We start from the raw sequence: 72,089 nt of genomic DNA on the forward strand, positions 1-72,089 counted from the left end.
AGTTCACCTTTGGTTCTGGCCGCCCTAAGGAGGGCATCACGATCACAAAAGTTGAAGATCCTAGCTATGATGGGACGTGAAGGCGCCCCAGGTCTAGATCTTGCTGTTGGGGATCGATGGGCATGCTCCACTGCAAACTGAGGGGAGAGTTTACGGGAGTCGAGCAGTGTCAGCAGTGTGCGCTCGACAAAGTCTTCCATGGGTTCATTAATGACACCCTCGGGCACCCAATTATGCAGAGGTTGTTCTGTCTCAAACGTGATTCGAGGTCTTCATTCTTTTTCTCAACTTCCCGTACCCGGTTAGATAGAGAAGAGACTTCCGCTCATAAGGAACCCAGATCGTCCTCAGTGGCACCCACCCTGGTCTCAATCTCAGCCACCCGGCCGTCAGTTTTCTCAATATGGGCTTTAATAGAGGAAATAGTGGCATTCATATCGTCCAGTTTGGTGTGAAGCGTGGTAAACCCTTCGAGTATGTATTCCAGCATCTTCTGTGAGTCCTCAGCGGCCGGAGGGGCCGACGCGACGGGTTCAGGTTCCGGGGTCTCCCCAGCTGATCTAGCAGGGGTCTTTGAAAACATATTGATAGAACTCTGCTTTTTTCCACCCGCTCCCTTAGTCATGTTGTCTGGTAGAGGAGATCTCAGAGGTTGTAGTTGGGAGAGGGAGGGATGAAGTGCACCGGACAGAGGGCGGGCCGCAGCCAGCAGTGAGATTAATGGCAAAATTAGGCCCAGCACTTATCAGAGCGCCAGTGGAACTATATGGATGGACTGTTCCCTCCCACATAGCCAAAGGCCCCAGGGTGTGGTTAAAAGGGAACAGCGCTTTACGGAGTGCGCCTGCAGCTGAACTTTATCGGTGTGCAGTACGGGCCAGTCAGGGTGTGCTGCCAAAGGGCAGGCACCCGTGTGTCCCCCAGGGCCACTCTCAGGATTCTGGTGAGCCAGCTAGGTGCATTGCAGGGCCAGCAGCCCACAGCTCCATCTGGAGGAGACCCAGTGCACCCCCACACCGGAACCCCAAATGGCCAGTCCAATGTGCCCTCAGCCGGCCCAATGGAGACTGGAATCTTGTCACTGGAAGCTAGTGTGTGGTACCGGCCAAGCTCCAGGCTGCAGGGTGATTTCTCCCTGGTAGGTGCTAATTCTGGGTGGCACTATCACTTTTTCTAGCCATAAAGCAGGGTTAGGCGCAGTCCAAGGTCTCCAGGGGCAGCAGCTCACGTTAATTAAGTTCAGGTTGCCCACCCCTCTGCCCCCGGCGGACAGGACCGCCGGGAGATCAAGTTCCGCAGTATAGGTGAGGTGGTGGAAGGGCTAGAGCCAGACAAACAGTCCCGTATGGGGGTGGTGATCTGCAGCAGGGTCCCCCAACCTCCCTAAGTCAGGTACCAGTGCCCAAACAGGGGAGTCCATGTAGTGGAGTGAGAGGCGGGGGCACCCCCTGGAGTGGCGTGTGCAGACCCCTCTCTCTGGTGGTGCTGAGGCAGGGCCGCCGATATCACTGTCCTGCACCCATATGATCGCTGCTTGAACAGGGAGTCTCGTACCTGTTGTCGGACATAAAGGATTTCTCGTCGGTCCTCACAGCCGCTGCGTCATGGAACTGGTGTGATACGCGGAGTCTACTCTGTGGATGGCCAGATTGAGTTGCGGCGTTCCGCGTGTCAGCGGCGGGGGTGTCCCACAGGGTGAGATGCGTTTGGGACAGGTCACCCCTGCAGTTCCGTGCCTCTGCTTCGGTCCAGAGGAGCCACATCTGAGGGTCCCACAGGGGCTCCGGATCCCAGGGTCAAGATGCCAGTATGGCGAAGAGTGCTAGGAATACCGCCGTGGGGCTCAGAGGTCCAGGCGGCATCTGTAGTGCCAGCACGGAGTCGCCGCTGGCCAAGTCGTATGGCTGTGGCTAGTGGAGGCTCCTCCCCCTATTATGCCTCAGCAGCCTTGATCCTCATGCCGGCAGAGGCCCAAGCACCATGGAAGCGCAATGCGGGGCGCAGCACCAGTCACAGCCAGCGGGTCTACAATGGCGGATTGCTCGGTAACTGCTGCAGCCCGGTGAGTGATATCCCGGCAGCCCCCGCACCGCACAGTAAGGCCTCCGTTCTGCTGGTATTTCGGGTAAAACGCGGCACCAGGAAGGATACTCAAAACTGTAATGGATGTCCCACCATGGAGCAGCACGATCAGACGGCCATTACGAGATTGGGCAACAGCACCCCCCCACCAAGGTGTTTTGATGAAGACAGTTCAAGAAAGGAGAAGAAGCGGAGAAAGTACCTTTCTCCCGGAGCTGGGCTCCGTTCAAGATCGGGAGCTGGCGTTTCCCAAACGCCTGGGAGGAGCTATAGGACAATTTCTTACTAGATGTTTATCAGAGGCACAATACATACAGAGTCCAGTATTGATCGTACGAATCCTTTCTTGTGGAGATATCGGACCCCGCAAGGAGCCCAGTTGCATTGGTTCATGATCAGGGGAGTGCGGAGTGGTTGTTTCCTTAGGGCTAGGATAATCCACGGAAACCTTTGGTGGGACTGCTCGTGTCTTTCTTTTCTCTGCCTTTCTCTCTTGGATTCGAAAGTCGATTTGCAGAGACAAATCGATCAAAGCCTGGATGGAACCTGGACGGGCTACTCTAGCCAGTTCATCCTTGATTTCATTGTTTAATCCGGTACGAAACAAGGTAAAACTTGCCTCCTGAGACCAATCAGCCTCTTTAGCCAATTGCTTGAAGCGTGTTACATAAGACAGCATGTCTTGATTTCCTTGTTGGAACAGCTTTTCCTGAGCACTGTACACTTGTTCAGGGTGGTCAAACATGGTTTTGAAGGCCTGCACAAATCTGTCATAATTGTCCAGTAGCGGGTCACCCGCAGTCACCAAGGGAATTGCCCAGGCTACCAGGCTAAAGCATTTCCGGAGAGGTGTGAGATTATACATCCCACTTTGGCCCTAGGTGTGGAAAAATAGTAGGGTTTAAATGTGAAATGCACCAGACAAGAATCAAGGAAAGAACGCAGTGTCTTAGAGGAACCGTTGTATTTGTCCACTATGCCCCCTACCAAGGCACTTTCCTGGAATTCTGAGTCTCTAGATAGCACGAGTTGTTTTACTGCTGAATTTTTGCTTTTGAGGTTCTGGACCTCTGTTTTTAATTCTTGCATTCCTCTCATGAGGTACTGGACGGCAGCCTCCATGTTGAATTCCATATCAAATCTTTGGCATCTCAAACTGTCACACTCTGCCCCTTGTCTCAACTGTTTGTCCTTCATTGTCTTCTTTCTTGGAGGTCTTCCTTTGTTATTGGATGTTTGGGACTTATACAGGTATGGGCGGGTATCCTCCGCCTCCAGTGTGTAGACCGGACACCAGCCTCGGAGAGATGGTAACGTTCAGAATTCCAGGAAGGTGAGAAGAGCAACGGTCAATTTCCAGGATGGAGCTAGGAACCAGGAAGGAGTTGCAATGATCGCAGATTGCAGAAGGCTGAGAGCGAGCACGAGCTGGACAAAGGCCCAAGAAGGGAGAGGAATGAGCTGACCCTCAGGCGGGAGCGCAAGGGGCAACACAAATGCACACCAGGAAGGAATTTGGAGCCGATAACTATCGGAGGAGTAGCACGGGAAAAGGAAGGAAGTTAGGGACACATTTGCAGAGTACTCGGAAGGGTAGCGTTGAGACGCACGTAGCCGCGGGGCATGCCTGTTTTCTAGGAAGCAACAAGTCCTGCATAAACACTATACAGTGGCATTTCTGTGGTGTCGGCCATGTTGGTAGGATAGCAGGTAGGATTTTGGGGTGCACAATAGACCATGAAGTCCAAAAGGGGCGTAAATGGTGAATTATGACAGCCACTGCAGAAATGTAATTGCCAACATCCCGAAAGGTGAATTTATCAGAGCGAAAAGGAACTGCAGCACAAAGAAGGCTTTTGAAGGAGAACGCAACCTCTTATCTAACAGATTCTTCCAAATGGGGCTACACTGAAGGTATAAGAGCAGCTATCAATCTCACATGGAACAGAGCCCGCAAGACACTATTGACCACCAAAACCTGAGCAGCACCGGAGGAAGATACAATCCGATATGCGTCGAGATTTCACTGAGACAGTCATCAGGTGCAGAAAGTTCTAAGCAAACATTGGCATCTTCTCAGTATTGACACAGATATTGTCAACAAGTGCGGGAAATTCCTCACCTGAATCTTCTGTAGAGGGGAATTCCTCTTCGTCCAAATCTTCTTGTGTTGTCATCTTCTTGGAGGACTTGTGCTTCTTGAAGAGTTAAGGTCTTCCGCCGGGCGGTAGCCACGATGCCCGCCGATGGTACAGCAAGGGGAAGGGGCTCTCACCCCAGGAATCCCAAGTATGTCTTTAGATACTTCAGATACTGATTTGTTATTAGGGAAATCCTTTGGTCCTGTCAGGGTGGCTATCCGTATGTACTGAAGCAGAAGTGGAGAGACTCTGTGGAGGCTTCACAAGGTAAGAAGTAACTTCCATGAATGTCGCACTCACCTGTGTCTCTGCAGGAGAGATGGACGAGCCTCCCTTGACCCTGAGTCTTCACTTCCCCCGTTTCACCCGGAGGAATACCTTGATCTTTAGTAGGGTGTGCACTCCATCCTGCATTTGCAGGGGAGCGATTCACTCATGTGATTGGTGCCAATGTCTGTAGGCTGAGTTCAGGTGCCAAACGCTGTTTTATGCCTTCACAGTGAGGCCGAGAGCTCAAGGCGCCAGTTTCTTCACTGGCTAGAAACTCCTTCACACAAGTGAACGTTGCTAAGAGAATGTTGAGTGTCCTTCAATTCTAGCACGCCTGGTAATGTCTCTCCCTTTCCCTTGCAGGAGAAATTATGTGGTATTAGCGCCTCAAGTCCGGGTTCAGCGCTACTGGAGACTTGGTGGTTAGGTAAGTTTGCATGGAGGCTTTTGGTAAGTATGCACCGCCTAGAGAGAGAGCGCAGTGAAATAAGTGTCCGCGTTATTGGAGCTAGCGCAATGAATAATGACTCTTCTTTCTTACAGGGATTTGTGCACTTGTGCAACTAACTTGGATTCCAGCGTCGTGGGAAGATTCAGTGAGTATGCGCAGCGTTACTGATGTGCACGTGTTAACGCTGTTCTTCTTTATTCCTACAGGTGCCGGTGTAGAAGTCCCCTCTTCAATGGAGATAGCTGCGGCATGGAGTAAGAACCAGGTAAGCTGAAGCTGAATGATCCAGAGCGGGTAAGCAGAAGTAGGATGATCCAGAGCAGGTAAGCAGAAGCAGGATGATCCGGAGCTGGTAAGCAGAAACAGGATGATCCGGAGCAGATAAGCAGATGCTGGCTGATCCAGAGCACGGCAAGGGTGTTGCTGATACACTCACAGTAAGCAACACGAAGCACTGGCAGACTCTTGGGTGTGGCTTATATAGCCAGCCACACCCAAACACTAGAGAGATCATGAGTTATCATGCACTTCCTGTTTGGCACCAGGAAGTTACTACAAACACTAGGAAGGAATGAAAGGAGGGATTTGTTATGGGTTCTTTGTGTGCCTATGCCAGGCCAGCCAAGCCTCCACCCAGCTTGCCCCAACTACCTGCCTGATACCCATGACAATGAAAGGAGGAGGAGAAGGCTACAAATGTGCAAAGGCAGCCGAGTAAAAAGCTGTGTGTAGCTCAAGAATAGTACGTTCAAATGTGAAAAAGTAAAATGGAGCGGAAATGCAGCGAGAAAAATCAAGAGAGCAACAGGCGAAATCCAGCAAGGCGAGAGAATCACCAGGAGGGAATAGGTCTGGCACGGAGAAAGAGGGAGAAGGAAAGCTCAGAGCGGGAGAACACAGAGAGGAGGAGGTGGAGTCTGCAGGAGCCAGCAAGCGAGTCCGCGGGAGTCAGCGAGCGGGAGAACTTGCCTGAAAAGCAGAGGAGTGGGGAAAAGAATGCAAAAGACAGCAGAGGAGCTGAAACCAGGACAGAGAGAGCAGGGAGCCAAACTAGCACCTTACACCAAAGCGCGAAGAGCAAGTGGTTGCAGCGCGCAGCGGTGAAGATGGAATGGAAGGATATGGAAGGGAGGGGAGGAGCCAGGAAAGACTAGACTGCTCCGAGAAGTGAACAAAGCAAACATGCTGGCCCATTAATGGAGAACTTCCATCTCCTCCAGAGTCCCCAGGGTCACCGACCAGTGACAGATATACAACAATGGATACCTATTAAATTAAACCCAGCCTAGCATACACCAAAGAACCCACCCTACGCACCATGTTAAGTCCTTCCTACATGGCACCAGTTGAGAAAAGTAGACTAAACTGGCTACCTTTGACACAAGCAGCCAGTTTCCACAAATGTGGATCTTGCTCCATCTGCCCACATGCTATAAATGCCAACGCAATACATTTCTTTGGCACACATAATCACAAAATCACACAGTTCATGAACTGTAAATCAAAATTTGTCATATATGTTATCATTTGCACTTGCAATTTCAAATAAATTGGCAGCACAATTAGAGAACAAGGATCACAGAACACCTCGGCCTAATAAATTCACAGAAGGCTAGGTATCCTGTGGCACTCCACTAGAGGCATAAACACCAAATGGACAATAAAGAGGACATCCGATTCATGGGCTTGGAAGTCATCAGACTTCCCAGAGGCGGAGACAGAGAATTGTCTCTCCTAGAATTGGCATGGAACACGTGGTGTGATGATATCGTCATACTGGACCATACGTTCATCGGCCTACAGCGCTCATTGAATGAACTGGGTTGTTATGCTAGTGAAAACCACCTACAAGGGAATTTTAATAAGAGCAGACACATGTGCTTTAGCTGGAGGAAATCCTGACCTAGACCTGTACACATTGTATTATGGGTATTATTGATCAGGTTGACAATTACTGTGGGCCTCATTACGAGCATGGAGGTAATGAAAAAAGGAAGGAGGAATGGTATTACCGGCATCAATTACTGGTCTGGGCCATTACGAGCCGACGACCCGTTAATGCCGCCCCCGCCCGTAGCGTGCCACTTCTTACCAGCATGCGTGCGTACACGTGCCCCTTCGCGGCGGCAATACCGGGATGCCGCTAACAGGAGGACATCACAAGTCACGCGGGCATGCACTTACCGGCATCCTGAAGGCGATAAATAAGGCCTGCATGATGGCGGTATCACATGCATCGCAGACCACCCGTAAATAGCAACCTGCAGTGTAGCCAACTGCCACAGGTGCACACAATCACCACAGGTGGAGCCAATGGAGCCTGTCCCAGCACAAAAGGAGCACACCCACACACCACACCCCTTCCAACACCAAAATGATAACACTTGCTGTAGCAATCATTGGGCTGGAGGACATGCCTGCACTGCTACACCAGCAACAACTACAACAACAACAGGCAGCACAGAGGAGACGCAGGAGGAGAAGGAGGGAGAGACAGGCCCAGCATGTCCCACCAGTGCAGCCAGTGGTACCACGTAGGAAGCCACCAATACCTCACCTCAGAGCCAGTCCATTCAACCTAACCCCCATGCAGATCCACACCCTGTACCATTTGGACCCGACACCATCACCACCATAGTGGACATGATACACGACACAATCGTCAGTCTGATGGAAATCTGCACTATCATCCCCCCTCTACTGAAGGTGATGTCTGTGCTCCACTTCCTGGCCACAGGCTCCTACCAGCACACAGTCGGCCAGCTGCATGGCATATCACAACCACTCTTTTCTCGCCATGCTGACCCAAGTGCTTGATGCCCTCCTGAAGCATGCAAGCATCCACATATCCCTACCACGGACTGGCCAGGAGCTCGCTGACACTAAAGTAGGCTTCCATGCACTGGCAGGCATGCCCAATTGTGTCGGTGCCCTGGACTGCACCCATGTAGAATTGGTGGCCTGCATGCCAATGAGGTGGTGTACCGCAATCGCAAGCAATACCACTCCATCAATGTGCAGATGGTATGTGACTCCAGCAAGATGATCGCACATTGTTGCGCCCAATATCCCGGATCTACACATGATGCCATGGTGCTGCCTAACTCCACGTTACCCCGCTACATGGAGCAACATGCTGGACGATGTGCCTGGCTGCTTGGTAAGTTGCCTGACTGGGCCATGGCAGTGCAGTGGGGTTGTGAGATGGGGGGATGCATACTCCACCTGGGTGAGATTGGGGGGATGCATACTCCACCTGGGTGAGATTGGGGGGGATGCATACTCCACCTGGGTTAGATTGGGGGGGGTGCATACTCCACCTGGGTTAGATTGGGGGGGGTGCATACTCCACCTGGGTGAGATGGGGGGGTGCACACTCCACCTGGGTGAGATTGGGCGGTGAGTGGACAATGGACTTACAGCTATACACTGTGGCCCTGAACATCCCAACCTGAGCATGACACATCAATGCCATACATAAGACCAATGCTGCACAGCAATGACAACATGCCAGACGCACAAGCAGGCCACCATGTGCATGTCAATACCAAATAGCTGCAGCCATGGCAGTGATTCCTAAAGGTGTCAGGTTACATATTGACTCACACATACCTCATTGTGCTCCCATGCAGGTGATGGTGGCTATCCTTTGGAGCCGCGGCTACTTACCCCTGTACGGAACCCGCAGAACAGGCACGAAGAGAAGTACAATCGGGTTCATACCCGTACCCGTGTTGTGATTGAGCAGACCTTTGGCCTGTTGAAGGCACGGTTCTGCTGTCTCAGCAGGTCTGGTGGAGCACTCCTTTATGGGCCTGAGAAGGTGGCAAAGATCAGCATGGTCTGTGTCATGCTGCACAACATGTGCATCCGGAGAAACGTACCACTGCCACCTGACATTGACCTGCATGCACCTGATGAGGATGATGATGGAGGAGAAGCAGCACCCCTGGCAGTTTGTGATGCACAAGATGGCCGTGCTGTGCGCCAATCACTGATTGACGATTACTTCTGAACCACAGGGACGTTGATGGTTATATGTTAGTACTACACTTGGCACTGGGATTGTGTGGACATGGACACAGGGTGTGTTGGGAGTTGGGCATTGTGCGCTGTCATGAATTGAATAAAAACACATGAAATTAACAATGTCCAGTCATGAAATTATTTTGAACACAACGGGTGTATTTTGAAAAATAACAACATAGTGCTTCATCCCTCCACCTCTCACACACCCTCTGCCCTCCCCCCAAAACCCCCAAACACCCCATACCCCCCAAACACCCCATACCCCCAAACACCCCATACCCCCAAACACCCCATACCCCCAAACACTCCATACCCCTCAAACACCCCATACCCCAATAAACACCCCCAAGACCCCCCAAACACCACCAACACCACCTCCCCCTCACCCATTGTCATCCCACACACGAAGTGGGTGGACCGGCTATTTCCGGCCTCTTTTCGAGTCTGGGGCAGCATGTTCGTGCGCTTTGCGCTGCGCCTCATCATCCACACAGGGCTTGAGGGAGTTGAGCTGGCAGGTGTGGTTGATGGGGTGTAGGTGGATGGATGTAGCGCCGCCGGTGCAGGTTGTTGCTGCTGCATATGGTCCAGCATCCTGCTAAGGACCTGTGTCACCGCCCCTAAACTGTCACAAATGACTATGGCGCTCGTGTTGATGGCATTTACGGTTGCAGCATTTGCCTCCTGTATTTCACGGCGTGTCTGTTCACCCCCGGCCACATACTGGGGGACCAGTTCTATCATGGAGTCCTGGCGCCCCTCTACCCTGGTCAGGTGTGCCTCCATGTCAGTGGGAGTTGTGGAGGTGGATGGTGCTGTGGCTGGGTGGACCATTGCAGGCTGCCCTCTGATGTGCTGGACAGAGGCGGACTCCCCAGTAGAACCGCTGGTACCTGCATGGGGCATGATGGTGTGCCCTGTGTGAAGTGGTGGGGGTGGACTGGGGGCGTGGAGTATGGTGACATTCGACATGGATGGTGTCGTCCATGACCTGGTATTCCTCGGCGTGCACATCCACGTCGCTGAGGGGGGCTGTGGCTGCTGCCTCACCTACAGAACTGGTGGCAGCGGACTGTGTACCATCAGCCTCTCCCTCTGCAATTGTTGCCAACTCTGTATTGGCAGTCGCATCAGCTGCTGTATTCTCCTCCTCTGCCGGCCTGGCCTGTACTGGTGCTCTGGGTTTCATTCTGCCCGTCAGTGCTGCCCCGGAGGTGGAGGGCCAGTGCCCTCTGGTCTGGCCCTGGATGACTTGGAGTGTGTTGTAGCCCTTGGGGCAGGGTCCTGCCCTTCACTTTCTGCGTCAGTGCCTGTGGGGGAACAAGAGATACAGGCCATCAGTGACGGTGTTACATGCAAGATGCATGATTTGGTGCTGTACAGTATTTCATTTTTCGTGCATTGCATTCTTGTAGATATGACACACAGGGTACTTTGAAGGGGGGGGCATATTGGCATAATCCGTGGCCTGTACGTTCTGTACTGATGTGTACCAGGTGGCATACCATTGTATTGCGGTTTGCGTGATGTGTGACATGTGAATGATCCCTGTGTGTTGGGTGTCTGTTGGTAATGGGATTGGCACGCAGCATGCATTTCATTGTGCCAGGGTTTGGGCCTCCATCTGGACATGGATCAGTATGTGTGTGTATGATGGCCCATGCACTGGCTTGGTTCACTTTCACATCTCTTGTACTACGTCATGCTTTGGTTTAGTGGGGTTTGCGGGGTCACTCACCTCCATCTCCCAATGTCGCCGCACCCGTCTCCATTTCACCAAAGCCCACAATGGACTCTCCATATTTATGGTGGTGCTGCAGGTCTCCTCCTATCGCAGGGCCTCCATCTGGACATGGATCAGTATGTGTGTGTATGATGGCCCATGCACTGGCTTGGTTCACTTTCACATCTCTTGTACTACGTCATGCTTTGGTTTAGTGGGGTTTGCGGGGTCACTCACCTCCATCTCCCAATGTCGCCGCACCCGTCTCCATTTCACCGAAGCCCTCAATGGACTCTCCATATTTATGGTGGTGCTGCAGGTCTCCTCCTATTGCATCAATTTGATGGGTGAGTGGGCCCCCCCGCCTGTAGCCATGGCCTCCCGGCAATTTGATTACAGGATGTTTCGCACCCGGAGCCGTCGGTCATCCCATCTCTTCTTACAATCTTTCACCGTGCGAGGGGTGGTGCCAACCGCTGTCACCTTCCATGCAACCTCCTCCCATATTTGTTTTTTTTCGGAGTTATTAGCAAACACCTCATCCGCATGTGCTGTCAGCGTATCGGCAAGCATGTTGAGCTCCTCATCGGTGAAGCACTTCTTGCGCAAGCAGGGGGTGGTCTTGCGAGTTGCCTTAGACATGATAGATACTATGGCCCTGCTCTCCACTCAGTAGCACTGCTGGGTTGAGAGGATTGCAATTGATTGTATTTTTTAAGGTGGCCGCCGGCGCATTTCTCATTCCGGCGCGATGACGTTACTTCCGGGTCCGGTATTACGAGCCCAGTATTTGCATGATGGTATTACCGGGTTACTATTAAGGGGTTGCTCCTTGGCGGAGGCGGTATCGGCGGGTCCCGTGATGGCGGTATCGGGGGGTTGGAGGGACTTTAGCAGCATAGCGGTGCAGTCATTACCGGCATGGGGGTTCGCACATGCTCGCACACTCGTAATCAGCCGCTATTAGCGGCATCAAGGGTGCACGGACGCGCCGTAACCACCATGCCAGTAATGACTGCATTTTTAGCGGGATTCTCATAATGCGGCCCTGTTACTTGGGGGTGCCTATAAGCACCAAAAAAACGAATGAAAACCTGAGAGCTTTGAAAAAGCTCAAGGCAACGGTAATTTTATACATGGCACAGAAAATTGCTCAGAGTACTGCTGGGTATAGTATAAAGGGCTCATGATGGTATACGAACAGTGCTATTGTGCTGCCTTATTGTACGCTTGGAGGCACATCCCTTTGATGAGAATCCCTTCCAGTGGCTGATGTTTTAGAGGGGAAGTAATGGAAAAGAATACTTGGGATGCCAAGCTGTATACCGATGGCCACCGTAAGACTGGAACTAGGTATACTGTCCCTGGTTGGTAGAGTCCGGAAAAGGCAAGGCTTAATTGTACTTTAAAATCATGAATGATCCCTTATGCCTGTTGTTAAAATTGCTGGGCTTGATGCTAAGCAATACTAGTGTGGTATTAAATAGGACATACTTAGATTCTATTGGAAAGCTGTTTGAAGAAGTTGGCTGTGAGCCTGATTGGACAATGGATGCACACAGCCTTAAACAAAGCTTCACCAAGAAAGTGAGAGGAGTAACTAAGGAGAAGCTCACCTGCAGTATATGTAAGATCAATGGGATGATAGAAAAAAACAGGCATGTGCTAACTCTGTGTAGAGAACTAGGAGATGCCTATAACAGAAACCTTGGTACCGTAAGACTATCTGAATGGTTAGTACTTTATAGAATATGTAAGCATTTTGAGTATCTCACTAATATGTTGGATACATTTGACAAATAGAAGGATTGTGCCACTTGGGACTTGGCACCTTTTAGGGAAAGGCACCTTTTAGGTGGTGGAATTAACACCCATTGTGGTGATCTTTTGGCTTTATTTCGCCTTATAAATCAGTGGGATTACCATTTTTGTGTCTGGTGCTAATAGCTCTGGGGAAATAAGTGCTGCAGGAAATACTGCCAGTTTTAATATTAATTCCACCAGTGCTAATTCCCTAAGGGCTAATTCCGCTAGAGAAATTAGCACCCATTTCAGTGACCGTGAATTTGGCAGAGTGACAACAACTGCAGTAATTCTCTTACTGACAGTTTTTTTCACTTACTGACAAACTCAAAATGAGGCCCATTTTGGGAATTACTGCCAAAGTAATTTACTGTTATTACCACTCAGTTGATGATTTTGGAGGTAATGTGAAGGATTTAGCATCGGCTACATGCTGGATGTAAATTCTCCCCTTTACTTCCAATCTCAGAGTTCGGCTCTATGGTAAAATTCATGTTGCTGCTTAAAAAAAGTAACAGTAAATGAATTACCGCTTACACCTACTGCAGAACCAAACAGGTAACAATGCCCATTGGTTGAGTGGCCAATGCTAAATACTATCTCTGTGACAAAGTTATACCAAGGAAAGTAAACAGCCCTGTATTTGTCAAAAGAAACAGCTCTAGATGGTGTCTGCCGGTATCAGCCGGAGAAGCAGGAAGCAGGCAACCGTCAACCGGCAGCGACAGACATAGTAAGTGGGGTGTGGACAGGGGGCACAGCAATCATTGTGCCCCACTAAACTGGCCTACCTCTCCCATATCCTATCTAATCCACCAACCACTAGCTTATGGCATGCATGTTCCCATTTCCATTTGGCAACTCTCCCCACCTAACACACCCACCGAGTTGTGTACTGTTTTGCATGCCATGTACAGCATCTAGAAGAAATGTTGATTGGCGACACCGCAAATCTATGTGGATGGCACTCTAACTGCACTGGCCACTCCAGTCAAATTTGTGATTGTTGGCTTGTGTCATCTAGACAGATTTGTAATTATTAGCCTGCGTCACATCCGGACAGAATTGTAATTATTAGCTCCTGTAACATCTAGACAAAATTATAATTATTAGCTTCTGTCACATCTAGCCAGCATTGTAATTATTAGCCTGCATCACATCTAAACAGATTTGTAATTATTAGCTTTTGTTACATCTATACAGAATTATAATTATTAGCCTGCGTCAAATCTAGACAGAATTGTATTTATTAGCTTCTGTCACTTCTAGACAGAATTGTAATGATTAGCTTGCGTCACATCTAGACAGAATTGGAATTATTAGCCTGCGTCAAATCTAGACAGAATTGTATTTATTAGCTTCTGTCACTTCTAGACAGAATTGTAATGATTAGCTTGCGTCACATCTAGACAGAATTGGAATTATTAGCCTGCGTCAAATCTAGACAGAATTGGAATTATTAGCCTGCATCAGATCTATACAGATTTGTAATTATTAGCTTTTGTCACATCTAGACAGAATTATAATTATTAGCCTGCGTCAAATCTAGACAGAATTGTATTTATTAGCTTCTGTCACTTCTAGACAGAATTGTAATGATTGGCTTGCGTCACATCTAGACAGAATTGTAATTATTAGCCTGCGTAAAATCTAGACAGAATTGGAATTATTAGCCTGCTTCACATCTAGACAGAATTGTAATTATTAGCTTGCGTCACATCTAGACAGAATTGTGAATATTACCCTGTGTCTCATCTAGACAGAATTGTAAGTATTAGCCTGCATCACATCTAGACAGAATTGTGGTTACTGGCCTGTGTCAAATCTGGACGGAATTGCAACTATTGCCCTGTGTCACATCGGGACAGGAGTATGAATGTTAGCTTGCATCACATCTAGATAGAAATGTGGACATCTAACTTGCAGCAGACCTATATAGTAATGTCAACAACCAACCCCACTAATAAAGAAACTCATCCCTCTGCATACACCTCTCAAACTCCAAACTAACTACAACCATATCTTCAAACTGCACACACTTCACTACAGCACAATCAATTAAACAAACCACACATAGCCTTGCACAACAGCACAGGAAGGCTACCAACCAAGACAATACACCTAAACTCAGCGAACGGTGAAAACCGAACTGAAGCTGCCAACAGCACATCACAGCTCTCTTGCTCTTTCTCCCGCTATGTCCTACAAATGTACTCTACCACCTTGCCTTTCAGAGCGCTAGGGGACCACTCCGGTGGTGATAGTGCGCAGTATAAATACACTTTTACATGAACTTTAACAATTATAATAATAATTTAATATAGTATGGTCAGATTTAGGCTTCTTCACAAAGTGCAGTGTTTGTGCAACAGGTCTTCCTATCACTCACCTTACTTGTACTAATGTTTTAGTACTTGAGAGTTAATGCCTTGAGATTTGGACAGTGTTTTTTTTACAGATTTGAGGGATGTTTGCATCTGGTGGATTAACCACACAAGCTGGCTTACCAACTGGCCCCTCTGTGAGAAAAGCTAATGCCGAAAATAATGTATACCTTAAAAATTCAGTAATACATATATTTTCTCTGCTTTTATTCATGGTTTAACCTTACTCATTTCTTGCTTCGAGCTGTCTGTTGTGCAGGAAGCAGTTCTTATGAGGATGGCACAGTAGCACTCATTTTATCAACGGTCTAACGTGAGCCCTCAGTTATAGAAATGCAGATCCGAGTTGACCTTTCCTTCCGAACTCGTGAGGTCGGACTCCTGCTTTGGAAGAGTAGGAATGCAGCTGGTCATTGTTTAATTAAAACTAAAATAAACGTTAGGGTTCATTTACACCGATAAGTTAAATATATATATTTTTTAATCTTTATTTCATTGAGAGTCATATCGGTAGCAAGCAGTACAGTTAAATCAACTTCATTGTAGTACAAATGCAACATTATACACGAGGTAACAGCAAATGGATTATGGGGTAGAGTTCGGTGATGAGTCACTGTCGGATCGCATGTCACATAGATAGCCCTTAAATGATGCCCAAATGTCCTTAGGGCGGTTTGTCACTGGTACAGTTGAAACGTATTGTTGTTTGCATTCATTAACAAATGTAAGTTCACTGAGAAAATCAACAGTTTGTGGTGCATGTGTGGCTTTGTAACATTTCAATATGCAACGTTTCGCAACAACACAAGCCACATTGAACAAACGTCTGGTGGTTTCGCCCACCTTGGCAATGTCACAGAATACATATTTCAAGGGGGACAACGCTGCTGGGATTGATATTATTTTCTCGAGGATCTCTGCACCCTGACTCCAAAGAGATTAGAGGGCATGCCCAGTACATATGGAAGGCGTTTGCATTAGGTTCACCACACTTCAGGCGCATGCTGGCATTTAAAGACACAGATTTCATCAATCAGCAGTACTTGAGCCATTATTCCTCGCCCAGTGTTACACCCAAATCTGCCTCCCATTTTGATTTTACGGTATTCAGGGACTTAGAATGTGCTTGTACCAAAGTATACAGATGGGAGACCCCTTTCCTTACCCCTGGTTCAGCTGTTATTGCACATATAAATTCATGCGTAGGGGGCTTGCTGCGAACGCGGCCATCATACGATAATATTGGAAGAGTTTAAGCTGACCATCCCCAACAGTATTTACAAAATCTACAGAGCTCAAATATGTACCCTCCGGAAACATATCTTTCATCTTTAGTTGCTTGTCTGGGTCCCATGTCCTGTTGTATGTGGGGGTGATACCAGGGACATGCCATAGCGGGTCTTCAGGGTTGTAGGGAGTCTCTACCCCCATTCCTTTGTATATTTTGGACCATGCGTGGACTGTGGTGCTAACAGGGTCGAACTTGAAGGCATCTTTGTGGCAGGGACTAAAAATAACTGATCTCAGGTCAGTTGGAGCCGCTGCATATCACTCCACAGGGATAAGAGTGGCAGTATCGTTTCGGTTATACCAGTGTCTGGCAAATTGGGCCTGAGCCGCCAGGTAGTAAAACTCGAAGTCCGGCACGGCGATGCCACTGCTCGAATATGGTTCCACGAGCTTGTCCCATTACATTCTTGCCGTCACCTGCCCAATACGAACGATGTGGCTAGGCAACGTGATTTCGTTAAAAAACTCTTCCAGGCCAAAGAGGGATGTTTCCAAAATAGTACAGTAGCTTAGGAAGGATTACCATTTTAAGGAGCGATACCCAGACATATAGGGAGTTTAGTCCACAACTGTAATTTGACCGTTAGCACCTGTAGAAATGCTTCATGATTGTCTGCGTATAGCGTGTGTTTTTCTCTGGACACTAGTATGCCTAGGTAACGGATTCGTATTGTGGAGCCCATTTAAAGCCACTAATATCATAGGGGCAATTGGTGCTTGGAGTAAGTGGAAGCAATTAAGATTTGGTTTTGTTAATTTTATACCCAGAGTAGCACGCGAAGTCGTGTATATCCTGCATGATAGGTACCAGGTTAGTTTCAGGGTCCCGGATATAGAGGAGAATGTCATCTGCCTAGAGGGATATTACCTGGGACTGGCCGGTCATCCCGAGACCCCTGGGTGCATGCTTCTGCCAAACAAATTCTGCCATGGGATAAAACCCGACTGGTCTAGGCATATTAGGAAGGAGTCTGGTGGAGAGGATCTTAGAAAAGATTTTCGCGTCGGTGTTGATCAGAGAGAGAGGTCTGTATGAAAACATCTCATGGGAGGGACGTCAGGGCTTCATCAATACCGTTATTATAGCTTTGCGCATGGAATCTGGGAGTTGCCTCAGTCCATGGTTTCCTCCCACACGTTCAGCAGACGGGTCCAATTTCCTGTGACACACCTTGAATAGTTCCACACCAAAACCATCCGAACCGGGGGCTTTCCCGGAGGTCAAAGCCTTAATGACATTCGTTATCTCCTCAAGGGAAATTGGCAGGTCTAGGGCGGCAGTGGCCACGGGTGGGAGAGTGAGTCCCTAAAGGTATTTGGACGTTTCCTCAGCTGTTCTCATGTCATGATTCGAGTATAATGCTGCGTAATAGCGTGCAAATGTGGCATTTATTTATTCTTCTTGGTTCACCACCTCCCCTGTGATGATTGATTACTGCCTATAGGGTTATGCTGGCCTTCGGCTTTCAGCATATTTGCTAGGGATTTGCCCGCTGTGTTGCCCTCCCCATATCAACGGGCTCTGACATGGGTAGCCATATACTGTATTTCACGGTCAGCCAGTTTACGGAATTCACTCAGTAATACATGGATATCCGCAAGAGTGTCTTTGTTGTGTGTAGCACTGTAGCTCTGTTCGAGTTTCAAAAGTTGACACTCTGTCTGGCCCAGTTCTTCCCTCAGAGACTTGAGAAGCACAGTGGTCTTGGACATGAAGATACCACTGAGCCACACCTTAAATGTATCTCATAGTGTTGCGTAGGACCCATCCGAGCCCTCGTTATTTTATAAACTCTATCTCAACATGTAGGCATTCGCACACAGTGGGATCATACAGAATAGCCGGGGAAATTCTCCAGTGTTTGGCTCGTGCCTTACGAAGTGTAAGGCATATCGAAAGAGGGGAGTGGTCAGAGAGCGTATGCGGGAGGTTGTCACATGCCGACACTGTGTTTGAGAACGGGGTAGAGAGAAGCCAGTAGTCAATCCGAGATTCAGAATCATGGACTGTCCAATAGTATGTATATTGCTTGCTCGTCAGGTGTAGCATGCTCCAAGCATCTATTAGAGGAGTCTGTAGCAGTACCTGTTGCAGGGTGGCAGTGGCCTTAGTGAGGGTGCAAGGGCTAGTGGATGACCAGTCCAGTGTTGTGTTGAGTATTGTATTGAAATCGCCACCCCAGATTACTAGAGTCTCGTCCAAAGGGACTATCACGTCCAACACAGCCCTGTGGAACTCCGCATCATCAATATTCGCGCTGTATGTATTGATCAGTACCAGTGTGCCCAGCTAATTCCCCCCAAACCAGCACATATCGACCCATAGGGTCTATTTTACTGCTCAAGTATCGTAAGCCTAGCAAAGGATGTATAAGGGTAAGGACCCCTCTAGACTGCTTCAAATATTCTGTATAATATCGTAGAGATCCCCATTGTGCATTAAAGCCTTTATTTATTTTCTTCAATGCATGCATTTTTGGAGCATCAATATCTGTGGTTATGTCTTCACATGTACGCAGCTACACTTCTGGCCTTGCCAGGGTTATTGAGACCCCTCACATACCAAGAGAGCAGCTTGATTGTCAACCCCTGTGTGTGTTGCGTGCCATATGTAATCACGGTGCCCATCATGAGAGCTATATGAAAGATTCAATTCAATAATGTACTCAGCGACATGACTCTCAAATATCAAACATTTAACATTTAACATTCCCAACATAGCCATGTCCACTGTCAAGGGCTAAACATTGTGAACTCCTCCCCCCTCCCCCACACGCACCATCAACCCCAACATGATAATGACATCCCCCCTTGAACTTGTGGAACCTTGTAAGGGTGCAAAAGCTGTCGTTCGCACTTGCCTCAGCCGGACGCTCCGATCTGGTAAAACCTTACAATTTCATTCGGTGCCACCCAGCAATTAAACCTCTCGGTGTATACAAAGGATATTGCAATGGGTCACATTCAGTCTGCCAGGCCTCTTCTATCTACTTCAGGTCGAGGGGATCTGTTCTGGTCCGCTCCATGATCACGTGGCGGTAGTGGGATTGAAGTTTCGATGTAATCCATTGCTGCTGCTGGATTCTCAAAGAAGTGAGCTCTGCCGCCGTGTTGAATCCGTAATTTTATTGGGAAGATTAGAGCGTATGGGACCTGTCGTAGTCGGAGCTGCCTCTTGACCTGCTCATAGGATCTCCTTTGTGCTTATACCCCTGCAGCAAAATCAGGGTAAATATGTATGTTGTCTCCTTCGTGACATAGGGGCCCCATCTCTCTTGCCAGTCCGAGGACTGCATCCCTGTCCCTATATTTGAGTAGTTTGGAAATGATGGTGCGAGGAAGAGCTCCAGGTTTAGGCACCAGGGCCAGAGTGCAGTGGACTCTCTCCACGAGGAAATGTTCTGAGAATGAAGTAGCCCTGAATAGGGATTGCAGGAGAGCCTTGATGAACGTCTCCAATGGTCCTTTACAAGAGGATTCTGCCACTCCCACTATTCGAACGTTGTTTCTCCTGGACCTGGATTCCAGGTCGTCACATTTGCCTCGGATCTTGGTGACTTCACCCTTTAGCAGAGCAAGGTTGCGGCCATGTTTGCCGATTGCGTCCTCGTTGGTGCTTATCCTGGTCTCGGCTTCAGTCACCCAGGCGCTTTTTTATCCAGACGTGCCTTAAGTGACCCAATGGTGGAAACAATGTCATCCAGTTTTACATTAACAGCAAGAAACCCGCTTTGGAGTCAATCATCCCTGGAAGTGTCCACAGACGTCGAAGGGGTTCCCCAGTCGTCAACGCCATGGTCGCCGTAGCTTGAGTTTTTGTATATGAGACCATTGGTTCTTTCTTCTTGGCGCCAGAGCCCTTTGCCATTGTGAAAGGATTATTATGCTTGTGTAATCCTGCACCTTGCATGGGGATGAAGAGCGGTTTATGCAATAACAAGCTGTGTACAGAGGTTGAGTGCGCACTGTGGCAAGGCTGCTGTTGTGTTGTCACTTTGCAGGGGGTCCCGCTCACTGTGTCAGGATTGAGTTTGTAGATGTGGCTCTGCTCTCCCCAAGCCGCCTCCCTGCACCCCAGAACGGCAAGCTTTGAGTCGTCAGGCTCAAAATCTCAATACAGGGGTGGGTTCTTATGTTTATATCGAGGTTAACCTCGTCAGGCCGACTTCAGCAATCTAGAAGACTGGCCAGAACAACTCCTGCTCAGTACTGCATCCATATGTCGGCATGCATAAGTTTCATGTTTTAGCATGTAATGTGGCAATGTAATGTTCTCAGCAGAGTGGGGGAGCTGCTATCTGGCCGCCAATGATTCCTTCGTCAAGGATAAGGATACAGTCACTGTATAGATCGATTAGCCATCCAGGGATAAAAATGTTCTGTTTACGGGATAGGGGCCTGCTAGTGGACTGGTAGTATATAGGACTGCCTAGGCCAAGCACCCCATCGTTCCACAACATGCTTTCTCCACTGCACACTGTGTATATGGACAGATTGTGCCCTTCCACGTCTGGGGATGTTGACTTTGCCACAGAAACTGGACCTGCCCCGTTTACCACTCTCCACTGCAGTATCGTCTCAGAGTGTGCTATGTAACCACTGAGTGTTCCTCCAGCAGTTAGTGGTACATCCGTGAGAGGTATTGACTGGGTTGAGTTACAGTATTGTTTGTTCAGCTGCACAGAGTGTCTAGTGGCATATCTATGAGCAAGATTGTGCTGGATATGGTAGCTACAGTAGGGCACCACACTGATGCTCAGTATGCCTCCTCTGTAACTCTTCGTATGTAAGGGCAGATTATGCACTTCCCTGTCTAGGGATATTGTCTATGTCTCTGGATCCGGCACCAGCTTATTAGCAGTACTGTACATTTGTATTACCCTGTTATCCAGCTATGAGCGTGCTACGCACCACCCCTTTGCATCATACAGTCTAAATTCAGGGCCTAGTGGAGTTTGTAGCAAACGTGAGGCTGGGCACTTTCTTAGGAGCAGGTGATTCGTATCTGTGTCCAATTTTGGTCCGCTGTTACAACGTGGAGTTTCGGGCGTGACTACCTTGTGTCCCCGCTGTGTTAGTGATGTCCGGGGGCAACGTAGTCACCAGGCTTTGTGGGCAGCCCGCGTTTATGGTTCAGCGCTCCTGGAACCAGTGTTCGGTATTAGGTGTAGCCGAGATGTCAGTTAATGGCCATCGGGTCCGGGCGGATCAGCAACCACCAAAGCACCTGCACCAGCAGTAGACCCGGAGTGGCCTCGGGCACGGACACACGTATCGGTAAACGCAGTCACTGCAGCAGCTGACTACCGAAGTAGTACGAGGTCCTGAAAGGCTTCTGTTTGTGTATGGGCCGGTACTGTGGTCTGTTTAATCTGGTTGAGTGCGCTGATCGGGAGGGCCCTGGGTTCAACAGATCTGGTTGCCAAGTGCTATCTTCTCCTCATCGGTGGGACCCTTCTTTGAGGATACCTGCCACGTGCGCGGTTAGGAGTGTGTGCAAGTGCGCCGACTCCGCAGCCGGTAAGTTTGTGTGGGAGGCGGGATGGCCACTGTCACCTCCGGGCGATGACAGATCATGGTTGGGTGACCTTTCTGAACGTCGCCGCTTCAGCCCCTAAATCTGTGGATCATTTACCTAGGAGGCGATGGTGCTGTTCTGAGAGGCTTGCGTGGGCAGCCATGGTTGTACCCTGGCATGCTGCTGGTTGCAGACCCTCCGGTCGGTGTTGCTGCGTTTTTCCGGCACCCCAGGATATATAGCTGTGCAGCTAGTGCGGCTTCACTTGTGCGGGTACCCAGAAAGCCAATGATGTGCCCCAGCACGAGGGGGAGGGCAACCCGTGCTGAACCGCAGGCTAGCAGATCTACTGGGCTCCTCCCCCTGTGTGGCCCAGTGGCGCGGCTCCCCCTGCGAGCTGGAGTGGTTTCCGTTGGGAACTCGGGGCCGGCTGCCGCACCTCGTATCTTTCGGTCACACCTCACAGGTCGGATATCTCAGCTAGTCGTATTCAGAGAAGCCTGACTTTTTCACCGGGTAGCCTTCTTCACTTAAGAAGTGAATATCGAGCCGAACTTCTTGGTGGCCGCGAAGTAGGATTCATTTTGAATCAGAATTGCGATCGGAGCAGAGCTCTACAACTAGGCTTCCATCTCATGCGTGTGCAACAGCGCTCCCTCATAAGTTAAACTTTTTTTAAATCAAAGTTACAGAGCCTGCTGAAAAAAGGTTACGTCTGAGGCAGATCGTTTTCTTTTCAGCCAACTACTGCAGAGGCTTCTCACAAGGAATCTCTTTGCGTGTAAATTACCTGTACACCTCTGTACCAGGGCTTGAACAGGCAGAAGGAACAGGGGCTTTGTTTAAAGTAACCCCCACAAACTAGCCTGCATATTCAAGGCACATAATGTGCTGCCTTTCTGCATGCATTCAAAATACAAAGACTGAGTAATGAAAAACACACATTTGTTTTGCAATGTACATTATTTTATACACTTGTACTGGCACAGTTTTGTTCTAGATCATGATTGCCTCAACTAAACTTTCAAAGCCTAAGTTTATAATGACAAAGGAAGGAACCAAGGGAGCAACAAATGAATAGCACTGCATCAGAGAAAGGGAGCGGCGCTGAATGTGAACTTGCGCGAACACACAGGTTTCCTGCCTGCAGACTGACACCCATCTCTCTTATCCTGGGATAAGGAAAGAGGTCAAGGGGACATCTCCCTTCCCTGCTCCAACAGAATGCTCAACACAACAATTGTCTTTAGTCTCAAGTGCTTTGGCACAGTATTTTACTTCATGCAGAATCTGTACAAAATAAAAGGAGTGTTTGCTTAAAATTGATAAATGCTACTATTCACTAATTATGTGTCACTTTCATGTTATTAAAATATAGCATATATCTTCATTTTTCAAGGAAATACAAAAAAACATTACCACTGCATTTCTCTTTCATCTATATTACTGACATAAACTGGCTCACACACAAGATATTACTTTGCAGTTCATTCATAAACAACAGTGCAGTTCTTTCTTGTTAGGTTGTTCAACTATATAAATGTGTATCTTCAGTTTAATGGCAACTGCTTCATCAGTCAGCAAGTTTCCCTATACTGTGGTTCAGTCAAACCTGAGTCCAGGTCTGACTTCTTTTTAACTTAGCTCACAGTGCGCAACAAAATGGCTACTGCTCTGCCATAGACGACGTCTTTACATTACATTACAAGGCAAGCTTTAGCTGATCAAAACTATATCAAGTCATAGATACATTTATGACAGTATGGGGACTCTTAGCTTGACTATTATATTTCATTAGCAATAACGAATAAGCATGGCCAAAGCGAATAGTTTTGGCTTTTGCAAATCAATTGCATAGACATTTCCTTCATATACACGAGGTTTGCCAGCTGTTGTCGCCATACACCCTTCTCCTGTAACTTTTTGGCAGGTTTTTCCATGACACGTGCCAGTACTCCTTGCTATCATATTCCAAGTATTACTATCAAAATTCAAGGGACTCTCACCTTTAACAGGTTTTTCTAGAAATCCCCAGGTGCACAATCCATCCATTGTGAGATATTTCCTCTTAATATCCTTGCACCATCTCAGGTAGTCATACTTCAATGTTCCCTCCCTGCGTTGGAAGGACAGCCCTTAAAATATGGATGAATAAAGCATGGCTGTATTTACACTGGTACAGTCAGTTAGCTGTAGCACAAATAAAGAAATTCCTCTGAGACTCTTAGACTGAGACTCTTAGCTAGAAAGGGACTACAAAGACTGCAAACTCGAAATTACTGCCATAGAGAAAGCTGCATCATATCCCCGCAACCAAATCCCATGTCTGTCAGTGCCATCAAACTGCTTTTCACCATCCTGCAACCGTGTTGCCTCTCCATGCCCTTTTTAAGGCCAAGGTGCTGCACATTTAATTTTTAAAAAATCCACACTCCATTAACATCTTTGTTGATCCTTGTTCTATTGTTAAGAATCCCCTGTAGGGTTGCAGCATCAATCTGATACCAGAGGACTGGTGTGGCGTCAAAACCTGGTGCTTTGTGTCTGTTGTAGCAGGTGGAAGGGGATACTTTTTTTTGGGCTGTGTGCGAAGAGTTTGGGGCTTGTGGAAGACACCATGGGATTCTTGCCCCTGCCCCGACCAATCACCTGATGAACACCTGACAAATGCCTTTCACTGTTATTATTATTATGGTATGTATTGAGCGCAAACCTAGCTTCAAGAAGCAACATAGCGCTTTACAGAGTTATACAACAGTACAGATGCATAATCTATCTATCTTTCTGTCTGTCTGTCTCTCTGTCTGTCTGTCTGTCTTTCTGTCTATCTATCGATCTATCGATCTATCTATTATGTTGTTATATAGCACCATTCACCCATAGGCCTCAGTGTGTTCACATGACAGAGACAAAACAGAAAACAAAGAAATCAGTGTCGGAAACGGGAGAGTCAATACCAAGGAATACAATGGTTACATTTGCCTAGCTCAAATAGATATGTTTTTGGCAATTTCTTGAACAGGGTGGTAGACGGAAGCTGGTTTCAGAGATCTGGAGCCCAGGCTTAAAAAACAGAGCTACCAATCCTTTTCAGTAAGAATCAAGCGCATAATGGAGTGCTTTTCAGAGGCAACAACTAAACATATATACAGTGGGGTAGGATGAAGAGGGGCACAGAGGAGGGGTACAGCTGTACAGGGTGGCAGGGAGTAGAGGGGTGGATGGCATCTAGCGAATCAGGTAGCGTCGGGGTCAACATGATCGCTTAGGTGTTGAGGAGGACACCTCAACAGGAATGATTCCCAGCAGGCCACTCATCACAAGGCTAAATTGGCACATAAGACCCATGACTCCCCTATGGTGACCACAGCCTCAATTACACCTGTGACGCAGTTTGCCTCAGGCGTTGACAAAATGGCGGTCCAACCCCTGTGGTCCACAACGGCCATTTTGACAAACTCTCTTACACCAACGTTCAACACGGCTGGTGCAGAGGGGCCTATTTTTGGTGCAGAGTAGCCGTTTCCACGTTTTGTGGATAATAAGAACCCATTCCTCCCTCCAATGGATTGCTGTGCTGGGACTCTGCTGCTGCATACAGTCACACTCCCTCCTGCATCCACGCCTTGATCTACATGGATCCAATTGGTGGGGGACCATCCTGGCAACCATCCTCTTTGCGAACCTGGGCATACACCCCTTCCGAGCAGCCTCTGCCCACTTGAGCACCTAGATCTTCGTCTGAGGATACATTTTGTGGCAAGTTTCAGATGCGTATACATTCTGATTCCATGACGCATACTTTAAGGATTTATTTAAGAACATTTATCCTTAGCCACCTGAACCGGCCCCTGCTTCGGCAATCCCTATGCAGGTTCCGGTAGTGCCACCTCCTCCACCTCTCCCTGGGGGGCCTCCTCCTCCTCCACTGCCTCCAATACCTCCACTTTCCCCTGTGGAAAAGACTCCTGTTGCTCTGACAACCATGCCTTCAGGGCCCGAGGCACCACGTGCAGCGGATCAGACTTGTGCTCCCACCTCATTGGATGAGTACCAGGTGGATCAGGACGGCAATGACCCGTCCCGCTCTATTAGAGCTTTTCACGACCGGTTGCTGGATATGATGTCACTACTAGGCATCCAAATATCTGAGCTCCTGCTCCTGCCAAGTCATTGTCAGTCCTTGTGAAAACACCAGCAACGGCACCTTATACTCAGAGGTCGTGTTCTCAAACAATGTCCTTCTCTAGTTTCAGAGGCATTTAGGATCGTAACATCAAACCGCAACAGCAAGGTGGTCAGTTTTTTCCTCAGCCAACAGCCTATTCTTCAGCAACGGGTGGTCTCTCTGCCCATAAAACATCTAAATGATATTTTCCATTGGTTGCACGAGACTCCGGTGGGAGGACGAATTTTGTCTCATCTGGAGATGTGGCAGACCATCACAGAAGACTGATGGGTTTTGTCAGTCGCTCGAGGTGGCTTCCGCTTGCCCCCCCACCCCCAACCTCCTCTCCAGCAGACTGGGTCGCTCTCCCTCAGGGCCGAGGAGCAGAAAATTATAGACCTCAGAGCAGTGGAACCTGGTCCCTTGAGGGAGAAAGGGGAGGGCTATTACTACCTTCTGTTTACAGTACCCAAACCCAACCAGGCTGGCCTATGCACTATCCTCGACCTATCCAAGTTGAATCTCTTTCTACCCCAAGAGAAATTCAAGATGATTACACCCTGCCAGATAAAGTCCTCTCTCCGGAAGGGCAATTGGCTCAGCGTACTAGACCTTCAGGATGCATACATGCATATTCTTATTTGGAGCCTGCATCTACGGTTCTCTGTGGGAACGGAAAACTTGCTTTATCGTGTGCTTCTGTTTGGTTTCAGCTCGCCACTGCATGTTTTTACGAAGATGATGTTGGTCATTGCAGCATTCCTGAGACTGCAGGGGGTTCATGTATATCCATACTTGGATGATTGACTCCTGTGCAGTGCTTGCCCCCAGGCCGCTACGGCTAATCTTCAGTCACTCCTTCGGCTCCTGTTCCAACTTAGACTGTCAGTGAAGTGGCGTAAATCGATGATGACGGTGGCTCAAGACCTGATCTTTCTAGGTTTCCATTGGGATACCATCAGTACTAGAGTTTTCCTGACAGAATACAGGATTGCGGGCCTTTCGACCACGTGCCTGCTCTTCCTGCCTCTTGCGTGTTAGCTCTACCTCTTGCATGCCTGAAAATGAGACGTAATCAGCATGCTCTTTGGAGCGGCTGGTCCAAGGCTATGGAAAGGATTCCTGTCCCATCCTTCATGAAGGCAGATCTTCAATGGTGGTCATCCGTCAGCAACCTTTCAGTGGGGACCTCCTTCCAGGAGCTTTGCCCACAAGCAACGGTTACTACAGACTCCTCTCTTCTGGGGTGGGGGGGTGGGATGCGACACTCCGTCACCTGGAGGTGTACGATTTGTGGATGCCTCACGACAGGTGGTTACATATCAATTACCGGGAGCTCCTGGCAGTTTTTCTGGTGCTCAAGTCTTTTCAACCCTCTATCACCAACAGTGTGGTTCAAATTTGCACGGACAATTCCGTAGCGATGTTCTACATGAACAAACAGGGGGCGCCAACTCTCCCCTCCTGGTGGACCTTGCTATCCAAATTAAGAATTGGGCTGTCCAACACAATGTCTGGCTCCAAGATGTGCACATTCCGGGTCACATCAATGTGACTGCAGACTCACTCAACCACCTATCTGCGACGAGATACGAGTGGGAGATGAACATCGTTGTTCTCACCAAGATTTTTCAGCAATGTGGTACTCCAGAGGTGGACCTCTTTGCGACATCATTTAACAGGAAAGTTCCTCTTTATGCTTCCAGGGATGTCTTCCTTGGGGGACGCCCTCAAGATCGCGTGGGACAACGTGAAAGCTTAGGCCTTCCCTTCTTTGCCACTGATTCATCAGTCACTTTGGAAACTCAGGAGTGCATCGAAATGCACTATCCTCTTCACAGCTCCTTGGTGGCCAGCCAGGTTCTGGTTTTCAGAACTGCAGCACCTGTCGGCGTCCTCTTCGATCAGGTTGCCACAGAATTCCGACATCCTTGACCAGAGCAGTCACCTGTTAAAGGCATATAATTCAAGTGGCATGAAAGCCCACTACAGGAGCTCAATACAGGAGCAAGTGGCTCCGTTTTTGTCATTGGTGTCTAGCCAAAGAGCTTGATCCCAGGCATGCTTCTGTTGACACTGTTTTGTCTTTTGTATCTGACCTTGCAGCCTCTGGCATATATGTCTTATTATGCAGGACATATTTTTCCGCCATTGCGGCTTACCCGTCTACAGACAGTTGCTCCTTTTCGCTGTCTAATCCAGTCATCAAGAGACACTTTGCAGGTCTTCTCCATCTTTTCTGTCAGTTCGTCCCCCTCACTCCAAATGGGATCTGAATGTGATCCTCACTGCTTTATGTCATAAGCCTTTTGAACCAATGGCCACTACCAAACTCAAGTACCTGTCTTGGAAGGCGCTTTTTTTGATTGTGGTAACATCTACAATACGAATAAGTGAGCTTCAGGGGTTACCAGTCATTTGGTCGAAAAAAATTGGTCGACTGGACAAATGGTCGAAGCAATTTGGTCGAAAACCAAATGGTCGAATTTTTTAATTCCTTTATTTTCACCCCTTTTTTTGGGGGGGGGGTTCCCCCCAACCCCCTTTTTTTTCTAAAAAACACTTTTTTAAAAAAAAATGAAAACCCGAAAAATAAATATATAATAAAAAAAAAAATTTTACCATTTGGTTTTCGACCAAATTGCGTCGACCAAATGTCATTCGACCAGTTTTCAGTCGACCAAATGACTGGACACCAGCTTCAGGCTCTTTCTGTGGAACATCCGTTCCTAACTTTCGATAAGGATAAGATTGTGCTTCCCACTCACCCTTCCTTCCTTCCTAGAGTGGTTTGTGAAGTCCATTTGAATCAGTCAATATCTTTACCGGTCTTCTTCCCGAACCCGGTCTCTGATGCTGAGAGGGTCCTGCATAACCTAGACGTCAGGCGAGCTCTGAAGTTCTACCTCGATATAACGAGTGAACTTAAAAGCGCTTCACAACTCTTTGTTATGTTTCATGGCCCAAAAGGGAAACTAGCCTCAAAAGCATCCATCTACCGCTGGGTAGCTTCATGTGATTCCAAGGCCTACAAGATTTAAGGCCTTCAACCACCAAAGAGCATTCATGCACATATGGTCCGTGGCAAAGCAGCTGCTGTTGCCTTTCCTAAAGTACGTCCCTTGGGAGTCCATTGCCAAGGTCGCTAGGCGGGCCTCCTCATCTGCTTTTTGCAAACAGTACTGTCTCGACCTGAGCTCCTGTGCTGATGCTCAATTTGACCAGGCAGTTCTTAAGAATGTGTTCCAATAAGGGACCTTTCCACCCACCCGTAATAACTGTGGTCAGTGCTTGTTAATCTACCACAAGTTTGGAGGAAAGGGGACGGGATGCAGGAGTATGACAAAGTTACTCACCGTAGTGACTACCTTACTCCTAGTCCATAGTCCCCTTTCCTCCATACACATGCCAGCCATACCCTCAAATACCTATCCTCTATTGTTGCTAAATGGTCCTAGACCTGGCGATAGAAAAGGACTGAAGGGTGATGCGTGGGGTGGGGCGCAGGAAGGCGGGGATACAGTCACATGAGGTGGCCTGCGTAAAAATAAAACAAAGGACAAAAAGTAAATTTTTTGATGCTAATAAAAGTGCTCTGGTTCTGTCCCGAAGGAGAGAATGTCCCACAAGTATGGAGGAAAGGGGACTATGGACTAGAAGTAAAGTAGTCACTACGGTGAGTAACTTTGTCATTGTCATACACCATCTCTATGAGGACTTGGAATCTTTATGAACACACACCAACTCTATGGGTCCTTAAAAATAGTATTAACTCATCATCTTTGTGGGGACTTTGCATTTGCAATAATCATACACCCTCCCCATAAGGAAATTAACTTCACTATTCTCATGCACAGCCTGTTACAACTACAGATATTTAGAACACTAGCGGAACACCAGAAAAGGATACTCAGGTATACAAAAAGGATACAAGTTGAGTTCCCGGAGGGCTTCTCACAATGACGTATTCCGGATGACTTCTAAGAGGAATTAGATGATTGAAAACCTTCCAACTAATGTCACTCTCAGACTAGATAAAAACAGCCTGAGGGAGTAATTAGTGGAAAGGGCCAGATATGGAAAGGATATCACCAGTCTGCTGAAAAGAAAACAAGGAGTTTTAATCACTACTCTTCATTAACTAATTACTAGGTATGGGTTAGATTAGAAATACACTAACCTGCAGCTAGATGGACTGAGGACTGTAATCCAGGAATTCCAAATCCGAAAACATAAACCAACGAAAGGAAAAGGGAAGTTAGTAAGGTGACTAACCCGAACGGAACGAGGGTCGCACTAGTGACGGGTTGGTGCACACCGGATAGCGTCCATAAGTTCAGTGCACTATCCTTGAGGCAATGAAGGCTGAAATGGATGGATATCCGGTTGGAAATAATTCTAAGGAATTCCTAGAACAAGAAGGTCCAGGATAGGCAGGGACTGGCAGGGCCCTTTAAGGGAGGTTGGGGCTGGGATAGGAACTGATTGCAGAGTAACACAGGACTCAGTTCTCACCTATATTCACCCCCTTGTGGAGACAGGATAACTGGCGAAGATGAAGGAGGAACGGAGAGGATCCGGTACCCTGGACGTGGAGAATAGAATAACCAGCTGAGCCGCTATGAGTTGCTGCAAGGAGCAAGAGGACCGCGGCTTTGGGTTAGCTGGAGTTCATGCCGAAGATTGCAGCGTGGGTCCGGCTGACAGCAAGAGGAAGAACAGTCTGGAAACTGCTGGGAAGCGTGGTAAAATACCAAGCTCTGTAACGCTGACAAAAGAACAACGATCAGAAGCGCTGTATCGCGGGAGGCTTCCGTTTAAGTACCAGTCAGTTGATGAGGGAGCGTGAGTAGCGCGATGACGTACCATCATGTGATACTCGCGCATACCTGTGGAATAATTGGTAAGTGGTATGCGCGGTATGGAATGTCCGTTCGGGAAAGGCAGAAGGTAGGCAGCAGAGAAAAGCGCGATAGAAGTCTTACAGGGATTAGCGGGAATGAAGGCGTTTGCCAGAAAACTTCCCCCAGAGTCGCCACCTACTATAAAACGGTCTGGCTGATCTCTGGGCTGTACGTGCAGGGTGCCGAGCATGAGAGGATCTGACCGGCATGACAGTGCCATCCCCCAAAGGGCGCGACACCCCCCTGGAATCGTGAAATCGGCGCAGGAGAACAGGAACATGGATGTTCGCAAGTGGTTCCCAGGAACGATCTTCCGGACCGTACCCTTTCCAATCAATGAGGTAATGTGGCACTCCTGCCTGCATTCTCATGTCCAGTATCGCCTGTACTTCGTACTCCTCGGAACCTTTCACAGAAAGCGCCACAGGCCGAACAGGCAACCGAGTCCCGGCTATGAATGGCTTCACTAAAGAGACGTGAAACACCGGATGCACTCTCCAATGCGAGGGCAGGTTCAAGCGTACAGCCACGGGGTTCAACACCTTGTCGATCTTGTACGGCCCCACAAAATGTGGTAGCAGTTTCTTTTTTCCCGGCATTCTCAGGTTCTTAGTGGATAACTAGACGGACATACCCACTTTATAGAGAGGAGACAGACGTCTGTTTTTGTCTGCATAGTGTTTGGAACGAATCTGCGCTTTCTCCAAACTTCTTTTAATCGAGGAATGCAAGGATGACAATTCCTTCAACTTATCGTCTGCCCTAGGAACCACCCCGGACGGCTATAAGTCCACTGGAATGGACCTAGGATGCTGTCCATATAGAGCGAAAAATGGAGAAGTCCATGTTGAAGAATGTACTGAGTTATTGTATGCAAACTCGGCTGCGGGCAGAACCGCCAGCTAGGTGGATTGGTACTGTAAAGCTAAACACCGTAATATTGTTCCATTGTACCATTGACTCGTTCCGTCTGGCCGACTGTCTGAGGGTGGAAGGAACTGGACATGCGCTCATCCATCAGAATGGCCGTTGACAATGCCTTCCAGAAACGAGACGCAAACTGCGACCCCCTGTCGGTGACAATCGCAGACAGTAAACCGAAAAATCGGAATACATGTTTCAAAAACAGATCAGCTAGAACACCAGCCATAGGAACACCCTGGCAGGGTAGAAACAGCGCCATTTTCGTAAATTGTCCACCACTACCCACACTGTGTCGAATCCTTGGATAGGAGGTAATTCGACCACGAAATCCATGGATACCATGAACCAGGGCTTGTGAGGTACGGGTAAGGGATGCAATAATCCCATTGGTTTCCTAAGTGATCCTTTACTTTGAGTATAGAGCAGAAGGCGACGTAGTCTATTACATTTCTGGACATGCTCGGCCACCAGGCCCACCTCCGGATTAATTCCAACATTTTCTTCTGACCTGGATGGGCTGCAACTAACGAGTCATGACCCCAATTTAATGCCTTGGCACGGGTGTTTTCTGTGGGTAGATATACAAGGCCATTGTAGTAAGGGAGACCGCCATTGATGTCTAGGTTCAGGCGAAGCACCTCTTGGGGATTTCGAGAAACCCAATCTGCTATCTCCTGTTTCAAAGACGGTTGAACAGAGCAGCTGCAAATCACCTTCTTAGCCAATAAGGTCGGCTTTCTTGAGTCGTCTTCGGTAATAACCGTATGGAGACGGGACAGGGCGTCGGCTTTGGTGTGTTCTCTGGCAGGGCGATATGTGATCCGGAAATCAAATTGGGCAAAAAACGAATGCCATCGAGCCTGCCGTGCGGTCAGACACTTCATCGTCTTTATGGCTTGGAGGTTCCGGTGATCCGAATAAACACACACCGGATATTTAGCCCCAAGGAGATTGTGCCGCCATGTTAAGCAAGCGTCTTTGATAGCCAAAAGTTCCTTCTCTGTGACTGTATAGTTCCTTTCATAAGGAGCCAATTTGCGGGAGAAGAAAGCCACAGGATGTTCCACTCCGGTGGACTTGCAAACCTGGGAAAGAATAGCGCCAATGGCCAAACTGGAGGCATCTGCCTCCACTATAAAAGGTGAACTAGGGTCAGGATGTTGCAAAACCGGGGCGGAGGTGAAGGTCTCTTTCAGCAGATCAAAAGCCTTTTGGGCCTCCGTCGTCCAACGGAAGGTGACCTTAGGACTTGTTAATGCAGTGAGAGGCGCTACTGTCTTAGAGAAGGCGTGAATAAACCGCCTATAAAAGTTCGCAAAACCGAGAAATGACTGCAAGGATTTGACGGGGACAGGTACAGGCCAGTCCAAGATGGCTTTGACTTTAGACTGACTCGTTCTTACCCCCTGACTGGTGATATCATAACCCAGAAACTCCACGTCTGATGTATGAAAAACGCATTTTTCTGCTTTTACGAACAGGTGGTTTTCTCTTAGCCTTTGAAGGACCTTGGTGACATGTGTGATGTGATCCTGGAGGGAGGCTGAATAAATCACTATGTCGTTAAGATATATGACTACAAACTGATCGATGTAATCACTGAAAATGTCATTCATGAAATACTGGAAGGTTGCGGGGGCGTTGCACAGGCCAAACGGCATAACAAGGTATTCGAAGAGACCGTACCGGGTCTTAAAGGCGGTCTTCCATTCGTCACCTTGTCGTATACGCACGAGATTGTACGCCCCCCGCAAATCCAGTTTAGTGAATATGACAGAAGCACCCAACTGGTCCAACAGGACGTTGATCAGGGGCAGTGGGTACTGGTTCTTTATTGTTACGCATTGAGGGCCCTATAATCAATGCAGGGTCTGAGGTCCCCCTCCTTCTTTGGGACGAAGAACAGAGGAGAAGCCGCCAGAGATTGAGAAGGGCGAATAAACCCATTAGCGAGGGCTTTGTTGATGTATTCTTTCAGGACTGCATCTTCCCTCGGAGTGAGAGAGTACACACGTCCCACTGGTATTTTGGCTCCGGACGTTAATTCGATAGGACAGTCGTATTGCCTGTGTGGTGGCAATGCCTCTGCTTTACCCTTATCAAAAACGTCGAAATACGCATTGTAGTCTGTAGGCACCAGGACCGTGTTAGAGCAGAGTGCCCCAATACTAGGAGAGCCGTCGAGAAAGGCCAGTACAGGCGTGGATACCACTTTTGACTCCAGAAAGCAATTGTAATTGCAATAGGCTGATGGGTATTGGATGTGCCCAGTTACCCAGTCTATATGAGGGTTGTGCAGTTTGAGCCATGATAAACCCAAAATTAATGGGTACTGAGGTGCAGCAATCACGTCGAAAACCAGGTATTCAGTGTGACCATCAGGTAGAGTTAGCTTAATGGGTATAGTTTCTTCCGTCACTAAACCAGAAGACAAAGCCGATCCGTCAATGGTGTTGACGGATTCAGGTACTGTTTTGGTTACCGTGGGTGTAGCTGACTGTGCTGCGAAAGCGATGTCTATGTACTTATTGAAAGCGCCGGAATCTAACATCGCCTTGGAGAGGACGGTGGTTCCGTTGAACTCCAAAGACACTGCTACCTCAATGGAGGAGGCTAAATATGATGTGGAGTCCTGTTTGGTACTCGACAAAGGAACCCCTGCTATTGCCGAGCTTTGGCGTTTCCCGCCTTTTTAACCGGTTTCTTAGGGCAAGAAACCAATAGATGCTCTGTTGAACCAGAATACATACATAAGTTGTTCTTGCGGCGATTCTCGCATTCAGCGGATGACAAGCGGCCACGTATAGGGCCGATCTGCATGGGCTCGGGTTCGCTAGGAATGGGTTGAGATGCATCGGAGCGGCCAGAAGCTGACGTAAAGGGTTTCTTCTCCCCTTTCCTTGCGGATCGCCGTGCATCTATTTGAAGGAATAAATCCAAGAACTCTGAATACCCAGCAGGAACCACAGGTACCGTTGACACTGCGTCTTTTAGCTCTTCTGACAGCCCTTTGTAGAAAGCAACCGTTTTTTAGTTTTCAGGCCATTGGGTTTCTGCCGTCAGTTGATTGAAACGAGCAAGGTAGGTCAACAGTGTCTGGTTGCCCTGCTGCAGGCTCAGTAACTCCAAGTCCGTAGCCTGGGTAGCGTATCGCATATCAAATACCTTACTCATAGCCGACAATAGGGTGTCACAATCATATAGTAAGGGGCTGTTTGACTCCAATAGCGGATTAGCCCAAGCTGCAGCAGAACTGCCCAAATAGGACAGTACGAAAGCTGCTTTGGTGGTCAGGTCCGGAAAGGAGCTGGGCCTACAGAGAAAGTGCAGGCGACATTGGTTTATGAAAGTACGATAGCATTTGGGATCCCCCAAAATCCTCTCGGGTGGTGCCAAGGGGAACTGGGTAGGCATCAGGACCTGCAGTTCCCTGGAGGGAGGAAGAAAACCCGAACCGGAAGCCACTAGTTCCCCGCCTGTCGCTCCTTGTGGTGCAGCTCGTATAGCGTCCTGCATTACGTCCATGCGATGACGGAGGGTATCCTGAGTGGATATCATCTTGTGCCTTAGATCAGCTATGAGCTGCGTGAGGACGTGTAAGGGGTCTGTGCCTTCCATTTTGTTGGCTTCTGATTCTGTTACAACTACAGATATTTAGAACACTAGCGGAACACCAAAAAAGGATACTCAGGTATACAAAAAGGATACAAGTTGAGTTCCCGGAGGGCTTCTCACAATGATGTATTCCGGATGACTTCTAAGAGGAATTAGATAATTGAAAACCTTCCAACTAATGTCACTCTCAGACTAGATAAAAACAGCCTGAGGGAGTAATTAGTGGAAAGGGCCAGATATGGAAAGGATATCACCAGTCTACTGAAAAGAAAACAAGGAGTTTTAATCACTACTCTTCATGAACTAATTACTAGGTATGGGTTAGATTAGAAATACACTAACCTGCAGCTAGATGGACTGAGGACTGTAATCCAGGAATTCCAAATCCGAAAACAAAAACCAACGAAAGGAAAAGGGAAGTTAGTAAGGTGACTAACCCGAACGGAACGAGGGTCGCACTAGTGACGGGTTGGTGCACACCGGATAGCGTCCATAAGTTCAGTGCACTATCCTTGAGGCAATGAAGGCTGAAATGGATGGATATCCGGTTGGAAATAATTCTAAGGAATTCCTAGAACAAGAAGGTCCAGGATAGGCGGGGACTGGCAGGGCCCTTTAAGGGAGGTTGGGGCTGAGATAGGAACTGATTGCAGAGTAACACAGGACTCAGTTCTCACCTATATTCACCCCCTTGTGGAGACAGGATAACTGGCGAAGATGAAGGAGGAACGGAGAGGATCCGGTACCCTGGACGTGGAGAATAGAATAACCAGCTGAGCCGCTATGAGTTGCTGCAAGGAGCCAGAGGACCGCGGCTTTGGGTTAGCTGGAGTTCCTGCCAAAGATTGCAGCGTGGGTCCGGCTGACAGCAAGAGGAAGAACAGTCTGGAAACTGCTGGGAAGCGTGGTAAAATACCGAGCTCCGTAATGCTGACAAAAGAACAACGATCAGAAGCGCCGTATCGCGGGAGGCTTCCGTTTAAGTACCAGTCAGTTGATGAGGGAGCGTGAGTAGCGCGATGACGTACCATCATGTGATACTCGCGCATACCTGTGGAATAATTGGTAAGCAGTATGCGCGGTATGGAATGTCCGTTCGGGAAAGGCAGAAGGTAGGCAGCAGAGAAAAGCGCGATAGAAGTCTTACAGGGATTAGCGGGAATGAAGGCGTTGGCCAGAAAACTTCCCCCAGAGTCGCCACCGAGTATAAAACGGTCTGGCTGATCTCTGGGCTGTACGTGCAGGGTGCCGAGCACGAGCATGAGAGGATCTGACAGGCATGACACAGCCCCAAAGTGGACCATAGCATCTTTATAAAGCCGATCATCAAGATTTGTTTCAAATCATTGTATTCGCACACCTCCTCTGTGAGGACTTCATTTTTATCACACATCATCTCTCTGAGGACCTGAACATCTGTACCATGGCACACAGTCTCTATTGGGACTTCAACACAATACATCATCTGTATGGGTATTTTAATATCCTCATAATCACACGCCATCTCTGTTCGGACTTTAGCATCGATATTACATACAGCCTCTCTGGGGATTTTTCTTCATCATAATCACACACCATCTCCATCAGGGATTTATCATCATTATTTTCACACACCATCTCTATGAGGACTTATCTTTATGAACGCACACTGACCCTATGAATACTTCAATAATATTATTAACACACAATCTTTGTGGGGACTTTCCATTTAGAGTAATCATGCCACCACCCCATAGGGTAATTAACTTCACTAATATCACACACAATTCCAAAATGGACCATACAATCTTTATAAAGCCAATCTTCGAGAGGATATGTGCTTAAAATCATTGTACTCACACACCACCTCTGTGAGGACTTCATTCTTATCACACACCATCTCTGTGGGGACATTAACTTAATTATCACAGACACCTCTGTGAGGACCTGAACATCTGTATCATGACACACATTTTCAATTGGGACTACAGCACACTACACCATCTTTATGGGGACTTTAATATCCTGATAATCACAAGCCATCTATGTGGGGGCTTTAACATTGGTATTACCATACAACGTGTCTGTTTATCATCATCATCACATACCATCTCCATCATTATTATCACAGACTATCCTTGTGAGGAAAATGTACATCACCATTATCACACACCATCCCTATGAGGACTTAGCATCTTTATGAACACACATCAACCCTATTGATACTTCAAAAAAAGTATTAACACACAATCTTTATGGGGACTTTTCATTTACAATAATCATGCACCCTCCCCGTAGGAAAAGTAACTTCAATATTATCACAAACAGTCCCAAAGTGGACCATAACATCTTCGTAAAAAACAATCCTTGAGAGGAGATGTGTTTAAGTAGGCAAGATGGTGACTGTTAAACAAAAAAACCTGAATATAAATCCATGCTCCTCCCTTGACCACAGTGTGTGACCCTGGGTCGTGTGCATCATCATTCTGTTCCCCAGTTATCTTTGCAGACACATTTTGGAGTGTTTACTTAAAGGCTCTTCATTCTGTCATTACGCCGTATTGGGTGCAATAACAGAATGAAGAGTCTTTAAGTGAATATCTTATGGGGAACACAATACCATCACTGTCCATCTCTTGTGCATCCCTGTGATGCGGGCAGGTACTGATGTACAGAAGTAGAATGTTATAATGTATGAAGAGTAATGTGAAAACTATTTAGGCATTTGCATATGAATGCAGTTCCAAATAAGAATGAAATAAGTCCGCACAGGCATGGTAACACATGTTCAAGTCCCCGCAATGATGGTACCATACGCGTGATTAAAAATGGGTATTTTTGCAAATGTGAAGCTGGATCCTGAATTATACATTTGTTCAGAATATATTTTTGCTATTAGCATGTTTTTAAAACATTGGGAAAGGATAGTCCCTATAAGGCAGGTACCCACACATAGTCCCCAAGGTAAAATATATTTGTATGAGCATGCGTGCGTGTGTATGTGTGTGTGTGTGTGTGTGTGTGGGTGCTTGCAGCAGTCTAAACGAATTCAATACATGAGAATAGCCTGCACTGAAAATGTATTTTGCTACACTCGCAAGCAATACATTTGTGTAGCTGACAGGAGGTACACAGACACACACACACCAATTAGGAGATTTAAAACTGTTAACAAAATAAAAATATATATTTCCCCATTTCTTGAACACAGCCGAAATCAAAGACCTGTGCGCAGCTGCAGGCAATGCCTTTAGCTCATTTAAAAAATAAAAGTTCCAAGTGTTTTGTAAAATGAAATGCTTCGGTGCCGAGCTGAAAGACAGCACACTCCCCCATAGAATTTGAGCTTAGAAGAAATGGTACAGCCCATGGATGGGGGCTCTTGTTATGCCCGGGGGTTTGACCAAGTATTTTAATTAGGTGTGACGAAATTACACTGTCAGTAGCGTGGGCTCACACAATTTAAAGAGATAATATCAAACATTTAAAATGATGGGGCATTCTTGATAATGCCCCAGGCCACCGCACATGCACATCTCCTGATAAACCCAGAACTTTAAATGGCAATTAGGATAGGTGGGACAAATTGGCAATGTCAAGAGATCCACGGCTGAGAGGACAGCCTGTGAATCTGGGATCTTGTTATGCCCAGGGGGTGGGGGGGTTTAACAAAGTATTTTAAGAAGGTGTGATGAAATGACATTGTCAGGAGGCTCACGGTTGAGTATCACAGGCTCACACAATCTAAAGAGATAATGTCAAAACTTTAAAATGACAGGCATTCATGATAATGCCCCAGGCACGTGCACATTTCCTAATATACACAGAACTTTATATAGCTATTAGACTAGGCTTGATGAATTTGCAATGTCAAGAGATCCAGGGCTGCATATTGCGTGCTCACACAATCTAAGGAGACAATGTGGGACATTAAAAATGATGTAGCGCCAATGGTGTCAGCTGAGTGTCGAGAGGGGGAAAAGAACTACAAAACCCCTTCTGCAAATATATTTAACTTGTTTTATAAAAGAGGGGTCCCCTGGGGGGGGCGCTGTTGAGCAGCCCAGAAAATGGCTGCTTAGCCCGTGAGCAATGTGCTCTGCCTACAGTAATCCGTAGCTATCGGCGGACATCCTTGATATCCCCAGCCCGATCTCTGCTTCTCTCCTCCACACGCACCTGCAATTTGGACCCAAATCGGAGCCTGGAGGCCCGAGTTATGCCTGCCCAACACCTGACCCACTGCACGGCCCTGACAGCGGAGCTCCGTGAGGAGGCCTTCCGCTCCGCTGTCTGCCATCATCCGGCACGGCAGGGCACAATCTTGCCCCCCTGATCCGGCTTAGGGCCTGCACCGCGTCCCAGAAGTGTGGCCTCGCTGCGGCAGCTGCCGGCTTCCTTGCTCCCACCGGGGGCAGTGCGGAGGGGCCCCCCCACTCTAATCTAACATTCGGACCCGGTGGAGCCCGGGTGCGAGCAGGATCGCCCCGCCGGCCACCTTCTTGTTGGCCGGCTCGCGCTGCGGTTATGGACCGCGTTGCCATGCAGAGAAGGTCTGTGTCTCCCTGTGGCCCCCTGTGACCCACACCAGCATCTGGGGCCTCCCCGGGCATCCATCGCATCAGGGCAGATTCCTGCCGCACCTACAATCTGTGGCACTTCAGTGGCGGCTGGGCCCTGCCCGCGGTCTTTGGCGCGTCTCCCTCCCGGCACTCCTCTATGCTGCCACAACTGGAGGCAGAACAGCCTGCTCCAAATCAGTCCGCTCCAATTACTCGGGAGCTGCCGTCACAGCCTTCACTGCGCTCCATTTCCACCAGACAATACGCGGAATACTTCTGGTCCTGGCAACAACCAAGATCACTCGGCTGCATTCCAAGTTATTATTTTTTCAGTTTTTTGCTGAAAATCCTGTGAACACTCGGATGAGAATACGAAGTCACATGTTAGATCAACACACCAATCAAGCAATTCTGACTCACAGAGAGTGTTTTTCCTTATGCATCCCCCTCTATTGATGATGCTGCACTGTTGAGTGTCACTCCGAGCCCACCTACCCAGACGCTATTGGGTCGGTTCCCGGCCCATATAGCTCCTGGTTATCTCCACTCAACCACAGTCTCCTACATAGGGTTCAGTTGTTCTGTGGAATTTTCGCCCTGAGGAAGGCAACCGTAATTTGTTCTTTGAAAATAATTTGCCAGACAGGTGGCTCTTTTGCCGAAACGTGTTTAAGATGTCTGTCTAAGTTACGTTTTTATTATTCCTTTGTTTGACACATACACGTAGGCAGACCTGTCAGTTGAATGAATCTGTTAACTAAACATTTCATGGCTGAATTAAAGTTGAATTGATGAGTGTTGGCTCAAGTTGTGGTCACCACTCAGTTTTTGTAACTTTTTGTTAATTCTTTTGTTTGTTTCTCACAAACTTTGAATCATGACAATTTATGATAATTGCTTTTATGTTTCTCTTTGTGTAACCTTTTTTTGAGTACTCCTTTCTTGTATATTCCTCATTTTTGTACACACTGTTATTTCATATTTATATAAAAATATTTCCCAATTTTTTTATGCACCTTGTGTTCATAATATTTTCTGCAAAATAAACATGCTTTTCAACCAGGAGACTAACTTGATTGCTTCTGGAGTCTACAGTAACTTAAAATTTAGTGATACCTTGCTGGTACACTTTGAAATTATTTAAGTACTTTTCTAATTGCATTTTCAGCAGTATGGATCCTCCATGTTTTTGTCTAAGTATTTTGTCTCTGCATTACTGCTTTCTAGACAACTCCCCCTCTCTTTGTGCACAACTGGAGGCCTGGACACGTGGAGCTGGAGTGCTGCGGCTTGGGGTTCCGCTCTCCTGAGCCTCCAACTGATGCTGGGTACGGGTGCAGCCGCCCTGAGGGCTGGAAGGTGGGTGCTGAGAGCTGTGCATGTTCAGGACTATATCAGCTGGAGCCCTGGAGCTCCCATAGCTTTATCGCCCCTATCACGCCATTTCTACCACCCCTGGGCCTGGCACACTGCCTGTCAAACCCCTCCTGGGCCCCCTCAGTATCGCTGCAGCCGCCCTGGGCTGCGGTGCTCTGCCCTGTGCCTCACTCAAGCTCACTGGGCGCACTGAGGACCTTGCCTACACTACACCACCTGGAGAGCTGGACGTCACTCCTCCCCAGTGATAAAGGTACACCCAAGGCTAATACGAACAGCGCCATCTCTACTTGAACGCTGGACCACAATCCAACTTACTGCACAACCCTGCCATATCCACGCCTCTCTGTGGAAAGACCATAACTTACGTACCAATCTGATTCACCTGCCATTACACACCTGTACCTTCGCGGGGTTGTGTGCATCGCTGCGCCTCGGCCACAATATATCTACTGGCCCCCATTCCAGTTGCTGCTGCACTACGCTACTTTGACACCCGCCAGTGGTAATCACTTGATATCCACTCACATTGTCATGTCTGGCAGATCTCATGGTGCCACTAAGTCGGGAGCCATGGATAAGTTTACGAAAGCCACGCCTAAATCAGACAAGGGCCATGCATCCTCCAGTCCAGACGACTCTGCCTCTCCTCCTTCCACCCTGGCACCTGATCTAGCAGCGATACTTGAGTCCATGACCAAGAATTTCGCCTCATTTCACGAGAAACTGGATGATATTAACGCAAATGTGGCGTCCCTCAAATCCCAATTAGACCACGCTGGCACCAGAATCATACACACCCTCCAGGACACTGTCGCTTCCCTGAGCCACGACATGAAAATGGTCAAATCTAAATGCAACAATCTGGAATCGAGATCACGCAGGAACAATGTGTGCATAATTAGAGTTCCCGAAAATGCCCTCAAAGTCGCATGCAATTGGCGGTGGAAGATCTCTTAAAGGAACTGCTGGACAACCCCACTCTTTCCTCCTTTTTTACTGTGGAGCGCGCTCACCGAACCCTATCACCGCGTCCTGCTCCTGGTGATTTTCCCAGGCCCATCATCGCAAAAATACACAATTACAGGGATAGGGACCGAATCCTGTGCCTATCACACGAAAAGGGGGAGCTGTGCCTCGGCTCTCAGACGATTAAGATTTTCCCCGACTTCTCTGTGGGAGTGCAGCAGGAGAGGCGTCAGTTCCTAGGGGTCAAGAAGATGTTGCGGGAAAGTAACATCCCCTATGCCATACTATTCCCGCTCGACTAAAGTTCACATTCAATGGGAAATTATACATCTTCACGGTCCCGGAGGAGGCTGTAAAGTTTATAGAGGCACAAAAACCGCTCATTGTCCCCCACGGGGAACACATGGACATGGACAACAATCGATCTGATCTGGTCAGCCTTCTGGGCCCTCGACATCTGTCATGATCTCTGTTTCCACAAGATCAGGACTTGCCCGACTCCCTTGGAAGCAGACCCATAACCCCGGTTCCGAGTGCCAGCCAGTCCCAATTGGGACCTTTTGGACCCTGTCCTGGCGCCAGTGGCACCAGGCTCATAAAGATGCCCAGTCCCAGCGCTGGAAGCGCTGGGCTCATAATGCTTGGGTGGATTTACCTGCAGCAGACCATGCTGCTTACTTACCTGCCAGTTGAACCCCTGATCCTCTTCTGTTTGGGACTACTTTTCCTGTTGGGTGGGGCAGGAGCCACTCCCTAGGTTCAGAACACTGGAACTCTTCTGGAAAGCAGGAACTCTTTTCTTACCTAGGCGTGGCTGTGGAAGGAGACACCTAAGCACTACAGGATGCTATTTAAACCACACCCGATGGATGAATCTTGCTTTGCGTTATTCTGCATTCTCTGCAGCAGAACGCTCATCGTGTCTTCTGCTTCTGATCCTGGGCCTAAGGGAACAAAGGCTTACCATCCTGGAATCCAGTCTTCAGCAGCACCTCCTGAGGTCTTCGCACTGCATTCCGGCATCTGAAAGACAAAAGCTTACCAGCTCTTCGCACACTCCGGAGGCCTTCGGCGCTGCATCCTGCATCTGAAAGACAAAAGAAGGTGCGTTTAAAGACATTGGGAAACTTTATTACTCACGTGCCATTACTCCTTCCCACGCCGAATCCAGTGGGTATTCCAGCACCCTTCAGCTTCTCTAAAGCTCCAAACTTGTACCTGCAAGATAAAAGGGACAGTTAGTGCGCATCGTGAAGCAGGCTACAAGCGCTTACTTACGTGCTTCCAGGCGCTTCTATTCCTCACGCGGGTTCGATCCTCAACTCTCATCAGCCCGCCATCCGCCATCGCCGGAACCCTGCAAAACAAGAGAGATCATTACAAAAGACTTTTAAGACATTTGAAGTGCCCAGAACTTACCGTTCGTGCAGTTAACGACGGACAGCAGTCCTCTGAGGTCAAGAGGCCTGCACCCTTATCCAGTGAAGAAACTGGTTACGGCACCCTGCCCCGAGGCAGATGGAGAGCTCGGCGTTCACTTACCTAAGGTGAGGGCGTTAACCTTTGGGGTTCTACAGGAGAAGAGAAAGGGAAGAGGAGAGAGGCACCCAATAACCCCAGTTCATTAATCCCATATTTTCTATCTGCAGACATCTTACTCTTCGAGTCAGACATACAGTGCACAGAGGTCCAGCCCAAAGAGCCAACCGTGTGTTACACATCACCTTTGAAGATAGGCATTCACCCAGTCAAGACCGGCGCCTCTGCGGGAATCAGGTGAGCGTTACAGAACACAAAGCCTACCGCAAAACTCCCACCCAGGCGCTATGGAAACCTTGGATACCGACCAGCTAGCCCAGTTACTTGGGGAACTAAGAGCAGAAGTGCATACAGCCCGTCAGGAAACGAATGCTCTAAGAAGGGAACTGATTATTTCCAAGGAGCGAACAGACGATCTCGCTAGACAATTGCTACAGTCACAAGCTGGACAAACTCTGTTACCCGCATCAGGGGCAAATCTTCCTTCAACATCCTCTACGAACCCAGTGCAGATCAACCTACCTGGGAATGTACCTCTGGCTCCGCCCGAATGATTTTCTGGTGATCCAAAGAGGTTTGCAGTATTTATTAATCAGTGCCGGTTGCACTTCTTATGCCGGCCAGCAGCCTTTCCAACTGATCAAGCTAAGGTAGCTTTCGTGCTTTCGTACCTTAGTGGCAATGCGGCAGACTGGTCGATCCCTCTAGTTAATCAAGATGATCTGGTTATCCATGATTTTCAAGCTTTTCAGCTCAGTATGGAAAAACTGTTTGCAAGACATTCACAGGGGCAGGCCTTGGACAATGAGCTCCTTTCATTGCGACAGGGTAATCAAGACCTTTTGGCTTATATTGCGTCTTTCAACAGACTGATAGTGGAAACTCGATGGCCTGAGGACAAAAGGATTACGCTGCTTTATAGAGGTCTACGTGGAGAGCTCAAAGATGTGTTAGCCCAAGTAGTGAATCCCCCGCAAGACTGTTTGGACTATATTGACCACAGACTGCAGAACAGGAAGGCCGATCGTTCCAAGTTTGATGCTCGAGTATTTTCCAAACCACCAACTCCTACCAAAGGAGTAGACTCCGGTGAACCCATGCAAATAGGGGGCCTGAAAGGACCACTAACACAAAAGGAGCGGGAAAGGAGAAAACAGCTGCAATTATGCCTCTATTGCGGAAACTCGGGGCACTTTCTTCGAGACTGTCCGGTGAAACCAGCCAAGAAGGCAGTAGGAGCTGCAGTTACCAGGGTCACAAACTCTGAGCAGGGAAACGACCTCGCCCGACAAGAATAGAGGTCCTCTTGCCGAGCGTTAAAACCAGTTCCGTGACCTCGCATTTCGTGATACCTATGGTCCTCATTAGCCCTGAACATCCGGATCGATTACATGCGATTGAAGCTTACGTCGACAGCGGTGCCATCGGCAATTATGTGGATCATGAAATGGTTTTGAGGATGAATCTGACTCTTTGTCCAAAGGCTGTAAAGGACGTCATTACTACGGTGGATGGTACGGAGATAGCCTCCGGACCAGTAACGCATACCACCCACCCAAGAAGTGATGCTAGTAAGTCAAGATGGACACCATGAGAAGATCGTGTTCGATGTGATCAAGGCCCCTCAGTTCCAGATTATTCTAGGAATTCCTTGGTTAGAGAAGCACAATCCTCAGATCGATTGGCGAGCAAGAACGGTTCAGTTTCCAGAATGTGTCTCTACTTGTCACCCTCGACCTGGTGTTGCACTGGCAGCAATTTCCTCTGAGGCTCCCCAGTTACCTCCTGAATACGTAGAATTCCAAGATGTTTTCCGGGAGGATCAGGCTAACTCTCTACCTCCTCATAGGTCTTATGACTGCCAGATAGACCCGATACCTGGATCTACTCCTCCTTGTAGTAGAATTTATGCCCTCACCGAGCCTGAGAATCTTCACCTCCGACAATACCTGGATCAATACCTAGCGAATGGGTTTATTCGTCCTTCCAAGTCCCCTGCTTCCTCAGCTTTGTTCTTCGTTCCAAAAAAAGAAGGGGACCTTAGAACTTGTATAGATTATCGTGCCCTGAACCAGATCACCGTTAAGAATAGATATCCGTTACCTTTGATCCCTGAACTCCTGGACCAAGTCAGAAAAGCATGCATATATACAAAGCTGGATCTTAGAGGAGCCTACCACTTGGTACGAGTAAAAGAGGGCGATGAATGGAAGACGGCCTTCCGCACCAAGTATGGGCTATTTGAATATAAGGTCATGCCCTTCGGACTTTGCAATGCCCCGGCCGCCTTTCAATATTTTATGAACGATGTCCTCAGAGAGCTCATAGATGTGTGTGTTGTTGTTTACATTGACGACATCCTCGTTTATTCTTCATCGGAAACTGAACATCGGAAACACGTGAAAATGGTCCTCGAGAGATTGCGTCAACACAAACTTTTCGCTAAGTTGGAAAAATGTGTTTTCAAGGTGACTGAAGTTGAATTCTTGGGATTCATATTATCACCTAGCGGAGTGCGTATGGATTCAAAGAAGGTCGATGCAATTCTCAAATGGCCATCGCCATCCTCCGTAAAAGGTGTTCAAAGCATGTTAGGCTTCGCTAACTTTTACCGCAGGTTTATCCCCGAATTCTCTCGAATAGTCCAGCCCATCACCGCCTTGTTAAAGAAAAACAAACGTTTTGAATGGTCTACCGAGGCAGAACAAGCTTTCCAGAATTTGAAGACTAGATTTATCTCTGCACCGATCTTAAAACATCCTCGCCCAGAACTCCCCTACATCGTTGAAACTGATGCTTCGAGCCTTGCCATGGGGGCAGTTCTATCACAAAAGGACCCAGTAACCAATCAATTGCATCCCGTGGCATTTTGGTCCCGCAAATTCTCGCCTCCTGAAATCAATTACACTATTACTGATAAGGAACTTCTAGCTATCAAGTCCGCCTTTAAGGCTTGGCGGCATTATCTTCTGGGGGCCCGACACACCGTTACTGTGATTACAGATCACCGAAACCTGCAATATTTGAAAACCGCAAAAGCTCAATCCTCTAGGCAACTCCGTTGGGCACTATTCTTTGCCGAGTTTGACTTCATAATTACCTATCGACCTGGTACAAAAAACGGTAAAGCTGATGCCCTTTCTCGGATGGGAGTGGAAGAACATTTGATCAATCCTAAACCTGTACCTATCATTCCCGAACAAAGAATTCTAGGTGTAATCGCCACACAATCCATAGAGGAAGTAAAGGATAAAGCCAGGCTACTGGTAACTCCAGCAGACATACAGAATTGGCATCTGCAGGGAAAGGACTTTACGGTGAAGGACAACCTATTATATTTCCAAGAACGGTTATACCTGCCCAGCACAGATTTACAGAAAAAGGTAATCTCTTGTTATCACGATTCTTTAATGGAAGGACATCCCGGTATGACCAAGACCTCGGAAAAGATCAAGCGCTACTTCTGGTGGCCGTCTTGGAAAAAAGATATCAGAGACTTTATAATGTCCTGTGGAGTATGCGCCCAAAACAAGAGTCAAAAGGAAAAACCAGCCGGCCTCTTACGCCCTATTGACATCCCGCCTCGCCCTTGGCATACGCTTTCTAAGGACTTCATCACCGATCTACCTCCATGCTCCGGATACAATACGATCCTAGTTATCGTGGACCTATTCTCCAAGATGGCGCATTTCATTCCACTCAAAGGCTTACCAACAGCAGCAACTCTGGCCCGAGAATTTCTCGAAAACATCGTCCGACTGCACGGTTTTCCTTCAGTTCTAATTTCGGATCGAGGTAGTCAATTTATTTCTCATTTTTGGCGAAGTTGCTGTCGGTCGGCTCAAATTGATGTGAGACTTTCGACCAGCCACCACCCTCAAACCGATGGACAAACCGAGAGGACCAATCAAACTCTGGAACAGTATTTGCGCTGCATGCTACAACAAACTGAAAAAACTTGGAAAGATATCCTTTGGATAGCCGAATATGCCTACAATAACTCTGTCCACTCGGGAACTGGGAAGACCCCGTTTTTTCTTTTATACGGTAGTCACCCTCGAACCTCGGAGTTGGATCCACTCCAAGATCTTGGAACACCAGCAGTAGACCACCTGCATTCTACAATCACCCAAGCCTTTAAGGAAGCCATTTCTCACCTTCAAAGGGCTAAAGAACAATACAAGAAAGGAGCAGACCAACATCGGAAGGAAGCCCCCCAATATCAAGTAGGAGATCAAGTCTGGTTATCCACCAAATATCTACCTCTAAAAGGACCACGCACATTCAACCCAAGATACCTTGGTCCCTATTCCATCACTACCATAGTAAATCCAGTAGCGGTCAAGTTGGACTTGCCCCCTCACATGAAGATACATCCGGTCTTCCACGTCTCTCTATTAAAACCTGTGCAACCTCAAACCCGTCTAACTACATCTCCAAAACCTATTCTAGTTGATGGAGAACTCGAGTTTGAAGTCAAAAGCATCCTGCATTCCAAGATCTCCAAATCTAAACTATTTTACCTGATTGACTGGAAAGGCTACGGTCCCCAAGAAAGATCCTGGGAACCTGCAGAATATGTCCACGCGCCTCGTCTAATCAAAAGATTTCATCGAACATTTCCTAACAAGCCCAAACCCCCGGAGAAGCCCGGTTTGGGAGGGGCCTCGAGGGGGGGGGTGCTGTCATGATCTCTGCTTCCAAAAGATCAGGACTTGCCCGACTCCCTTGGAAGCAGACCCATAACCCCGGTTCCGAGTGCCAGCCAGTCCCAATTGGGACCTTTTGGACCCTGTCCTGGCGCCAGTGGCACCAGGCTCATAAAGATGCCCAGTCCCAGCGCTGGAAGCGCCGGGCTCATAATGCTTGGGTGCACTTACCTGCAGCAGACCATGCTGCTTACTTACCTGCCAGTTGAACCCCTGATCCTCTTCTGTTTGGGACTACTTTTCCTGTTGGGTGGGGCAGGAGCCACTCCCTAGGTTCAGAACACTGGAACTCTTCTGGAAAGCAGGAACTCTTTTCTTACCTAGGCGTGGCTGTGGAAGGAGACACCTAAGCACTACAGGAGGCTATTTAAAACACACCCGATGGATGAATCTTGCTTTGCGTTATTCTGCATTCTCTGCAGCAGAACGCTCATCGTGTCTTCTGCTTCTGATCCTGGGCCTAAGGGAACAAAGGCTTACCATCCTGGAATCCAGTCTTCAGCAGCACCTGTAAAGACAAAGAAAGAACAGGTTAGCACTACGGTCTTCAGTGGCAGCGCATCTCTTACCTGGTCCATCGGCTGTCACCAACGCCTCGCGCTGCATTCCGGCATCTGAAAGACAAAGGCTTACCTACTCTTCACATGCTCCGGAGGTCTTCGCACTGCATTCCGGCATCTGAAAGACAAAAGCTTACCAGCTCTTCGCACGCTCCGGAGGCCTTCGGCGCTGCATCCCCCATCTGAAAGACAAAAGAAGGTGCGTTTAAAGACATTGGGCAACTTTATTACTCACGTGCCATGACTCCTTCCCACGCCGAATCCAGTGGGTATTCCAGCACCCTTCAGCTTCTCTAAAGCTCCGAACTTGTACCTGCAAGATAAAAGGGACAGTTAGTGCGCATCGTGAAGCAGGCTACAAGCGCTTACTTACGTGCTTCCAGGCGCTTCTATTCCTCACGCGGGTTCGATCCTCAACTCTCATCAGCCCGCCATCCGCCATCGCCGGAACCCTGCAAAACAAGAGATATCATTACAAAAGACTTTTAAGACATTTGAAGTGCCCAGAACTTACCGTTCGTGCAGTTAACGACGGACAGCAGTCCTCTGAGGTCAAGAGGCCTGCACCCTTATCCAGTGAAGAAACTGGTTACGGCACCCTGCCCCGAGGCAGATGGAGAGCTCGGCGTTCACTTACCTAAGGTGAGGGCGTTAACCTTTGGGGTTCTACAGGAGAAGAGAAAGGGAAGAGGAGAGAGGCACCCAATAACCCCAGTTCATTAATCCCATATTTTCTATCTGCAGACATCTTACTCTTCGAGTCAGACATACAGTGCACAGAGGTCCAGCCCAAAGAGCCAACCGTGTGTTACACATCACCTTTGAAGATACGGCATTCACCCAGTCAAGACCGGCGCCTCTGCGGGAATCAGGTGAGCGTTACAACATCCTCACTGGGTCTACTCTGCATGTTTTGCTCTGCTGCGGCGCACAGCCCAAATCTGTAGTCGCTCTGTGGCATCTAGTTGAACCCATCTGCTGGCCCATATGCTCGCTAAATGTCAACTACGATCTAAGTATCTACTCAGCCGATCTAATGTACCCTAGTGGTACTTCAATTCTACTTTTTGTTTTAGAGGCAACACGGCAACGGCGCACCCCACCGCACTTGTGATTCTATGTTGAAAAGTGTCGTTGTAGCGGGACCCGGTTGGGCCAACAGTATGGCCGGTCTACGTTGGGATCTGCCTGCTGGCACCCATTGTTTGGTGGAAGTTAGGGGTGGGTGGGTTTGGGAGGAAATGGGCGCCGCTGGACACTACCGGGCAGCGAGGGAGGTGGGAGGGGGAGTTCGGGGAAGTTACATTGCGAATGGCAGCGGTGGACAGAGGGCTGCGCTATGCTGAGGCCTATTACAAGTGACCACACACATTGTAATTGCATACCACGACAACTAAGCTGGTATGTAACCTAGACTAGGGAAATGCATACTACCATAATGTCCTGGAATGACTGGGAATTGAGCAACTATACCAAAGCTCGCAAGATCCTGGTTTATGCCAATAGACATGACTACAAAATACTACTGCTACAGGAAACCCACTCCACTGGCCAACTGGTGGGAAGCTTGGCACCATCCTGGGGCCCTCACAAATATTTCACGACCTACTCCACTGAATCTAGAGGCGTGCTGACGATGTTCCACAAATCCATCAAATTCACTTTACACAAGAGCTAAATGACCCAGAGGGGAAATATGTCATACTACACTGTACCATAGTAAATGGGGAGTATCTCATTGTGAACACCTACGGCCCCAACGTAGACTCCCCTGAATTTGACGACACTGTGGTGACCATACTGTTGGGATATGTTGGGATCCACATCATATGGGGGGGGGGGACATGAATCTAATATTGGACATTGACCTTGATAGAACTGGGGCCGCCACCCGGTCCCAGTCAAGCGCTGCACGTAGACTACACAGTCACATCGTGACACTCTATATTCGCAATGCATGAAGGTCACTGCATCCTTACCGGCGTGAATACACCTATTATTCCTCTATTCATGACAGCTCCTCCAGAATCGACATGTTCCTGGTATCTAGCGCAGTGATGGGCAGGGTGGAAGGGGCACAGATTTTAACCTGCACATTCTCGGACCACGCCCTATCACCATATTGTTACAGCTGGGTACTCCCTTCCCGACATTCAGCAAATGGCGCTTTAAATCATCGGCCCTCAAGGACATCGTGTTCAAGGCTGACATACTTGCAGACATAGAATCCTTTTTCGAACATAACACCCCCCAAGCTACCTCCATTGGCATTAGGTGGCACGCCTTTAAAGCATATATCAGGGGGATGTCCATATCTAGAGAAGCTGGAGTGCTAAAAACAATTAGAACTGCCTTAGGCCGCTCGGAAATTAAATTACGCTAGCTGGAACGCCAAACTCGCCCTTATTAGTGATAAACTTCAGACATATAACACACTCGCTACCAGTGAAGTCCAATATTTTAGTCGCCCCGAGGTCGCTCGTAAATACGGCGAGGGTGACAGACAAGGGAAGACACTCGCTAATCTCATTAAAGGGGAATGTGGCCACGCCCAGATCGCCTCCATTAAAGATAATCAAGGTATCCCACATTGGTCGGATCAACGCATACTAGACATATTCTCTGATCTACCCAAAGGTAAAGCCACGGGTCCTGACGGACCACCTCAGAATTCTACCAAGAACACATAGCCATACTAGCCCCCAAGCTGTAAGAAGTCTGGGACGAGTCCCTCCGCTTGTCCATCCTCCCCCCGACTCTGCATGAAGCCGTTCTAATGGTCCTCCTAAAGCCTGGAAAGCCTGACGATGAATGTGGGTCCTATAGGCCGCTCTCTCTCATGAACCTGGAGAACCTGAACACTAAGATTTTTGCCAAAGTAATAGCGAACTATTTCCTCCCGTTTATGATGCACTTGGTCCATGAAGACCAAGCAGGCTTTGTGCCTGGGATGTTCACCTCCCATAACATAAGGCGGCTATTTAATGTGATGTCCCGCATTGACCAGGACGCACACAGCATTGCGCATGCTCGACGCTCAGAAGGCATTCTACATGGTATCTTGGTGGTATATGTGGCTGGTGTTGGAAACAATGGGCATTGGCCCCGCCATGATCGGATACATTAAGTTATTATACACTTGCACTGTAGCCAGGGTGCGCGTCAACTCCCTCACATCGGCTCTGTTCACGCTTTGCAGGGGCACCCACCAGGGTTGCCCCTTTTCCCCAATCCTCTTTGCTCTAGTGATAGAGCCAATGGCGGACCACATTCGAGAATGCCACTCCCACAGGGGGATAAGACTGAAAGATGCTCCTGAAATCATATCCCTCTATGCGGACGATGTATTACTGTACGTCAGGGATCCCTCCACACACCTTAATCCCATACTACGAGGCATTACACGCATAGGTACCTTCTCCGGGTTCATAATCAATTACTCTAAATCTGAGGCTTTTCCGCTTACCGACTCCACTCAACAACCAGTCACCGAATATCCTCTGCGTTGGTCCCCAGCTGGAATCAAATACCTGGGAGTTCAAGACTCTTTGAAAAAGCCCACTCTCCTAGCAAATAACTATCTGGCCGTAGCACAGCTAGCTGAAACAAAAATGGTATGTTGGCGCTCTCTCCCATTGTCACTGGTCGGCAGGCTTTCCCTCGCCAAGATGGTCCTACTCCCCAAGCTGCTCTACACCTTCGGTAACGTGCCCGTCTGGCCCGGGGGGAAATACTTCACAAGATTATATAAATCATGCGCCCAGTTCTTGGTGCAGTGCACAAGAAATGGTCCGATATGACACTTACCTACAAACAAGGGGGGTTCACTGCTCCTTACCTAATACTTTATTGGACGCCACCCAGGCCCAACACGCCACGCACTGGTACCCCGGCTCCCCAGTCCGCCCACATGTTAAATTGGAAACCTTGGCAGCAGCCGGTGTTCACATAATAACCCTGATTTTACACCAGCTCTATGCCCTTGACTCCCCCATCGACCCTAATGGGACCACCCTGCAGGCCTGGAAACGATTACTACATCAAACAGCGGAATCCCCCCATATTATAAATGGCTCCCGGTGTGGGCCTTTACCGGACTGGAGCCCACACATGACACTGCTCTAGCCCATCACTGGGGTAACCTGGGCTACCAAGCGCTAAAATACTTCTATCCCGAGGGCAGATTTATAGACCCCCAGACATGGAAACCGGGCCACTCTGGATCTGCACTAGAGATCCTGCAATACTACAGGCTTCGAGCTGCATTCCGCGCCGCATGGCCCTCCTTCCCTAATGAACCCCCCGACACCCCAGTGATTGCATACATTGCCAACTCAGGCGGCTGCCACGGCGTCATCCCCTCCTTATATAAAATTTCACAAGCGCATACCCCTACCCAGGCTGTGGGGGCACGCGTGGAGTGGGCCGAAGAACTGGGACTGGAGATCACCGAGCAAACATGGAAAAAAATGTGCTCACACACTCAGAAGGTCTACCTCAATTTCCGCTACCGAGCCATGCAGTACAAGTTACTGAACCGGCTATACTATACCCCACACAGGATCTCCAAGTTTGCCCACACCATCACATATTCTTGTCCCCGCTGTAAAATGGAGAACACAGATCATCTTCACATGTTTTGGTCTTGCCATAAATTGGGGACTTCTGGGGGAAAATTATAGAGACACTCGCTGTGATCATTGACACTGTCATCGACCCTGATCCGCTGGGGATTCTGTTCAGGGTCTGGAATGCAGACGATACCAAAGGCATGTCTAAATTTCTCAACATAAGTTGTATGGTGGCTAAGAAGTGTATACTTCAAAACTGGAAAAGACCCTCCCCCCTACGTTCGTGAAGTGGCTAAGCCTGCTTACATGGTCCCGAAATTGTGAAGAGGAGTACCTCATAACGCTCCCCACTCAGTCCCGCCCCAAGAATATATGGACTGCATTTAATAGCTATCTCAACAGCCAAGGGAAATCCACATCTGAAGGCAGTTCGCCGTCGCCCCCACTTGGAAATGGTTGAAATCTATAATCATCAGACTTTGCTCTCCCTCTATGCATTTTTGCTACTGTTTGTTGTGGTTTCTTTTTCTGTTTTCTTCTCGCATTATTGATCATGAACTCAATGCATGCATTATACGCCTCGGCATGTGTGCCCATTGTTACCCTCTGCCAATTAAAAAACGTAAAAAAAAAAAAAAAGAAAAGAGGGGTCCCCTGAACCATTGTTACAGCGCCGGGCTTGCACAACTGGGTGTGTGAGTTGCAGCTTCCCCTGCATAGGTGAATAGCTAACACAGACAGCCCTCTCAAGGTGCAAATCTCAGCGGAGATGGATTACCTGGCTGACAGTGAATAGGAGAGGGGTGGTGCTGGAAACCTTTGTAAATCTTCTCTGAAGGCAGATATCTCGGCAGGAGCAGGAAGACACCACCCCAGGCGCAGCTTTTATTACCTTGACATTGAGGCGTTGAACAATGCATTGTGTATAAGGTAAGCAAGAATGCCCGGGGGGATTTGCATATATTTTTCAAAATGTGTTTCTGACAGCAGGTTATTGTGTTTTTAAAATGTGAAACAGCAGTGTTAGGCCCAGACAATCTGTGTTAGGAGGTATTGACAGCTCCACACTGTGTGAAAGATAGCTACAGACAACAAGCGTTACATTTGTAATGTAAAGATGTGTTTCGCTGCAGGCCTTGCAATTTTCTAGGATCTTAGAGGGTTTTGTGCGTGGACAGAGTTAATTACCAACCACTAACCAAATACCTTGTGTTTTGTTGCAAGCAACGCTTGTGAGAATGTTTTTTAAATATTCACAAGGTAGTTCACAGCGTTCTACTTCAGTTAAGCGATGCAATATTTGAAAGCTTGGCTTTTGAGAGCTTTTGCAATTTCTAGTTCGGGGTGCTTATACTACAGATCCATCTGTCCTAAAGAAGTCAGTTTGCATTGTTCACCAAACTTAAATAGCACACGGCTAGCCATTGCAGCTCTAACCCCATCGCACGGCTATTGTTGTTAATTACGCGCTGATTAAGAAATCCCGACTCACATTTCTGCATGGTTGTATTGAGCATTCACAGCATCCAAAGTTGAAATACATTTTGATAAACTTAGGAGCAATGATAGTTCAGAAGATAGCTCTGTGTGTTAAGCACATGCTGCCTTGAACATTTACAATAGTCAAAGGTGAAATGCATTTTGATAAACAGTGATGGTTCAGAGGATAGCTCAGCATTTTAAGCACATACTGCTGAAAGTTGATCACCAGAGAGAGTGCGATCAATTGGACCATTAGGGAAAGTGCGGCCATTTGAACCGTTAGGGACAGGGTGGCCGTTTGGACCATTAGGGACATCCACGGTATTGTGTTGGTGATCCCGCAACTGTCCCTACCGGTGCAAATGGCCGCACTGAGCCTGATGGTTACATAGCCGCTATTGTGTTGTTTTCTTAACTGTGTTTCATGATTTTAAAATATAACCGTGCTTTTTTATAAAAGAATGTTCGGTTTGTAAATGTGTCACAGTTTATGAAAGCGGTTGCAATTTTTTAAGCAGCTGAGATTCAGGATCTTATTTTCTGACTCAGGGTATAAATATTAACATTATTAGCCGCTGATTCTATATTTCTCTGTTTTTATAGAAATGGTCTTCAAAACCCGGATGGCACAGGCGTCGCAATCTCTATGATGTGAATTGTAGAGTGACTGATTCAGCAAATTACAGATGGCAGGATGGAACGGGAACAACACATCTTGGATGTCCCGAGGTGAATGTAATGATGCAACCTGTTTCAACTGGGGCTTTTGAGGGCGCTGTGACGGGGGCTGTTCTGCACAGAGCAACAAATTTGGAATGTTTCAACAACACCAGAATTGGGTTCCCTCTTTTGTTACAGCATCAGCAAGGGTCATGGGATTTGGGGATCCCAAAGCCGCAGAGTTCTTTTGTAAATTCAACACTAGGCCCGCTTGGGTCTGATGTGTTTGCTATGCCCGGTGGAGTCTCTGTGGGACAGGCACCGAAATGTTCGTCATCTTCGTCATCACCAAGGGTTGTACACTGGCGACAACCGACGCCACAGAGGGCGAAGAACTGTTTTTGATTCATCCCGAGTGGGGTGCAAGGAATGTCTGGGGGACCCATAGGATTAAAGATTTTTCTAGTTCACCCATCAGGGCCTCAAGGAATGTCTGGGGGGCCCCTAGGATCAAAGTTCTTTCTGGTTTGCCCATCGGGCCCGAGGAGTGTCTGGGGCGCCTAGGATCAAAGTTCTTTTTGGTTCGCCCATCAGGGCCAGAGGAGTGTCTGGGGGCCCGAGGATCCAAATTGTTTCTGGTTTGCCCATCAGGGCCCGAGGAGTGTCTGGGGGCCCTGTAAAATGGAGTTGTTCTTTTGTTTCAAACAAAGGGGCCTTTGGCTCCAACGCCATAAATTCTTCCCTTATTTCTGAAAACCGGTGCTGTGGAATGCATGGCAAAGGCTAACACAGTGTTTTTAGAGGTGCACGGGGCTGGGGCGCCATATGCTGAATGATTCATTATAACACCTAAAGCTATGTTGTGTGCACTATATATTGTATGTGTTTTATACAGTTTTCAAGATGTATAATGCATCATGTTTTTTATTTACAACTTTTTTATTTTCAATTCGGTGTAAGTCTCGACATAGGGCTTAAACGCTGGGTGGAAGCTTGCAGCATAGTAATGTTGGTTTTATCAACTTTTAGAAGCTTGAAAGGTGCGCCATTCAATGTGATTTCAAATTACCGAGAGGCTCATACTTGGATATCGGCGCATGCTTCACTAATGCACAAGTATTTGTCATTATGGAGACCAGGCTACAACACCACTTTACGTGTGTGCTGGCAGGCTCTTCTAGCTGTGGCAAGAGTTATTTTGTCAAAAAACGTTTAGAAAACACCCACACCGTGATTCACATGCCTCCTTAAAATATGATTTGGCTTTAAAGCTGCTGGCAACCTCTTTACAACACTCTGCAACAGCACTCTAAACACCTTTGGTTTGTAGAAAGGATGCCCGAGAGTCTCAACAACGATCGTTTATTACCGCCGTGCATGGTGAATATGATTATTGTGGACAATTTGATGACCGAGGGGGTCAGAATGGCAAACTAGAAAAAGCCTTTACTCAATATTCCCATCACCGCAATCTGAGCATAGGTTATATTGAGCAAAACCTATTTCTCAAGGCGAAGAGTAACAGATCGATAACACCAAACACAAGCTATATAGTATTATATAAAAACCCCTGGGATAAACAGCAACTAGCCGTGATAGACCGCCAGATTTATCCGACCAAAATGCATTTTTTCCTGGAAGCTTTTGAAGACACGACCAGTAAGCCCTACGGATATCTCCTGGTTTATTTAAAAACAAACACTCTAGAGGATTATAGATTGTGCACCATTCTATTTCCGCTGGGATTACCCGCTGTTTATATCCTGAGAAAGACATCTAAAAAACAACATTAAGAGCAATATAGCATCAGTACCCTGTTGCGCTTTCACCACGTCGACACGCATCCGAAGAAACATTGTGCTGCTGAAGGCCATTATAGCCGCTTCCTCCGATGATCTGGTGGCCACTATTGCGGAAATTGCTTAGAACACTTTAAAGGGACATGTCCCCCTAACACACCGTCAAATTAATGTGTGTTGAAAAAGAATAAGGTCATCAAGATACTGTATAATAAGCAAATATTGCTAAGGGCTAAAAGAAAAGTGGTCTCACAGGACGGTGGATTCATAGGATCACTCATAGGCATAGCCCTACCGTTAATCATCAGCTTGCTTGGGGGCCAATAATGGAACACACCCATAAAATGTATCTCGTGGATAAGCATCAGTTAGAAAACCTGATGACTCCCAAAGCTCTGCTGGATTGGGATATATGAAAAGTTGCTACGATCCATCTTGACTTAGAAATGAAGGATGCTTTGAACAGATCTGATTTATCATTGCATGATAAAGGGGTGGTGTATTTGAATAGTCTGCACAAATACTTAAACCATGCCTGACACAGTGATGCAGAGAAAAACAAACTAACTTTATACATGCGGCCGAAGAATCTAGAGGTGCAAGGGAACCATCGGGGACCGATCCGGTTGTGGCTGATGTGTTAAACACGCTTACCCAATGTTCTGAACCTAATGCAGAACTATTGCTACATAAGATGAAACTTGCAAAAGATGTGGCCGCGTGGACTGATAGGGGAGAGTTTGTTTATAAAGGCAGGGTTTTAGGGGTTCGAACTTGCATAATCTAGTGCAAAGTTTTACAAACCCACACCCTACTTCTACAATAAATGCCCCCATTGTTTGGAACAGGTTTATGCAGGTGGTGGCTTATTTGAATATAATGACTTTGGTTGTGGGTAATGTCGGCCAATGCCGCCTTCTGGAGCGGCTAAAATCCAGGGCTCCCGCAACTCCTCGCCAACAACATAGCCCGTTAAGTACACACATCAGCAGCTCACTCACCCAGCCATGCAAGGGGGTGGAATACCAGTTGGCTTATGGATTCTTTAGCCACCTCCAGGATGCATGACTCTGAAGCGTCCAGACCTCGACAAGGCCGTAAGAGGCATATATGGTTATCAGAGTAATGCAGTTTGCCGCCTTTTGAATAAGTTTGATTCTTCACCACTATATTCTGCTATCATATTTTTCCTTCAGTATTAAATATCTTTATATTAATAAATGTTTTCAATTCATAACATGACTGGTTGTTTATTATGTCATATTATCTAGTATGCATAATAACACGCGCTGCATGGTTTTAAAAAAAGCAATTTCTTGACACATGTATCAGTGTATAGACGATACACATTTACATTTTTGACACACAACAGGCACGTTGTGTAGTATCTTCTTAACAAATATGGTCATCATTTGATCGTTTTGCATGGGGTTGCTCGAATACATTTTCAAAACAGCTGACAGTGCTCTCCATTCTGACATTTGAGTGATGAAGAATATACAGTGTTGACCGCAGTTCATGGCTTTAGTCTTGAACCGGTACAGTAATACAGGCTAAATACTTTGCGATGCTTCGTACATCGCCTGTTAAAACTCTGGCGTATATGGGGTGGTGCGGGAAGCACACCAAAATGGTCAAACACTGTTAACACATCCGCTATCCAGCCACAGAGCTATCCAGTGTGTTCCACCCCGGTCCTGAGGGTCAGTGTTCACCACCAGGCTTACAAGGCAATTTCTGGGTAAGGAATGTATCGTTAGCATACACACCGTGAACTGTTTTTCGTGCGGGTCTATGCTTGCACAGAAATCCTCTTATCTGTAGAGTGTCCATTAAATATCAAAAAGTATGTTTCTCTGTGCGTTTATCTCAACAACGCAATCAAAAATGCTCAACACTAGCAGCAAATGTGTGGCGGTTAGGTTTCTTTCAAGCTTTATCTCAGCATGTAGGTTTCCGGTCCTCACGTGGTTGAAATGCCCCGCTGACATGTTATGGGGTCTTAGATCAAAGGCCAGTAGGTATAGCAGAGGGCATATTCGTTGCGTGTAAATGAAACCGGCACATCACACTTGTGTTTCACCGTGACAGCCACCACTCCCATGTATTCTCTGATTATGTTTGGAAGTCCAAAGTTGGGGGTATACGCTTTGGCGGGGATCAAAACACTGTCCTTGTGCAGCGGCGCATAGTTCATGTTACAGTTTTTGAACTCGAAGGGGTTCTTATTGTATGCCCCATTGAGAGTCATTGTTTCAGCAATCCCCATGATGATTATTTTAGGGAGCTGCCCTAGAAACAGGTTGTCTTGACTGGTACCACAGCAACCGGTAGGAATGCTGAAGACTTTTAGAGCGACTTTCTCCCCAGGGTATTTCATGTTAGATATCTGGAGCACCTCTGTATGCGCCAGTCTAAGAGTCGGTGAGACGCTTACATGCTTAACGAATAAACTGGCAGATACAATGACTAGTTTATATTGCTCGGCGTCCCTGCTCATGAGGCAGAAAACATCCGTGTTTCTGGATAGTTTCACTTTAAGATCAACGCTGTTAATCATTAGTTTATCCTGAAAGAATAGGTCTGCGTGTAGGCAGCCTAGTCAATCAAATACTCTGTTGGTCCTGGCATGATAGGCTCTTTTCACGAATCCCTTGTAATCACTGTCCAAAGCGGTGCTGTTGAAATACCCTGCGTAATTGCGGTAAAAGAGACCGGCTGAATGCTGTTTGTGCATGACATCACTGCTATAATTTAACAGGTTCTGTATGTAGGCCCGGTAGGCGTACATGTTATCTCTCTGCATTATCAGTCGGTCGCTGAGTATCACGTCCACCTGATTGAACATGCTGGCTATCGGGTAAGCGATCGTACCCGCTCGAGCTGTAGCAGCATTGTTGCTTCCATCAGCCTTCATTATTTTACAGGTTAAATGTAGCAATGTATCGTTCAAATCCAGATACATATCAGACAAACCCGATGCAATAAACTTTATGGGGGCTAGCAGTGATAGAGCCGCCAGCAGCGAGACCTCAATAAAGAAACGGTTGTCGATGCTGGTTTGGGTAGGGCCATAATAAAGAGATTCAGCTCCGATTTTACACACTCCCCAGATGCTCTGTGTAGAAAGGCCATTGTTCTTTAGAAGATGTCATGGCCCTTGTGTCTTTTAGGAATAACACGTTTCTTATTCCGATGCTTTGATCTGTTTTTCCTATTGGGTCTTGGTGGACCACGCAACATGGATGCCGACCTGTTCCTCTTAACGCTTCTTTGTGATTTATAAATGAGCCGACCCGTTCTGACCCACCCTTTTCTGTCTGGCTAGCTGCTCAGCACCCACTGTTGTCACGCTTCCCACAACGTCTTTTGCAATATTGCCTGCCGCCGTTTTCACGTGTGGTTTAACTAATTCAAAGCTGTGCCATAGAAAAACATTTAAAGATACCACTGAGCCCCGCCCCATACATGACGGGGGCTGTGCTAAAATACAGGTGATCGCCGTAACCGGCTTGGTCAATGTAATATTCCATGCAAGCCCTTGGGTCTCCATAGTTCTTCACCACCGGCATTATAGCACTGCTTTTATTTGTCTTTTAGCTGGAGAGGTCTGAAGTGCTACCGCAGCCAGACTTTTCCATATTTAAATGATACAAACTGCCCCTGATCGTCTCTTATCTGTATGTTGATGGTGTCAAAAGTGGTTTTTACACACAATATTGTTGTTGGTTTCTTTAATCTCCACGGTTCTAAGCAGCAGGGCGTAGCTGTCCCCCGCCCTTTGATACTCCACAATGTTGCAATAAGCTATGGAAAAAACGTTAATATCGGTGCAGGGTTTGTCCCACAGTTCTTTACTTCCAATGTGTTGGCAGAGTTCCCAATATTCTGCGCAGTTTCCTGGTTGTTGAAAACCTAACAGATGGGTCTGGGCTTTGTAGAAAAACGTTCTGCTGGTGCGGTCCTAGATGTAGCCATGTGTCCTCAAACTCGGGTATGCATGCTTCGGTATTGTTGATAATTCAGAGGGTTTGTTTGTTTTATGGTAAACATAGCTTGCCTCGGGGCTAGCGTGTCCCGTGATTGGACATACTGAACCTCAGTGAGCACAACCGTCCATTGACCCTCCAGATTTTGGGATTTGACCAGCTTCATGGTAAAGTTGAATATTTTGTTCAATGGAAATGTCTTGGCTGAAGTGTTGCAGGGAAAGCATGATATATAAAGATGCAGACTCCAGCTACACGCCTGTGGTCTCTAGGGATCCGGCAGCTACCCAATTATTGAATTTCTCAGGCCATCCCAGCCAATTTAACGACCTTTACTTTTTATGGTTTTTCGATTCTATAAATGAACTGCTGGTTTTTACTGACTTTCTGGATCTCATCCTTATAAAAAACACCATGAACAGTCTCCCTCGAATAATCATTGAATTTATATATATAGAAACACCCTTCCTTTGAACCAAGCCATCTATAATAAAGATCTCATCGCTGTAGTTCTGCTCGTACCCCTTTGTTAAGACGGCCTTGTGTTTTGAGATTCGCACATGATCCCCCTTTTTAAGGGGTATATCTTTTGTCTTTTTTAAAAGTCATTTACTGTACAGTTTTTTCCAGACAGCCATGGAATTATGCAGTGTTACACCCGCCGGTATGGTTTTAATAGATCTATGATGCGTGTTGTTATACACATTTATGAATGCGGGTAGCACCTCCACATATCTTCAGGTGTTTTTAGTTGTAAAAAAAGGCGGCTGAGTCATGTTTTAAAGGTGTGTATACAACATTCCACAATAGAGGCTTTAACTTCAGCATGTGTTACAAAGTGGTGTACACTGTGCTACTTCAGAAGGTTTTGCAGCGGTTTATTTAAAAACGTTTTACCAGCATCGGTCTGTAGTTTAGCTAGGACTTTTCCATTGTTAAATATGTGCTTTAAGGCCACCGCTACGCTGATCGCCGTCTTGTGCTTCAAAGCCTCAACGTAAGTGTATTTTGATAGAACATCGATGACGGCTAGAATATAGCGGAAACCATTGTTGTCTTTATGTAGCTGACTCAAATTCATAATATCTGCCTGCCATTGTTGATTGGCGTCACATACCAATGTCATTCGCCATGTAAAATGTTTCTGGACCGGCTTATGCAATGCGTAGGCCTCCTCCCTTGAAAGCCACTTCTTAACAGCCCCCATTACACCTTCTCACCATCGGCTGGCATTTTATGATGCAGGCTGTCAACCAAGCCATAACTGTTGACACCATCTTCATCATAATATATTTTTGACAGATTCAGGCCAGACATGTCTCCCCGTAATAACTCAACATAATGACACAGTCAGTATTTATAAACAACTGTTTTTATTCGCATTACTTTTTATACAAAATATATTCACATTAAAACATTCACATTCACATTAAAATAACAACTGTGAATACCGCACAACCACATTGTATGCCACTGCTTCGTTAAGGGGTCATTTTATACTCCATTTATATATATTTTATCCTCGCCCAGTTGGGAACTGTGTTTTCAATGATGTTTCTAGCACCCATCGGCCACATGCGACTAAACTGCTTAATTTTCAAAAGCGTGTTATTCACCAATTTTATAGCCGATAATGTTTCAGATACGCATTGCTCAGTCCCCGCTCCGATCCTTATCTGTGTCAGCGGTTGTGTCAGTTGCAACAAGTCTATAATGCATTTTGAGCTCAACACAAAACATATTTTACATAGTCAGTTATCTGCTAAGCTTTTTCCAAACACTTTGGAGCATCCAACTATGGATCATTAATTTTATGTCCGTAGCACCATCTGTAAAAGTGTTGTTTTAAACTCGCCCCCGTTATGATGGCCATAATCCCATGGGTGGCACGAATATCAACACAAAGAGGGGTCTGCTTTCTTCATTAGCACAATATAATCCTTGCACAGATTGATATCCGCCGGGCTTTCAATTTGTTTTGAACAACAAACGCATTGAATAGCAGCATTGTCTTTAAGGCCGTCAGTCTCCAGCAGCAATAGACAGGCCTTAAGCAGGCTACTTTCAAAAGACCTGGGGGTTTCGAACTGGCTGGAACAGCAAGCGCAATAAATATTAATAGTCTCTGCCATAGTCTGGTTCGCCCCACCCTTGCACACTTGGCCCTGTTTTTCATCAGGGTTCTGGGTCCCGGAAGCGGCCTCCGTCATCATCGCCATGCCCGTCGGCATCACCGTAGCTCCGCAGTCCTCATCTTCAGGGTTACCGTCAACTGCAAATGATTGCTCCAAAACAGCCTTGTTATTGTCCCAAAACTCTTTGTGTTCATAGCGGCCATTAGATCCTGAGCATCCTCCAACCCTTCGTACACCAGCAAATCCACGGGACTTCCTGGGGGTGTTCACCCCTCGCTATAGCTGTTCATAATAGCTGCTTCCCGAAAAAGTGCTGTGTTTTCCAGCCCATCGCAGAACGATATATATCTGGGTTGTCTGATCCTCCCTGGGTTCACCATCGCAGTTTTGAGCCAGCCCTTTCAATCATATTTTATATTAACATTATATAAAGTTTATATAAAAGGTATTATTTTGATACTGAGAAATTTTTTATATAAAAAACATGAATTGCAATATAAAAATGACTGATAATAATTTGATATCAAAAAGGATATCAGAAAAATATCCGATATAAAAACAATTGGCTAGAAGTGTTGTAAAATTATATCAAATCCATATAAAATCATGTCAGCGATCCCCATAGAATTATATTCAAACTCTCTAAAACCCCTATCAAGTCATGATGTCATGTAGTACGCCTAGATTTATATTCATAAAACTCTTAGCACCGCGTGATGTCACCCAATCTGCTTAGCTTTATAGTCCACCTCTATCAAACTCTCACACACGCAGCACCACCCACGCCTGCGTCATCGCTGCATCGTCAACCCCTAACACTCGCCGTCTAACCCCTCACAACTCACTTTGCCATCGATCAAGCAACTGCACACACACGCTCTCCCATTTTAAAAACATTTTGATATACACTTTATATCATTTTGATATAAACTTTATATCAAACCGTACCAAAGTACACAAACACACTTTATATAGCCTTTTATATAAAACGGATATTAAATCGATATAACATTTTATATCAAAACAGGCTGATATCAAACATTAATTGATATCAAATTCCATATCAAAAAGAAATACACATATCAAAAGGGGGTGGGAATAAAAACAACCTGGGGGCGTTCCCACCTGTCAAAACTTTTACATTGGAAAAAAGGGGCCGCCTATAACTACTATCTTCTTCTCACCCCCAGATTTGTATTTTGCACTGAATGTGGAAGTTTGGTAGAGCCTCTACGTGGCACATAGTACTTCATCTGGATCAAGTACAACTTCTGTCCTAGATTTCTGTATGAACAAATAAGCACATAACTTTCAAGTTAGTTTTTCAAATGCACATGAAAAACAAATGTCAACCATGTGATGTATATTCCACACACCAAATTATCAAGGGTGCCTCAATGAAAAGTATCAAAGTTAATGTTAATAACCTACTGAGCAAAAACAGGCTCCCAAATAAGTAAGTCTGAGTTACTCCTGAATTATTCATAGTGCACCTTTTGTGAATGGGAGTCCTGCTGAGTCCTTTGGCATCATTGGAACACTTACCCCTGCTCTCTGTGCTCTGGCAAGGAAGGGGTTAACAATTGGAAGGAGGAGCCTTCCTGCTTAAGAAGCGTTTGCAGGAGCGGAGCAAGCAGATTCCTGCTGAGTCCTTTGGTGTCCTTTGGCGGCGTGTGCGCGTGTCCCTGCACAATTGCTGAATTTGTCCTGTTTGTTTGTTCATCTCCAGTTCTGGACGAGGCGTTGGTTGAACACATTGGCAGATGGTCCCACGCAGACTGCACCTGCAGGTAGTGTGCTCCATTGTGTTCACTGGGCCTCGAGGGCAGGGGGAGAGTCGGACTAAGGCAGCTCCCTTAGCTGTTGGGCGTGCCCCACCCTCATTTGGTCCTGTTTGTTCTTGTTGGCCAGTCTAATGCTGGTTTAATGTGGGTATTAACGTTGGTACTTTAGCCTGTGATATCCTGCGGCCCCCCTAATGTGGGAGTGTGGATCTTTTCCCAATCCGTTTTGCTTTGCTTGGGACCCTGTACTTTGGAAACTTGTCTCCCGAACCCTCTTGGAGGATCGCTGATGCCCAGGAGTCTTGGTCAGTTTTCGTTAGTCGTGCAGTGGCCCGCTGTGTTTTGTTGCTCCCCCTACCCATTCCTGCATATTCCCGAAAGAGGAAATACAAACGGGAATGCTAATAAAAATTGACATTTTGACATTGACATTGATACTGTGACTGCTCTTGTGACATTTCCTTTTAAAGTTGCTATTTCGTAGCAAACTCGTATCACCCATCCAAGAGAGCGTCTCTGTCTGTGTGCCCGTGTACTTGTGACTGGTGTTCCATAGTGCTTTTTATTTTTCTTATCCTTTGTGAACTCCTTGTTGACTGTTGATTGCTGTTGCCATACAATCGTACAATCGTACTTTTGTATTAACCATGCATTAACCATGAAGCATGTTTAAACATCGTATTCAATTTATCTATTTTGCTGGCTCAAATTTCGGGTTATATGTGAGCTCTTGCTTTATAATATCTCACATCTCAGGTTTAGCTGCATTTAGTTATTGATCAGGACTATTTGAGTGTGCTCTAGAGTTTTTACTCTACTGACCTGCTTGTAAAAGAGGGCTGTAAGGCTCTCCTCTCCCTCTTTCTCTGTTTGTGACGGGTTATCTCCTTTTTAGGGGCTGCGAGACATAACTCTCCCACGTGTCTAGAAGTGCCTTTCACCCAGGCAGTGTGAAACATTAACCACACTTGCTTGATTTTTTGCTGTTAGTGGGGCTGCGAGGATAGGGTTGCTCTCCTCTCCCCACCTTTTGGGAAAATAGCCAGCAGTTTGTCTACTGTCTCCCTGCAGGTCATGTATTTTATTTGAGCTTTGGGCGCAACTTATGCATGGTTCAACCTTTTGCTTTTAGAATACTGTATGCATTGTTGCATTTATTATTTTATTTTTTTAACATTGGTGCTAATGTATTGTTTTACTTGTTTGCTGTGTCTTAACGGATTTTAAGATAGTCGGCCTGTGTCCTTAGCTAAAACGCTGTACCCTGTACCTTGGCTGCTCGGCTGTGGTACTCTCTACTGTGCAGCCACGGCTCTTGGTGCCTCCTGAACCATCACTTAAATGTTTTACGTTCTGCCCTGACTATTCCTCTATCAGTCTTTTAAGGGACCCTGTGTGGGCCGGCTAAGGTGATATGCCTTAAGGTTGGTAAAGCGCAAATTATGAGAGGAGGGAACTATGGGCACTAGCGCCAAAAATCAAAGCATATAAGAACCCCTAAGACAATCACAAAGTCACCCGTCAGGGCCCTTAAACCTAGACAAAATATGAGCCAACTTTCGTTGGACTCCTATCTAAAAACCATGGCCGGGAACCTGGCTGACAGAATACAAGTGACAGAAAAAGCCATCTGGGAAGCCGCCTCCTCAATAGGGGTTACTAATGTAATGGCAGGTGGGGAAATCGGAGATTTTTTTCTATCCCCAGCATCCCATGTTTCGTGAGCCCCCAAGGGATTGTCATTGGGGGTGCCGTCGGTAAATAAGGATATTGAAACATCTGGCACCCGTGGAGAAAGAGCAATATCACCGGTCATCCCTAGGCTGGTTGAGGAGACCCTAGATGATCTGGGGCCTACATCACTATCCAGGGATGACTCCATAGCATAATCTACAAAAGATGGCGACACAACTTGGTTGGCAGTGTTATTAGACAATACATTGAAACCCCTATTTTAATTACTGGATGCAAACAGGGGGCATATGATGGGGTTTCCTCACCCGGATGTTCAATGGCAAACAAAACTAGAGGCCACATATGCCCTGTTGGAAACATTTAAAAAAGGGGTCATGGAAACCTTGATGATAATGGATGACTCAATTAGAGATCTAAAAATGAAATTCAATGCCAATAATCAAAATAGCACCGAGAGTGGACTGCGTCTGGAACACACCACCACCAGGGCAAGTAGTCAGATGGGGCAGGGGGAAAGCAGGGGTATAGTCACTAGTCATATCCCTCCGTGGCCCACTCTCACAGCTGTATTAACAAGTCGCACTGGCATAGGGCTGTCTATGGAGGGGGCAAATCCTCCTCCGTGTGTCCAGTCTAAATATATATCCAGTAGGGGGGAAGGCAGGGCTAGGACAGTACTTAATCTTACCCCGCAGGCGGCCCCCTTAGTAGGTATGATAACGGGGGTCCAGAGCCTACCTGCGGGTGCTTTAGAAACAACCTCATCATTGATAAATAAAGCTACACACTGGATTAACTCGAATATGAGCCCTAGTATAAACCCAAAATCAGTGCTAATGACTAGAAGAGTGGGCTGGGTGGACCCCACCAGGAAGTTAATTAAGGGTGACTAATATGGGGTTGGAGAATGACATCACAATACAGTCAGCCACATGGTGACCTGTAACCTAATAAGGGGTCAGAAGGCTAATGGCTCAAAACTAGATAGCAGATTGGTGGGCCTGGATTATTTTTATCCCCAAGGGATGGTAGTGGCAGCCCTACCGGAGGGTCGAGGGGAATAGCTTTCGCAGGGTGATTTGTATCGGGGTAGTGTTGTTCTATCTGCCGCCCCCACCGTGGAAAACGGGCCTTCATGGGTCAATGTGGGGATAAATGGCTGTGACCGACCAGGCGGGCAGAACCGATTGGGAACTGTTTTGTACAGAATCGATTTGAGCCACTTATGTCGATGAATGCCCAGGATTGACAGGAGGGAGCACCGTGCTCACCCTTGGGGGGGGGGGGGGGGGGGGGCAATAAGGCAATACTTCAGGGCTCGAACAAAATGGGGTGGATAAGGAAATCAAATGTGTCTCCTGGAATGTAAGTGGCTCCAGGAGCAAATTGCAGTTGGGTGAGAACGTGGAATTTTTGAAACGCCACGAGATCATACTACTGCAAGAAACTTGGGAGTTGGAGCTGCCCCGTTTGGATGGCTATGCATTTTATGGCATCCCCGCCAAAACGAACAGGTGAGGGCGGAGTTCTGGTGGTTTTGCAGTGATGGTCAAAGCCTCCTTACACTGTAGGGTGGAGGTGGTTGAGAACAGTTTGGAGTTCCTACAACTCTTGAGGTTTAAGTCCCCCGGCACCGAAGGGTTTGATTTTTTTAATTTCTATAATAGTCCAAACAAGGTAGAGGCGGAGGTTTGGTCTAAACTAAAGGAATTTGTAGATATGTATGTGGTTGACCCAATGAACCTCAAGAAAAGACTTATTTGGGGTGGGGACTTTAAAGTAAAAATGGATTGCGGTCTTTCTAAGGACCTCTATGAACCCATCGGGGAACAAATGTCCATGGTTCTTGAACCGGAAATGGAGAATACCAGGGGCCTCTAGTTAAGCACCTGGCTTATCGAGTGGGGTTTGCGCTCAGTGAATGGGCGCCTTAATCCAGATATCCCCGGAAAACGCATGTTCAACAATCATTTGGGCTCTTCCACCATAGACTATTTTTGTCTTACGTTGGACCTCTGGAAACTCATTGAGAGTTTTGAAGTCGCTCTAGTAGGGAACAGTGATCATTACCCATTGGTGTTAACTATTAAGGGATTAACTGATGTGGAAGCATGAGCTTCTAGCATTTTGTTTAAAGTAGACAGTGATGTGGAATCACGAAGAAGAATCAAATGGGGGAATGTTTTGGGTTCTGGCTTGCATTTGGAATTATTAGCCACCCAACAGGCTGCCCTAATGGGGATCACGGATGAATCGAGCAGACAACGGGTAGTGGTGGGCGTCTTCGTGGGTATCTTGGAGGCACTCACGGGGGGTTTCTCAGTGGTCCCTAAACAACAAGGAAGTGAAGGATAGTGGGGCTGGTTTGATCAAAAATGCAGGTTGGCAAAATCGGCCCTTTTGGATGCCCTAAAGTGTCCTGCGGTGGACAGACGCAGCATTGCTCAGGCACGTACTGACTATCGCAGTTTGATTGAGCAAAGGAAACTGGAGCTGGAAGTCATGGCCTGGGAGGAATTTCTAGAGGATATCATGGTAAATGATGCAAAGGGCTTCTGGGAATTTGTATCAATGGGGTCTTGTGATAAGGGAACTCAAAGCCCCCATGGAACCCATGTGGGGGCTGCAGATTAGGTCTCTTATTTTGGAACCTTGTATGTCGATGGCCGAGTTAGAGACGAAAAGCAGTGCACATTAATGGCTCTATGCTTTTCTTTGGAGGAGGTGACCAAAAAATTGCGGTACTCTCGAAATCGAGCTCCTGCCCTGGATGCCTTACCTGCTGACCTCTTCATGAGCCAAATTGATTTATGGGCCCCGCTGCTGACTGCAGCGTTTAATGCTTGCTTAAGCTCAGGCCATTATCCACCATCATGGAAGACGGCAACCATTTTTCTGATTTTCAAAAAGGGGGATATCACCAAACCTTTCTCGTATCGCCCCATTTCTCTGTTGGATACAGTGTTTAACATTTTTGGCCGGGTGTTGTTGGGCCACATAGAGTGTTTGTTTACTGAGAAGGACATCTTAATGGATATACAATTTGGTTTCCACCCTGAAGCAGGTGCTCAACCTGTACCTATTGATATCAAACTTTGTCTTCTGTAAGAGCGAGGTAGTCTACCTTGTGTTCATGGACTTAAGCACAGCTTTTGATAAAGTGGATTGTGCAAAGCTGTGGGCCGTGCTTGAGTCCATGGGTTGTCCTGTAGATAGTCTGGAAGTGTTGTGGGAGATCCACTCAAGCACCAAAGCCAATGTTCGGTTTGGACCAGGGGGGAGGTGCACTGAGTGGCTTGACATCATACTGGGGGTGCATAAGGGGTGTGTATTGGCCCACATGCTCTTCACTCTGTATATCAATGGGCTGTTGCAGGTTTTGTTGAACACTGCTGTGGACTTTCTGTGAGTGGGGGGCAGGCCATTCCCGGTTCTGGCCTACGCCGATGATACAGTGCTTATGGCCAGAACCCCCAGGGCATTACAGGCCTTGGTGGACGCTTATGCCTCCTTCATGACCAGCCTAGGTCTTAAAATCGATTCTGTAAAACCAGCGGTCATGAGTTATAATGGAGGCAGGAAGTCTATCAAGATACGCCCCATAACCTGTAAGAGGATGTGATCCCGAGGGTGATCGAGAATCTGACACCCAAATAATCATACTCTGAGTCTCTAACAAGTAACGCACATGTAATAAAACAGTCCCTGAAAATGTGCCAATACCTGGGGGGTCTCTCCCGTTTTTCCACTAAGTGTAAAGGTCGACACTTGGAATCGGCACTCTAAGTGTATACCATGCAAGTCAAGGCAGCCTCTTTATATGGAGCAGCTCTCTGGGGCTATCAAAAGCCTGGTGACATGCAGGCCATGGAAAATCGTTACTTCAAAATTTTTATTGGGACTCCCTGGTTCTTCTTCTTGCGCTTTGGTGCATTGGGGATGGCCTTTTTGGAGGACGATTAGGCAGCTGCCCCAAGCATATTATGGCTAAGAGTTTGGGGCAACGCCAATGCGTCATTCTGCCACTTTATAATAAAGGCAACCCTGAGTAAGGATCTGTGGCATAAAATACCTTGGCTAAAATCAATGAAAGAGATGATGTGTAAGGCGAACCTTGGGGTCGTGCCTCCCGCCACCAGGATGTTACAAACTAAGGAAGTATTATCTTCCAGGGAAGTGGTAACCAGGGAAATTGTGGCTATAAGTTCCAATGTAACACAGGTGTCTCAGGCAGATGGTTACCATTAGCACACAAGTGGGATGTCGACTCTACAGCCATATCTTGTCTGGGCCAGGGTAGGCCATCGAAGCTGGTTCATTACAAGGGTTCGTTTTGACTGTTTACGCTTGAGGCAACACAGAAAATTGGGTAGGATATCCGGATGATCCAAGTTGCCCCGTCTGTGGTTCCCTTTTTGAAAATTTGACCCACTTTATTTTGTTTTGTCCAGGGTATGGGGTCATTAGAGAGCAGACTATATTGCAAGTCCTGAGACGCACAGATTTGCGCCAACACAGGCCAGCACTGTCTTTCTTATTAAGGGCAGAAATGGAACTGTCAGCTTGGTACTTGAAGTCTGCAATGTTTTATAGAAGGGGTTTTTTGAGAAGGCAAGTGGCAGCATCTTAATCATATTGTAATATGCGTACTCAACAGCAACTTTTTTTATTACGACTGTTTTAAAATGTATTGAATACTTTTGCATTTTAAATGCACCGATGAATTATGTCTTACTGTGATATTTTATATGTATGTGCTTAATTAATATTTAATTTTTTTGAATAAACATTTACAAACAAAAACATTGATATACACTTTACATCATTTTGATATAAACTTTATAGCACCATATCAAAGTACACAAACACACTTTATATAGCTGTTTATATAAAATGGATATCAAATCGATATAACATTTTATATCAAAACATTTTGATATCCAACATTAATTGATATCAAATTCCATTTAAAAAAGA

Source organism: Ambystoma mexicanum, chromosome 7p (genome assembly GCF_040938575.1).
Source record: "Ambystoma mexicanum isolate Mex_15411 chromosome 7p, UKY_AmexF1_1, whole genome shotgun sequence".
NCBI classification, from domain to species: Eukaryota; Metazoa; Chordata; class Amphibia; order Caudata; family Ambystomatidae; genus Ambystoma; species Ambystoma mexicanum.